This window comes from Oncorhynchus clarkii, chromosome 18 (assembly GCF_045791955.1).
Source record: "Oncorhynchus clarkii lewisi isolate Uvic-CL-2024 chromosome 18, UVic_Ocla_1.0, whole genome shotgun sequence".
Lineage (NCBI taxonomy): Eukaryota > Metazoa > Chordata > Actinopteri > Salmoniformes > Salmonidae > Oncorhynchus > Oncorhynchus clarkii.
This window is the reverse complement of record NC_092164.1, coordinates 57,556,100-57,628,188: the sequence shown is the minus strand read 5'-3', so window position 1 is coordinate 57,628,188 and position 72,089 is coordinate 57,556,100. Positions and strand designations below refer to the sequence as shown.

The window sequence follows — 72,089 nt, the reverse complement described above, 5'->3', positions numbered from 1 at the left end:
GAGAGGGCAGAGGGTGCAGAGACTGATGGTGGTGATCACCTGGGTTTGGGTTTGCTCCAGCATCCAGATCCCATTGGTCGGATTCTAGTCTTGTCTCTTCTCTTCTTCATTTTCTCTGTTTTCACAACTTGGATGGGTTATTTACAGAGTTGTAATTATTCGTATTTTACAATTCCCCCACACCTCTCCATGCCACCAATGTACTTTTGTCCCCGTCCCTCTAGAGTACTTGCAGGTATTGTATGTTGTTGAGGGCGGTCTGCAGGCATCGAGTGAACGCAAGTAATGTGTTTACCTCTATATTTGTATGTTGCAAACGATATGTAAATTGTCAAAGTTTAACATATCAATTTGGATTCACCTCACAATTATGGTTATTTGCATTGTGGTGGTTAATGTTAAAAATAATAGGAAGTATGCAAGAGTAGGCATGCACAGAAGGAGCTTCTCCCAGCGCAGCAAGGTCATTACTGCTCAATAATTATTTCTTCTCCTTCATTGAGTTTCTGCGCCGGGATGCGCTGTGTGTGTCTTTACAGTCAATTTCAGAAGTTTCAAGCAGAAAAAGTCCATTGTACATAAACTACTTAAGTGTGGAGAATAGAATTAACTTTCAGATTCATATTATCAAATCAAATTTTTAATTTTTAAGTAACACAATAAAATAACAATAGAGGCTAAATCAAATCAAATTTGGTTAGCAGATGTTAATTGGAGTGTAGCGAAATGTTTGTGCTTCTAGTTACAACAGTGCAGTAATATCTAACAAGTAATCTAACAATTCCCCAACAATTACCTAATACACGCAAATCTAAAGGGTTGAATGAGAATATGTACATATAAATAAATGGATGAGTGATGGCCGAGCGGCAGAGGCAAGGTGCAGTAGATGCTATAAAATACAGTATATACATGAGAAATGTAAGATATGTAAACATCATTTAAAGTGGCATTGTTTAAAGTGACTAGTGATCCACTTATTTAAGTGTCCAGTGATTGGGTCTCAATACAGTATATACATGTGATATGAGTAATTTAGGAAATGTAACATTATTCAAGTCGCATTATTTGAAGTGGCATTGTTTAAAGTGACTAGAGATCCATTTATTAAAGTGTCCAGTGATTGGTTCTCAGTGTAGGCAGCAGCCTATACAGGGGGTACCGGTACCTAGTCAATGTGCAGGGGTTCAGGTTAGTCGAGGTCATTTGTACATGTAGGTAGGAGTAAAGTGACTATGCATAGATAATAAACAGCAAGTAGCAGCAGTGTGAAAACAAAGGAGGGGGTCAATGTAAATAGTCCGGTGGCCATTTGATTCATTGTTCAGCAGTCTTATGGATTGGGGGTAGAAGCTTTTAAAGGAGCCTTTTCGACTTAGACTTGGCGCTCCAGTACCGCTTGCCATGCGGTAGCAGAGAGAACAGTCCATGGCTTGGGTGACTGGAGTCTTTGACAATATTTTGGTCCTTCCTCTGACACCGCCTAGTATGTAGGTCCTGGATGGCAGGAAGCTTGGTCCCAGTGATGTACTGGGCCATATGCACTACCCTCTGTAGCGCCATACGGTCGGATGCCGTGCAGTTGCCATACCAGGCGGTGATGCAACAAGTCAGGATGCTCTCGATGGTGCAGCTGTAGAACCTTTTGAGGATCTGGGGACCCATGCTAAATCTTTTCAGTCTCCTTAGGGGGAAAGGTGTTGTCGTGCCCTCTTCATGACTGTCCTGGTGTGTTTGGACTATGATAATTTGTTGGTGATGTGGACCTCAAGGAACTTGAAACTCTCGACCCGCTCCACTGCAGCCCCGTAGATGTGAATGGGGGCGTGTTTGGCCCTCCTTTTCCTGTAGTCCACAATCAGTTCCTTTGTTTTGCTCACCTTGAGGGAGAGGTTGTTGTCCTGGCACCACACTGCCAGGTCTCTGACCTCCTCCCTATAAGCTGTCTCATTGTTGTCAGTGATCAGGCCTACCACTATTGTGTCATCAGTAAACTTAATGATGGGGTTGGAGTCGTGCTTGGCCACGCAGTCGTGGGTGAACAGGGAGTACAACGATGGGGACTAAGCTTGAATCCCTGAGGAGCCCCCTTGTTGAGGATCAGCATACCACCGGTGGGAGGCCCGTCAGGAAGTCCAGGATCCAGTTGCAGAGGGAGGTGTTTAGTCCCAGGATCCTTAGCATAGTAATGATCTTTGTGGGCGCTATGGTGTTGAACGCTGAGCTGTAGTCAATGAACAGCATTCTCACATAGGTGTTCCTTTTGTTCAGGTGGGAAAGGTCCGTGTAGGAGTGCGATTTGAGATTGCATCATCTGTGGATCTGTTGGGGCAGTATGCGAATTGGAATAGGTCTAAGGTTTCTGGGATGATGGTGTTTATGTGAGCCTTTCAAAGCATTTCATGGCTACCGACGTGAGTGCTACGGGGCGGTAGTCATTTAGACAGGTTACCGTCGCTTTCTTGGACAGTGGGACTATGGTGGTCTGCTTGAAACATGTAGGTATTACAGACTCAGTCAGGGAGAGGTTGAAAATGTCAGTGAAGACACTTGCCAGTTGGTCCGCGCATGCTCTGTGTACACGTCCTGGTAATCCGTCTGGCCCAGTGGCCTTGTGAATGTTGATCTGTTCAAAGGTCTTGCTCACATTGGCGATGGAGAGTGTGATCACACAGTCGTCCGGAACAGCTGGTGCTCCCATGCATGTTTCAGTGTTACTTGCCTTGAAGCGAAGAAATAAAAGGCATTTCACTCGTCTGATAGGCTCGCGTCACTGGGCAGCTTGCGGCTGGGTTTCCGTTTGTAGTCCGTAACAGTTTTCAAGCCTTGCCAAATCCGACGAGCATCAGAGCCGGTGTAGTAGGATTCAATCTTAATCCTGTATTGACGCTTTCCCTGTTTGATGGTTCGTCTGAGGGCATAGCGGGATTTCTTACAAGCGTCCGGATTAGTGTCCCGCTCCTTGAAAGCGGAAGCTCTAGCCTTTAGCTCGGTGCGGATGTTACCTGTAATCCATGGCTTCTGGTTGGGATATGTACGTACGGTCACTGTGGGGGGGACGTCGTCGATGCACTTATTGATGAAGCCTGTGACTGAAGTGGTATACTCCTCAATGCCATTGGATGAATCCCGGAACATATTTCAGTCTGTGCTAGCAAGTCCTGTAGCATAGCATCCGCGTCATCTGACCACTTCTGCAATGAGCGGGTCTCTGGTACTTCCTGCTTTAGTTTTTGCTTGTAAGCAGGAATCAGGAGGATAGAATTATGGTCTGATTTGCCAAATGGATGGCGAGAGAGAGCTTTGTATGTGTCTCTGTGTGAAGTAAAGGTAGTCTACAGTTTTTTTCCCTCTGGTTGCACAGGTAACATGCTGATAGAAATTTGGTAAAACGGATTTAAATTTGCCTGCATTAAATTCCCCGACCACTATGAGCTCTGCTTCTGGATGACCATTTTCTTGTTTGCTTATGGCCTTATACAGCTCGTTGAGTGCTGTCTTAGTGCCAGCATCGGTTTGTGGTGGTAAATAGACGTCTACAAAATATATAGTGTGGTCTACAGCTATAGGGCGGCGCACAATTGGCCCAGCATCGTCCGGGTTTAGCCAGGGTAGGCTGTCATTGTAAATTAGAATTTGTTCTTAACTGACTTGCCTTGTTAAGTATAAAATGGTTTAATCATGAGGTATTCTACCTCAGGCGAGCAATACCTTGAGACCTCCTTAATGTTCGACATCGTGCACCAACTGTTATTGACAAATAGACACACACGACCACCCCTCGTCTTACCAGACGTAGTTGTTCTGTGCTGCCGATGCACTGAAAACCCAGCCAACTGTATATTATCCGTGTCGCCGTTCAGCCACGACTCGGTGAAACATAAGATATTAAAGTTGTTAATGTCCCGTTCGTAGAATAGTCTTGAACGGACATCATCCAGTTTATTCTCCAGTGATTGCACGTTGGCCAATAGAACGGATGGTAGCGGCGGGTTACCCACTCGCTGACGAATTCTCCCGATCTCCTCCCCCTGTATTACCGTATTTTCTTCACTCGAATGAAGGGGATTTGGGCCTGATCTCAGAGAAGCAGTATATCCTTCGCTTTGGACTCATTAAAGAAAAAGTATTTGTCCAGTACGAGGTGAGTAATCGCTGTTTTGATATCCAGAATCTCTTTTCGGTCATAATAGACGGTAGCATTAACATTATGTACAAAATAAGTTACAAACAATGCGAAAAAACACACAAAATAGCACCGTTGGTTAGGAGACCGTAAAACTGCAGCCATCCTCTCTGACGCCATTATCATATTCATATTATTATGACCTGCAATGTACAGCTATTAATGTTTATTTTTAAGGCTGAGAATGATGATTTCTCTCACACTGCAACCCAGTGAAGGTGGAAAGTGTATGATTAATTGTGTTGGCCAGATTGTGTGCACAGTCATTAGTAACACTGAACCAACCCCTCCACCGCTGCAGAACCTACTACAGCCCACATAGACCTAAACTGTGGAAACGGCTCTGTCTGGTTTCTCAGATTGATCACAGAGGGCGAGTATCAAGCCCCACTTGTGTGCATGAAAGTCCAGGGTAAGAAACCAAGAATCATTTTTGTGAGTATGGCCGAAGGCGAAGCTTAAACGGCTCAGCCAATGACAAGCGTTTAGGCAGGCCCGAGCACCCTGGGTAGACTGCAGCTGAAACACTAGGAGATGGAAGGAAAGTGGTTATTTGTCATTAAGACTTTTCAAAGAAAGGAGAATGCCAAGGGTCCAATTTATGCTTATTATAATTTTTTTCTTCCCGCTCTCAAAATAAGTCTTGACTCAGGCTATTTCTCTCATTGTTTAACTGAATGCTAACAAATACACAATTGGAGGTTAGATGTTCAATGTTTTTGTATATTTGACAAAAAGTAGATCAAAAGGGCAAAATCTAAACTGATTTAGAAAATAAGATATCAATCATATTCTCCAAAACAAACACATTTCATTTTGATTATACCTTAATAGGCCTATGAAAGGCTTGTCTTTGTTAACTGTAGTTGAATCGACTGAGCAGAGTCCCATTTGGAAGAGCTTCATTTATTTGGGCACATTATTTCTTTCATTATTTCTTTATTTTTTCTCATGCTGTTGTACTGTATACCTGGCAGCTGTTGTCCTTTAGTCTATTCATCTATTCTGGCTTTGAATTAAAGCTGGTGTTGAGTTCTGTAATACAGTGTGTGTAGTGGGGGCCTTATTCTGTCTGTCTGCCAGGTAACCGTTTGTTTTGGCTTCCGAGGCTGTGTGAAACATGTTCTATTAAACCATTTGGAATCAAACATTTTACTTTTTGAATGGGATGTTAGAAAATGATTTACAGGCAAATAAAGTTGCGTGAGACCAAGTGGTCCAAGTTGTGGAAATTGTTCTGCTTAGCGGTTTAATTCATTTTCATTTAAAATATTAAAATGCCAATTCTGATATTGTGTAATTGAGGGCACTATGTTGTTGAATGCTGAGCTGTAGTCAATTAATAGCATTCTCACATTTTGTCCAGGTGGGAGAGGGCAGTGTGAAGTGCAATAGAGATTGCATCATCTGTGGATCTGTTAGGGCAGTATGCAAATTTAAATGGGTGTAGGGTTTCTGGGATAATAGTGTTGATGTGAGTCATGACCAGCCTTTCAAAGCACTTCATGGCTACAGACGTGAGTGCTACGGGTCGGTAGTCATTTAGGCAGGTTGCCTTAGTATTCTATGGTATTCTGCTTAAAACATGTTGGCATTACAGACTCGGACAGGAAGAGGTTGAAAATGTCAGTGAAGACACTTGCCAGTTGGTCAGCACATGCTCGCAGTACACGTCCTGGTAATCCGTCTGGCCCTGTGGCTTTGTGAATGTTGACCTGTTTAAATCTCTTACTCACATCGGCTGTGGAGAGCGTGATCACAGTCTTCCGGACCACTGGTGCTCTCATTTATGTTTCAGTGTTATTTGCCTCGCATAGAAGTAGTTTAGCTCGTCTGGTAGGCTTGTGTTACTGGGAAGCTCTCAGCTGTGCTTCCCTTTTGTAGTTTGTAATGGTTAGCAAGATCTGCCACATCCAACGAGAGTCAGAGCCGGTGTAGTACGATTTGATCTTAATCCTGTATTGACACTTTGCCTGTTTGACGGTTCGTCTGAGGGCAATACGGGACTTCTTATAAGCTTTCGGGTTAGAGTCCCGCTCCTTGAAGAGGCAGCTCTAGCCGTTAGCTCAGTGTGGATGTTGCCTGTAATCCATGGCTTCTGGTTAGGATATGTACGATCACTGTGGGGAAGACGTCATTGATGCACTTCATTTATTCATTTTAATTTTATTTTACGTTTATTTAACCAGGCAAGTCAGTTAAGAACAAATTCTTATTTTCAATGACGGCCTAGGAACAGTGGGTTAACTGCCTTGTTCAGGGGCAGAAAGACAGATTTTTACCTTGTCAGCTCGGGGATTCGATCTTGCAACCTTTTGGTTACTAGTCCAACTCTCTAACAACTAGGCTACCTGCTGCTACCGGCCGCCATTTATTGATGAAGACAATGACTGATGTGGTGTACTCCTCAATGGGGCAGGGGAGGAATCCCGGAACATATTCCAGTCTGTGCTAGCAAAACAGTCCTGTAACAGAGTGACATTTTCTCTAGTGTCCAAGCCCTTATCTCTCTCTCTCTCTCTCTCTCTCTCTCTCTCTCTCTCTCTCTCACTCTCACTCTCACTCTCACTCTCACTCTCTCACACACACACACACACACACACACACACACACACACACACACACACACACACACACACACACACACACACACACACACACGTCCACTTATATCCTTATTGGCCTCTATGATGTTGACCCTCTCTTGATTGTATACCCCAGGCAGTTCTGCAGCTGGATGTCTGGGGAGCTGGGACTTTGTCTGTCGGGGCTTGGAGGAGATAGCGTGACCAGTCTGGTCCAACAGACACACTCCCAGCACTGTGCTGCACTTGTTTCCAAGGCGGAGCTGAAGGCAGACGAACAAGCCTAGACTTTCATTTGGGGTGTTTGTACAAATATGTCCTTCTTTCTGCCCCCTGGGCAGGGCAGCTCCTCTCGGCTGGCTGTAGAGGGACGAGGAGGAAGGTCCTGTAGAACACCATGCCTGCTTCTCAAATGGCAGCCTATTCTTTATATAGTGCACTACTACCCTATGGGCCCTTGTCATATAGTGTGTCATTTGGGACGCATCCAAGGCCCTACATGGGGGTCAAGGGGGAAATTGATGACACTTCCATCCATCCATGACATCAGACGTTTTGTTTTGACATTGATGGGTTTTCTGTGTGTGTGAATGAATGAATTATATTTTATTTCCGTTACAAATCGCCAGTTGGCAACCCCATCTCTTATGATTTGACACAAACAAACAGTACAATGATTCACAGTGATAATTCCTGCGGGGGTTCTGCACCACCCTATGTGAATGTAAAGCACTTCATGCTGTGTTTTTGTTAGCTACAGTTCCTCTCCTCGTAGTTCTATTAATTGTGCAGTGATATTGAAAAGGTAGTTCTGATTGAATGCAGTTTCCGAGCTTGCATTGACGTAGTCATGAATACAACAGGCTTGACGATTGTGTGCTAGATAGAATTGGTGACATTTAGTAACTACAGCATAATGCTCCTGTGTTGTCAGTTTATGACAAACCTTAGCTCTTTATTGACCATGTCTATAGTTTTTATTGACATATAAACTTCATTCTAGTCTAGAATTAGAGTATATGTGGTCTAAAAGTAGAAATAGTCTCACTTTATTTCCTGGAGCATCCATAAACACAAATATTTGTGTTTACTTTATATGAGTGTGGTAACCGTCTTAGAGAGTGTTTTATGGACCTGTGACTATGACTCATAGTTTCTCTGTTAAGTGTTTATTTGTAGGCAACACTGTTTTTTTTGTGTATAATGACCCACAACAACAGCAAACAAAGAAAGGAAAAGGGAACTGTACTGAGCAAAAATATAGACGCAACATGTAAAGTGTTGCTGCCATGTTTCATGAGCTGAAATGAAAGATCCCAGAAATGTTCCATATGTACAAAAAGCTTATTCCTTTCAAATGTTGTGCAAAAAAATAGTTTACATCCCTGTTCTTGAGCATTTCTCTTTTGCCAAGATACTGTAATCCATCCACCTGACAGGTGTGGCATATCACGAAGCTGATTAAACAGCATGATCATTACACAGGTGCACCTTGTGCTGATGACAATAAAAGGCCACTCTAAAATGTGTGGTTTTGTCACACAACACAATGCCACAGATGTCTCATGTTTTAAGGGAGCTTGTAATTAACATACTAACTGCAGGAATGTTCACCAGAGCCTGTTGCCAGAGAATTGAATAAGCCACCTCCAACATAGTTTTAGAGAATTTGGCAGTACTGTACGTCCAACCGGCCTCACAACTGCAGACCACGTGTAACCACGCCAGCCCAGGACCTCCCCATCAGGCTTCTTCACATGTGGGATCATCTGAGACCAGCCACCCAAACGCTGATGAAACTGAGGAGTATTTCTGTCTGTAATAAAACGCTTTAGTGGGGAAAAACTCATTCTGATTGGCTGCGCCCACCCATGGCTGCTCCCCTGAAATCCATAGATTAGGGCCTAATGAATTGACTGATTTCTTTATGTGAACTGTAACTCAGTGAAATCATTGAGATTGTTGCATGTTGTGTTTATATTTTTATTTCGTATATTTTCAACGTCCTAGGCACAAGCAGACAGAGGCGCAGAGAGGCACTACCACCACCTCCTCTTCCACTACCACCTCCACCTCCTTATCCACTACCACCACCTCCTCTTCCACTACCACCACCTCCTCTTCCACTACCACCTCTACCTCTACCTCCTCCACCACCACCAAAAGTGGAGTGCCTCTTTTTCTCAGCTTAGACAGAGAGCCACAAGAGAAAGCAGTTGTCTATGTTTTGTTAAGTGTGTCCATACAATCATCTCCTTCCGTGGGGGCAGTACTACGGCCATTACTGGGATAGTTGACTTGGTGAGGCAGAGGGGAAAGGGAAGGGTGGGTAGTTGTTGTGAGGGGTGAGACAGTTCGGAGAGCGGTAGTAGTAGTCGTGAGAGAGAGGGGAGAGGGGTAGTAGTAGTCGTGAGAGGGGAGAGAGAGGGGAGAGGGGTAGTAGTAGTTGTGAGGGGTGAGAGAGAGGGGAGAGGGGTAGTAGTAGTCGTGAGAGGTAAGAGAGAGGGGAGAGGGGTAGTAGTAGTCGTGAGAGGGGAGAGGGGTAGTAGTAGTCGTGAGGGGTGAGAGAGAGGGGAGAGGGGTAGTAGTAGTTGTGAGAGGTGAGAGAGAGGGGAGAGGGGAGAGGGGTAGTAGTAGTCGTGAGGGGTGAGAGAGAGGGGAGAGGGGTAGTAGTAGTCGTGAGAGGTGAGAGAGAGGGGAGAGGGGTAGTAGTAGTCGTGAGAGGGGAGAGGGGTAGTAGTAGTCGTGAGAGAGAGGGGAGAGGGGTAGTAGTAGTCGTGAGAGGGGAGAGGGGTAGTAGTAGTCGTGAGAGGTGAGAGAGAGGGGAGAGGGGTAGTAGTAGTCGTGAGGGGTGAGAGAGAGGGGAGAGGGGTAGTAGTAGTCGTGAGAGGGGAGAGGGGTAGTAGTAGTCGTGAGGGGTGAGAGAGAGGGGAGAGGGGTAGTAGTAGTCGTGAGAGGGGAGAGGGGTAGTAGTAGTCGTGAGAAGGGAGAGGGGTAGTAGTAGTCGTGAGGGGTGAGAGAGAGGGGAGAGGGGTAGTAGTAGTCGTGAGAGGTGAGAGAGAGGGGAGAGGGGTAGTAGTAGTCGTGAGAGGTGAGAGAGAGGGGAGAGGGGTAGTAGTAGTCGTGAGAGGGGAGAGGGGTAGTAGTAGTCGTGAGAGGTGAGAGAGAGGGGAGAGGGGTAGTAGTAGTCGTGAGAGGTGAGAGAGAGGGGAGAGGGGTAGTAGTAGTCGTGAGAGGGGAGAGGGGTAGTAGTAGTCGTGAGAGGTGAGAGAGAGGGGAGAGGGGTAGTAGTAGTCGTGAGAGGGGAGAGGGGTAGTAGTAGTCGTGAGAGGTGAGAGAGAGGGGAGAGGGGTAGTAGTAGTCGTGAGGGGTGAGACAGGGGGGAAGTGGGTAAGCGTGAGAATCAGACGTGCCCCGGATGACAAATAGGCCTTGCGGACAGACAGCAGAGGTTCAGCCAGCTGCTCGGCCCCTCTGCCTGGGTGATTGATGGTGTTGATGTTTTAAATCGGCCTGGAATACACTGAGTACAGGAATCATAATAGCAGGGCTTTAGATTGGCCCTGCAGATAGCAGGAAGAGGAGAGGGGAATGGGGGTGACTAGGGAGGAGAGGTGAGGTGGGGTGACTGGAGAGGTGGGGTGACTAGGGAGGAGAGTGGAGGGGAGGTGGGATGACTAAGGAGGAGAGGGGAGGTGGAGTGACTGGGAAGGGGGGTTGTGGGGCTGGGTATGTTCCAGAATGTTCCCATGGATACAGCAATCCTGTAGGGCTGTAGTCAGTCAGTGGAGTGGAGTGGAGGTGGTGGTGGAGGAGGTAGAGGTGGTGGTGGTGGAGGAGGTAGAGGTGGTGGTGGTGGAGGAGGTAGAGGTGGTAGTGGAGGAGGTAGAGGTGGTGGTGGTGGAGGAGGTAGAGGTGGTGGTGGTGGAGGAGGTAGATGTGGTGGTGGTGGAGGAGGTAGATGTGGTGGTGGAGGAGGTGGTGGAAGTGGTGGAGGTGTTGGTGGTGGTGGAGGAGGAGGTAGAGGTGGTGGTGGTGGTGGAGGAGGTAGATGTGGTGGTGGTGGAGGAGGTAGAGGTGGTAGTGGAGGAGGTGGTGGAAGTGGTGGAAGTGTTGGTGGTGGTGGAGGAGGAGGTACAGGTGGTGGTGGTGGAGGTGGTGGTAGTGGAAGAGGAGGTGGTGGTAGTGGATAAGGGGGTGGCGGTGGAGGAGGTAGAGGTGGAGATGGTAGTGGAGGAGGTGGTGGAAGTGGTGGAAGAGGTGGATGTGGTAGTGGAAGAGGAGGTGGTGGTAGTGGATAAGGAGGTGGTGGTGGAGGAGGTAGAGGTGGAGATGGTAGTGGAAGAGGAGGTGGTGGTAGTGGAAGAGGAGGTGGTGGTAGTGGATAAGGAGGTGGAGGTGGTAGTGGAAGAGGAGGTGGTGGTAGTGGATAAAGAGGTGGTGGAGGAGGAGGTGGGTGTCACAACAACAACTAACTGCTGTAACATCTTTCAACGCAGATAGATGCTCACTTCCTAAAAAATACATGTATGGAACTCATCACTTAGAGAGGAATGCTGGAGGTCAAGACCGCATCATTAAGAGTCAAACCAAGGTCAGAGCCAATGCTCTTTTGTCCGGCAGGATCTGACCAGTGACCATTACATCTGGAGGGGAAGAAAGCAAAAAGGCTAATTGTAACAGGGACCCCCTTTATCATAGTAACAGGCTGTATGAATAAACACGCTGTACCTTTGATCAGAGAGGGGCAGTCTGGGATTGCGGGGGTGTTGTAATGTGGCGGGCGGCGCTCTGATCTCGACAGATGCAAACGGGGAACTGGAGTGCATTGCATTGGACCGCACTGTGGAAATGCTGACTGGAGATTGATCCATATGATTAAGATTATTTCTGACTCTGTGGTCGTATAGTACAAATGTAAGAGAACTGTGTTCGTTTGGTACTTTCGCAAAGGAACAGTAGGATTTCTCTTCCTTGAATTATGATATAATCTCAGATATTCTAAAATGAAAATATTTTGTTGAATTTGAATGTTTGATTCAATAGGTGTGTGTACTTGTGGCGTCTGTAAAAAGGAGAAATACTATTACAATTGGTGTTGCTCCTGCTTGGTTGTCACACCTACATACTGTCCTATTAAACAGATGTTCTACTGTATTTCACTGAAGCCCTGCAATATGAACCCTTGTGTTGTAATGTACAAGCATTTCAATGGCTTTCAACACTGTTGAAGAGACCATAAAGAGTTTGCAATGATTTAACTTTGAGTTGACCTCTCTTTGTAAAACACTCTACACTCCACCATTATGTGGATATCCGAAATCTGGGATAATGGGCATTTTAAAAAGTGGCTGCTAGTAACACCACACAGTGTGGATTGTGTTCCAAAAGGCACCCTGTTCCCTATATAATGCACTACTAAAAGGCACCCTATTCCCTATATCATGCATTACTAAAAGGCCCCCTATTCCCTATATAATACATTACTAAAAGGCACCATGTTCCCTATATAATGCACTACTAAAATGCACCCTGTTCCCTATATAATGCATTACTAAAAGGCACCCTGTTCCCTATATAATACATTACTAAAAGGCAACCTGTTCCCTATATAATACATTACTAAAAGGCACCCTGTTCCCTGTATAATACATTACTAAAAGGTACCCTGTACCCTATATAATACATTACTAAAATGCACCCTGTTCCCTATATAATGCATTACTAAAAGGCACCCTGTTCCCTATATAATACATTACTAAAAGGTACCCTATTCCCTATATAATGCACTACAAAAATGCACCCTGTTCCCTATATAATGCATTACTAAAATGCACCCTGTTCCCTATATAATGCATTACTAAAAGGCACCCTATTCCCTATATATTACATTACTGAAAGGCGCCCTATTCCCTATATAATGCACTACTAAAAGGTACCCTATATAATACACTACTAAAAGGCACCCTGTTCCCTATATAATACATTACTAAAAGGTACCCTATATAATACACTACTAAAAGGCACCCTGTTCCCTATATAATACATTACTAAAAGGTACCCTATATAATACACTACTAAAAGGCACCCTGTTCCCTATATAATACATTACTAAAAGGCACCCTGTTCCCTATATAATGCATTATTAAAAGGCACCCTGTTCCCTATATAATACATTACTCTAAGGTACCCTGTATAATACATTACTAAAAGCCACCCTGTTCCCTATATAATACATTACTAAAAGGTACCCTGTATAATACACTACTAAAATGCACCATGTTCCCTATATCATGCATTACTAAAAGGCACCCTGTTCCCCATATAATGCATTACTAAAAGGCACCCTGTTCCCTATATAATGCACTACTAAAAGGCACCCTATTCCCTATATAATGCACTACACAGGGAATAGGGTACCATTTGGGATGCACACCACACACTACACAGATCACTGTGTTAAGAGGTTAGCTCTCCATGTAATTCAATCAAGTCAAATCAAAATGACTGTGGACACTAAAATAGAATAATAATATATAATTGATAATCACCTCTGTAGTTCTGATCGGGGGTTGATGATTTATTAACGTCTTCATATCTACAGTAAGCACTTTGGTCCGCTGTAGTTCATTTGGGAGAGCTTGGCGCTTGCACCGCCAGGGTTGTGAGTTCGATTCCCGGGGCCACCCATACGAGAAATGTATGTACGCATCACTGTAAGTCACATTTGATGGCATGTATTACCATATGACTTTATGGTAAAACAGCTCAGTATAAAACAACTATGTTTCAAAAAAGCAGATGAACACTTCTTCTCAAGCATGATAACAAACAATTAGTCACTGTGTGGTGTAACAACATCCAGGCTTCCTTTCAAAGTCAAGTTGTGTCCCAAATGCCTTTTTTTACACATTTGCACGTTTTCCTGCTAACTCCCTTTTTATTAGCACTTCTAAAAGGTCTGTCTGTCTGTCTGTCTGTCTGTCTGTCTGTCTGTCTGTCTGTCTGTCTGTCTGTCCGTCCGTCCGTCCGTCCGTCCGTCCGTCCGTCCGTCCGTCCGTCCGTCCGTCCGTCCGTCCGTCCGGCTGATCTCCTACGCCCCAGGCCTCTGAGATTGGCATCTATGAAAAGCTTCCATTGTTTACAACCCCCCCCCCCCCCCCCTGCCCAGATACAGTGCTTCTCTTTGGGTGCAGGATCTCTCCATGTGCCTGTCTCAAAGGGATCTGTAGCCAACCCCCTCCCAGTGCGTGATCCACACTGTGGTTTCTCTGGACATGGGTGTAATTTTCACCCCTTCTTCCTGAAGTAGGCACACACATATACACACACATACTGAATTATTAGATCATTTGGGTCACTTTTCACCCGGTCCCTTTGCACAAATGACAGAGGCAGAGCAGGCCTCCAGCTGGTGACTGTGTTTCAGAGAACTTAACCCACCCCCATATGGTAGATACACATACACACAGACAGACATACACACAGACATACAGACAGACAGACAGACAGACAGACAGACAGACAGACAGACAGACACATGCACACAGACAGACGGAGACACACGCACAGACACACAAAGACAGATACAGACACACACACACACTCACAGACATACACACACACAAATACACATAGAAAGACATACACACACACTCAAAAGACACACACACATACACACATACATACAATACATGCAGACAGACACTGAGTGTACAAAACATTAATAACACCTGCTCTTTCCATGACAGACTGATATGATCCCCCACTTTGATCAGTGTAGATAAAGAGGAGGAGACAGGTTAAATAAGGATTTTTATGTATTGAGACAGTTGAGACATGGATTGTGTATGTGTGCCATTCAGAGGGTGACTAGTCAAGACAAAATATTTAAGTGCCTTTGAACGGGGTATGGTAGTAGGTGCCAGGCGCACCGGTTTGTGTCAAGAACTGCAAAGTTACTGGATTTTTCACACTCAACAGTTTCTGCTGTGTATCAAGAATGGTCCACCACCCGAAGGACATCCAGCCAACTTGACACAATTGTGGGAAGCATTGGAGTCAACATAGGCCAGCATCCCTGTGGAAAGCTTTTGACACCTTGTAGAGTCCATGCCCCGACGAATTGAGGCTATTCTGAGTGCAAAAAGGGGAGGGGGGGTGCAGCCCAATATTAGGAAGGTGTTCCTTATGTTTGGTATACTCAGTGTAGACTCACAGACACGCACACACAGACTAACACGGAGCTACAGTTGGAAGACTCTCTGACTATCTCTCTCTGTGTCTGCCTGTATGATTCCCTCCCCATGCTAGCTTCTTGCAGAAAATGTGGTTGATCTTTCTCTCTCTCTCTTTTCTCTCTCTCTACCTCTACGTTTTTCTCTCCCACCATCTATCTCTTCCAGATCATGTCTCTTTCTCCCTGGCCACGACGCCACAGCTCCACTTATTCACGGTCCTTGGGAACAAAAACAACACATTGCCTTGTTCTCTCCCCATCTTAATGAGCACCTATGAGTTTGATAATTATACTTTGAGCCTTTTACATGGGTTACTTTGGTTTGAATGGTTTCGTCAGAGAAGCCATCAACTTGTCTCTCTGGGATGGGCTGTGTGATTGACTGACAGCTAACCCCTCCCCGGTTATGGCTGTAAAAAGTGAAAACAGCGTGGATCAATTCTCTCTGGTTGTTAGAAATGTGTCCCCGAATGCCACCAGCAATTACAGCTAGGCCATGAGGACCACATACGTCGCTCCTAATCCATTCCATAACTTATCAACATATGTAGCCCATTAATGGGCTCTGCGGAGAGAGCGCCGCGGAGCCGCCCAGACTCTGAGTTTCTCTGGTGGCGGAAACGAATCTGTTTAGGATTAGAGAAATAACAGTGTGGCTGACACTGAAGCGTCCAACATCCCTCCGAGCCACGGAGAGAGGAAAAACCCCAAACGACTGTGTGCCAGAATCTGTTGACATTCTGCTCTGTTTTGGCTGAGATTGAAATTTTCACCCAGGCCACCTCTTCTTCATTTATTGAGGCTGAAACCTGCAAGGGTTGAGGTCAATTCATTTTCATTTCAGCTAGTTCAGGAGATACTGGAAAAACCCAAGCCTGACTTATGATTCAGTACTTCACAAATTGGTTTAATTATTTATTTACTTGCTAACTAAATGGTAACACAGGATGAACATACACACTTAATACATTAAAAAAAGGTCCCTAGTAGAGAGAGAGAGAGAGAGACATAAATCATGAATGTATTTACGTGAAATGTCTTGTTTCTTCGTGTATTTCAGTCGGAACCAGTCCGATATCCGGTGACTTGATATCCGGTGACTTGTCGTGTAGTCCTGAACAGAGCTCCAGAGTTTATTATACTTCCATTCGCTTCCATGCAAAGCTGATCTGACCTATTTGGATCCTCACAGGACAGTCATGACAATTCCTATATTCCTAAAGAAAATATGTACATTTTCCCTGACACCCAAAAGTACTCATTATATTTTGAATGCTCAGACAGGACAGCAATATGGTATACAATTCACACAACTATCAATATAATGCATTGTCATACCTTCTGTGTCTGATCTGGTGGACTTACTATGACTGGATCAATATGACAATCGACGGCTGCACCATCCAATCCAACTCCACAGTCAGGAACCTTGGTGTTACATTTGACCCCACTCTGACATTTGAACCTCACATCCGGAACATCACCAAGTCAGCTTTCTTCCACCTCAAAATCACCTCCCAACTCAGACCCTTGCTCACTGACCCCACTGCTGAAACCCTCATTCACGCCTTTATCACACCTGGATTACTAAAACGCCATTCTCTTTGGACACCCTGCCAAAACACTGGACAGACTTCAACATATTCAAAATTCAGCTGCATGAGTTCTCACACACACCAGACCTTGGGACAACATTTTCGTATTTTTTTTTATTTAACCTTTATTTAACCAGGTAGGCTAGTTGAGAACAAGTTCTCATTTGCAACTGCGACCAGGCCAAGATAAAGCAAAGCTGTGTGACACAGACAAAAACACAGAGTTACACATGGAGTAAACAATAAACAAGCCAATAACACAAACAAGTCAATGACACAGTAGAGAAAATAAAGTTTATATACAGTGTGTGCAAAAGGCATGAGGAGGTAGGCAATAAATAGGCCATACGAGCGAATAATTACAATTTAGCAGATTAACACTGGAGTGATAAATGAGCAGTTGATGATGTGCAAGTAGAGATACTGGTGTGCAAAAGAGCAGAAAAGTAAATAAAAGTAAATAAAATAAAAACAGTATGGGGATGAAGTAGGTAGATTGGGTGGGCTATTTACAGATGGACTATGTACAACTGCAGTGATCTGTTAGCTGCTCAGATAGTTTATGTTTAAAGTTGGTGAGGGAAATAAAAGTCTCCAACTTCAGTGATTTTTGCAATTCGTTCCAGTCACTGGCAGCAGAGAACTGGAAGGAAAGGCGGCCAAATGAGGTGTTGGCTTTGGGGATGATCAGTGAGATATACCTGCTGGAATGTGTGCTACGGTGCATGTTGTTATCGTGACCAGTGAACTGAGATAAGGCGGAGCTTTACCTAGCATAGACTTATAGATGACCTGGAGCCAGTGGGTCTGGCGACGAATATGTAGCGAGGGCCAGTCGACTAGAGCATACAGGTCGCAGTGGTGGGTGGTATAAGGTGATTTGGTAACAAAACGGATGGCACTGTGATAGACTGCATCCAGTTTGCTGAGTAGAGTGTTGGAAGCTATTTTGTAGATGACATCGCCGAAGTCGAGGATCGGTAGGATAGTCAGTTTTACTAGGGTAAGTTTGGCGGCGTGAGGGAAGGAGGCTTTGTTGCAAAATAGAAAGCCAATTCTAGATTTGATTTTGGATTGGAGATGTTTAATATGAGTCTGGAAGGAGAGTTTACAGTCTAGCCAGACACCTCGGTATTTATAGTTGTCCACATATTCTAGGTCGGAACCGTCCAGGGTGGTGATGCTAGTCGGGCGGGCGGGTGTGGGTAGCGAACGGTTGAAAAGCATGCATTTGGTTTTACTAGGGTTTAAGAGCAGTTGGAGGCCACGGAAGGAGTGGTGTATGGCATTGAAGCTCGTTTGGAGGTTAGTTAGCACAGTGTCCAAGGAAGGCCAGAAGTATCGAATGGTGTCGTCTGCATAGAGGTGGATCAGGGAATCGCCCGCACATCACCCCCACCCTCGTCAAAATCCACTGGCTCCCAGTTCATTACAGGATCATTGCTCATGCTCACCTACAAGGCACTCAATGGACTGGCACTCAATGGACTGGCACCCACATATTTTACTGACCTCCTGCATTCCTACACTCCCACCTGTTCACTGGACTCCTTACAATCCCTCGCACCAGGGTCCATTCCATGGGAGACCCGGCTTTTAGCAGGGCAGCTCCCCAACTCTGGAACTCCCTCCCTCTCCATGTCTCTCCATGTCAGAACCTCACAACACATTCACATATTCTAGTCCACACCTCTTCACACAGGTTACCCGGATCCGGCGCCGACAGAGATGGCCGCCTCGCTTCGCGTTCCTAGGAAACTATGCAGTTTTTTGTTTTTTACGTGTTATTTCTTACATTGGTACCCCAGGTCATCTTAGGTTTCATTACATACAGTCGAGAAGAACTACTGAATATAAGAGCAGCGTCAACTCACCATCAGTACGACCAAGAATATGACTTTCGCAAAGCGGATCCCGTGTTCTGCCTTTCACCCAGGACAATGGAATGGAACCCCGCCCGACGAACCAAAAAAACGACTTTGTAAAAGAGGGAAACGAAGCGGTCTTCTGGTCAGACTCCGGAGACGGGCACATCGCACACCACTCCCTAGCATACTTCTCGCCAATGTCCAGTCTCTTGACAACAAGGTTGATGAAATCCGAGCAAGGGTAGCATTCCAGAGGGACATAAGAGACTGTAACGTTCTTTGCTTCACGGAAACATGGCTCACTGGAGAGACGCTATCGGAGTCGGTGCAGCCAGCTGGTTTCTCCACGCATCGCGCCGACAGAAACAAACATCTTTCTGGTAAGAAGAGGGGCGGGGGCGTATGCTTTATGGTTAACGAGACGTGGTGTGGTCACAACGACATACAGGAACTCAAGTCCTTCTGTTCACCTGATTTAGAATTCCTCACAATCAAATGTCGACCGCATTATCTACCAAGGGAATTCTCTTCGATTATAATCACAGCCGTATATATTCCCCCCCAAGCAGACACGTCGATGGCTCTGAACAAACTTTATTTGACTCTTTGCAAACTGGAATCCACAAATCCTGAGGCTGCATTCATTGTAGCTGGGGATTTTAACAAGGATAATCTGAAAACAAGACTCCCTAAATTGTATCAGCATATCGATTGCGCAACCAGGGCTGGCAAAACCTTGGATCATTGCTATTCTAACTTCCACAACGCATATAAGGCCCTCTCCCGCTCTCCTTTCGGAAAAGCTGACCACGACTCCATTTTGTTGCTCCCTGCCTACAAACAGAAACTAAAACAAGAAGCTCCCGCGCTGAGGTCTGTTCAACGCTGGTCCGACCAATCTGATTCCACACTCCAAGACTGCTTCCATCACGTGGACTGGGATATGTTTCGTATTGCGTCAGACAACAACATTGACGAATACGCTGATTCGGTGAGCGAGTTCATTAGAACGTGCGTTGAAGATGTCGTTCCCATAGATTAAAACATTCCCAAACCAGAAACCGTGGATTGATGGCAGCATTCGCGTGAAACTGAAAGCGTGAACCACTGCTTTTAATCAGGGCAAGGTGACCGGAAACATGACCGAATACAAACAGTGTAGCTATTCCGTCCGCAAGGCAATCAAACAAAGCTCAGGAGGCTGAAGAAATTCGGCTTGTCACCAAAAGCACTCACAAACTTCTACAGATGCACAATCGAGAGCATCCTGTCGGGCTGTATCACCGCCTGGTACGGTAACTGCTCCGCCCACAACCGTAAGGCTCTCCAGAGGGTAGTGAGGTCCGCACAACGCATCACCGGGGGCAAACTACCTGCCCTCCAGGACACCTACACCACCCGATGTCACAGGAAGGCCATAAAGATCATCAAGGACAACAACCACCCGAGCCACTGCCTGTTCACCCCGCTATCATCCAGAAGGCGAGGTCAGTACAGGTGCATCAAAGCTGGGACCGAGAGACTGAAAAACAGCTTCTATCTCAAGGCCATCAGACTGTTAAACAGCCACCACTAACATTGAGTGGCTGCTGCCAACACACTGACTCTACTCCAGCCACTTTAATAATGGGAATTGATGTAAAATATATCACTAGCCACTTTAAACAATGCTACTTAATATAATGTTTACATACCCTACATTATTCATCTCATATGTCTACGTGTATACTGTACTCGATACCATCTACTGCATCTTGCCTATGCCGTTCTGTACCATCACTCATTCACATATCTTTATGTACATATTCTTTATCCCTTTACACTTGTGTGTATAAGATAGTAGTTTTGGAAATGTTAGTTAGATTACTCGTTGGTTATTACTGCATTGTCGGAACTAGAATCACAAGCATTTCGCTACACTCGCATTAACATCTGCTAACCATGTGTATGTGACAAATAAGATTTGATTTGATTTGATTCTCTGCTTTCTTAGCCTTTATCCCCTGTCTAGTTCACTTCCTTGGTTAATCTGTCATCATGTTGAGTGTTCTCCATGGTCAGTCTGTCATCATGTTTAGTGTTCTCCATGGTTAGTCTGTCATCATGTTTAGTGTTCTCCATGGTCAGTCTGTCATGTTTAGTGTTCTCCATGGTCAGTCTGTCATGTTTAGTGTTCTCCATGGTCAGTCTGTCATCATGTTTAGTGTTCTCCATGATTAGTCTGTCATCATGTTTAGTGTTCTCCGTGGTCAGTCTGTCATGTTTAGTGTTCTCCATGGTCAGTCTGGCAAGTTTAGTGTTCTCCATGGTCAGTCTGGCATTATGTTTAGTGTTCTCCATGGTCAGTCTGACATCATGTTTAGTGTCCTCCATGGTCAGTCTGTCATGTTTAGTGTTCTCCATGGTCAGTCTGTCATCATGTTTAGTGTTCTCCATGGTCAATCTGTCATCATGTTTAGTTTCTCCATGGTCAGTCTGTCATCATGTTTAGTTTCTCCATGGTCAGTCTGTCATCATGTTTAATGTTCTCCAATGTCAGTCTGTCATGTTTAGTGTTCTCCATGGTCAGTCTGTCATCATGTTGAGTGTTCTCCATGGTCAGTCTGGCATCATGTTTAGTGTCCTCCATGGTCAGTCTGTCATCATGTTTAATGTCCTCCATGGTCAGTCTGTCATGTTTAGTGTTCTCCATGGTCAGTCTGTCATCATGTTTAGTGTTCTCCATGGTCAGTCTGTCATCATGTTTAGTGTTCTCCATGGTCAGTCTGTCATCATGTTTAGTTTCTCCATGGTCAGTCTGGCATCATGTTTAGTTTCTCCATGGTCAGTCTGTCATCATGTTTAATGTTCTCCAATGTCAGTCTGTCATGTTTAGTGTTCTCCATGGTCAGTCTGTCATCATGTTTAGTGTTCTCCATGGTCAGTCTGTCATCATGTTTAGTTTCTCCATGGTCAGTCTGTCATCATGTTTAGTTTCTCCATGGTCAGTCTGTCATCATGTTTAATGTTCTCCAATGTCAATCTGTCATGTTTAGTGTACTTTTATGTACTTACTTATTTAACGTGATTGTATGGCTTTTTATCCTGCTGATTTGATTGTGTATGTAAAGTGACTGGGTGTCGTGAATAGCACTTACAATTATATTTATTATCATTATTATCATTATCATTATCACTAAACAAATACTGCATTTGTAAATGATGTTGGTGTGTGCCCCTGACCGTCAGTAAATTGTGCCAGCTGGTTTGCTTAATTTAAGTCATTTGATTACTCAAGTATGACAATGTATTACTTTTGTACCACTGTACTTACAATGCCTTCGGGAAAGTATTCAGACCCCTTGCCTCTTTCCACATTTTGTTACGTTACAGCCTTATTCTAAAATTGATTAAATAATAAAATTCCTAAGCAATTTACACACAATATCAAAGAATGACAAAGCGAAAACATGTTTTTAGAAATTTTAGAAAATGTATTACAAATTTTAAAAAATACTTTATTTACATAAGTATTCAGACCCTTTGCAATGAGAATCGAAATTGAGCTCAGGTGCATCCTGTTTCCAATGATCATCCTTGAGATGTTGCTACAACTTGATTGGAGTCCACTTAAATTAAATTAATTGGACATGATTTGAAAAGGCACACACCTGTCTATACAAGGTCCCACAGTTGACAGTACATGTCAGAGCAAAAACCAAGAAATGAGGTCGAAGGATTTGTCCGTAGAGGTCCGAGACACGATTGTGTCGAGGGGAAGGGTACCAGAAAATGTCTGCAGCATTTAAGGTCCCCAAGAACACAGTGGCCTCCATCTTTCTTGAATGGAAGAAGTTTGGAACCACCAAGAATCTTCCTAGAGCTGGCCGCCCTGCCAAACTGAGCAGCCGTGGGAGAAGGGCCTTGGTCAGGGAGGTGCCCAGGAACTCAATGGTCAATCTGACAGAGCTCTACAGTTGCTCTGTGGAGATGGGAGAACCTTCCAGAAAGACAACCATCTCTGCAGCACTCCACCAATCAGGCCTTTATGTTAGAGTGGCCAAACGGAAGCCGCTCCTCATTTAATAAGCACATGAAAGCCCACTTGGAGTTTGCCAAAAGGCACCTAAAGACTCTCAGACCATGAGAAACAAGATTATTTGGTCTGATGAAACCAAGATTGAACTATTTGGCCTGAATGCCAAGCGACACATCTGACATGTACTGTCAATTTTTCAGCGGCAGGGACTGGGAGACTAGTCAGGATCGAGGCAAAGATAAACAGAGAAAAGTACAGCGAGATCCTTGATGAAAACCTGCTCCGGAGAACTCAGGACCCCAGACTGGGGCGAGGGTTTATACCTGTCAACAGGATAACGACCTTAAGCACACAGCCAAGACAATGCAGGAGTGGCTTTGAGACAGGTCTCTGAATGTCCTTGAGTGGCCCAGCCAGAGCCCGGACTTGAACCCGATAGAACATCTCTGGAGAGACCTGAACATAGCTGTACAGCAATACTCCCCATCCAACTTGATAGAGCTTGAAAGGATCTGCAGAGAAGAATGGGAGAAATCCCCAAATAAAGGTGAACCAAGCTTGTAGCATCATACCCAAGAAGACGCAATGCTGTAATCACTGCTAAAGGTGCTTCAACAAAGTACTGAGTAAAGGGTCTGAATACTTACAGTTGAAGTCGGAGGTTTACATACATTTAGGTTGGAGTTATTAAAACTTGTTTTTCAACCACTCCACATATTTCTTTTTAACAAACTATAGTTTTTGCAAGTCAGTTAGGGCATCTACTGTATGCATGACACAAGTAATTTTTCCAACAATTGTTTACAGACAGACTATTTCACTTATAATTCACTGTATCACAATTCCAGTGGGTTGGAAGTTTACATACACTAAGTTGACTGTGCCTTTAAACAGCTTGGAAAATTCCCGAATATTTGAGTCAATTGGAGGTGTACCTGTGGATGTATTTCAAGGCCTTCCTTCAAACTCAGTGCATCTTTGCTTGACATCATGGGAAAATCAAAAGAAATCAGCCAAGACCTCAGAAAAATAATTGTAGACCTCCACAAGTCTGGTTCATCCTTGGGAGCAATTTCCAAACGCCTGAAGGTACCATGTTCATCTGTACAAACAATAGTATGCCAGTATAAACACCATGGGACCACGCAGCCGTCCTACCGCTCAGGAAGGAGACGCGTTCTGTCTACTAGAGATGGACATACTTTGGTGCAAAAAGTGTGAATCAATCCCAGAACAACAGCAAAGGACCTTGTGAAGATGCTGGAGGAAATGGGTACAAAAGTATCTATATCCACAGTAAAACAAGTCCTACATCGACATAACCTGAAAGGCCGCTCAGCAAGGAATAAGCCACTGCTCCAAAACCGCCATAAAAAAGCCAGACTACGGTTTGCAACTGCACTTGGGGACTAAGATCGTACTTTTTGGGCAAATGTCCTCTGTTCTGATGAAACAAAAATAGAACTGTTTGGCCATAATGACCATCGTTATGTTCGGAGGAAAAAGGGGGAGGCTTGCAAGCCAAAGAACACCATCCCAACCGTGAAGCACAGGGGTGGCAGCATCATGTAGTGGGGTTGCTTTCTGCAGGAGGGACTGGTGCACTTCACAAAATAGCTGGCATCATGAGGATGGAATATTATGTAGATATATTGAAACAACATCTCAAGACATCAGTCAGGAAGTTAAAGCTTGGTCGCAAATGGGTCTTCCAAATGGACAATGACCCCAAGCATACTTCCAAAGTTGTGGCAAAATGGCCTAAGGACAACAAAGTCAAGGTATTGGAGTGGCCATCACAAATCCCTGACCTCAATCCTATAGAAAATGTGTGGGTAGAACTGAAAAAGCGTGTTTGAGCAAGGAGGCCTACAAACCTGACTCAGTTACACCAGCTCTGTCAGGAGGAATGGGCCAAAATTCACCCAACTTATTGTGGGAAGCTTGTGGAAGGCTACCCGAAACGTTTGACCCAAGTTAAACAATTTAAAGGCAATGCTACCAAATACTAATTGAGTGTATGTGAACATCTGACCCACTGGGAATGTGATGAAAGATATTCAAGCTGAAATAAATCATTCTTTCTTCTATCATTCTGACATTTCACATTCTTAAAATAAAGTGGTGGTCTTAATTGGCCTAAAACAGGGACTATTTTTACTAGGATTAAATGTCCGGAATTGTGAAAAACTGAGTTTAAATGTATTTGGCTGAGGTGTATGTAAACTTCTGACTTCAACTGTATGTAAATGTGATATTGAATTTTTTTTTTAAATTAATTATAAATGAGCAAAAAAATCGAAAAACCTGTGTTTGCTTTGTCATAATGGGGTATTGTGTGTAGATTGATGAGGGAAAAAAACTATTATATCCATTTTAGATTAAGGCTGTAACTTCTCAAAGTGCATTTAATACCAGATACTTTAAGACTTTTAATCAAGTAGTATTTTACTGGGTGACTTTCACGTTTTCTTGATGAGTCATTTTCTATTAATGTATCTTTACTCTTACTCAAGTATGACAATTGAGTACTTTTTCCACCACTGGAATTGAGATACAAAAACGTCAATTTTATTTTCAATCAAGACTTTTCAGTTGGAGGATTAGAGTTTCAGATCAGCTTCTGAATTGTCTGATATGATATGATCTTATCCCTGGTTGAAATCACTGTGTATTCATGATAGGATATTCTTCTCTCAGACTAAATCTCTTACAGATGCCGTCGTGTGAACCAATCATGGACCAAACCTTTACCATGGTTACTTGTAATGATTAGAACTACCTGCACTCTTGCTGAGTGATGTCATGTCCAGTCTAGACCAATTAGAGTAACATTCTGGAATATTGTGAGGGTATACAGTAGATATTGTTTGACAAGCTTTTGGAGTCTGGAAGAGTCAACACTGTGGTAGGCCTGAAAATGTGAGTTGATGATGGATTTTGAATGTCTCTTTGGATGTGCAAATACCAATGGAGGAATATACGATGTTGCATGTACAGTACCAGTCAAAAGTTTGGACACACCTACTCATTCAAAGGTTTTTCTTTATTTTTACTATTTTCTACATTGTAGAATAATAGTGAAGACATCAAAACTATGAAATAGCACAAATGGAGTCATGTGGAAGCCAAATGTGTTAAACAAATCAAAATATATTTTGTATTTTAGATACTTCAAATTAGCCACCCTTTGCCTTGATGACAGCTTTGCACACTCTTGGCATTCTCTCAACCAGCTTCACCTGCAATGCTTTTCCAACAATCTTGAAGGAGTTCTCACATATGCTGAGCACTTGTTGGCTGCTTTACCTTCACTCTGCGGTCCAAGTCATCCTAAACCATCTCAATTGAGTTGAGGTTGGGTGATTGTATGGGGCCAGGTCATCTGAAACAGCACTCCATCACTATCCTTCTTGGTCAAATAGCCCTTACACAGCCTGAAGGTGTGTTGGGTCATTGTCCTGTTGAAAAACAAATGATAGTCCCACTAAGCGCAAACCAGATGGGATGGCGTATCGCTGCAGAATGCTGTGGTAGCCATGCTGATTAAGTGTGCCTTGAATTCTAAATAAATCACAGACAGTGTCACCAGCAAAGCAGACCCACACCATCACACCTCCTCCATGCTTCATGGTGGGAACCACACATGTAGAGATCATCCGTTCACCTACTCTGCATCTCACAAAGACCAATGGACAGATTTCCACCGGTCCAATGTCCATTACTCATGTTTCTTGGCCCAAGCACATCTCTTCTTATTACTGGTGTCCTTTAGTAGTGTTTTCTTTGCAGCAATCGACCTTGAAGGACTGATTCATGTAGTCTCCTCTGAATAGTTGATGTCGAGATGTGTTTGTTACTTGATCTCTGTAAAGCATTTATTTGGGCTGCAATTTTTGAGGCTGGCTACTCTAATGAACTTGAACCTCCACCTCCTCCTCCACCATTGACCTACCAGGCCTCCAATACCAGCTGACAAATGCCCCCTGTCACAACGAACACTACAAATGATCTTCTCTCTTTCTCTCTCCCTCCCACTCTCTCGATCTGTCTTCACAGGTGGCTCTGCCCAGCGTTCCTCACTCTGTTGCACCCACCTCCCTCTCACCATTGCCTCAGGCCCTGGCCTCTAATGCACTCCTCTGGGACCCCAGCAGATTCCAGAGGCCCAGAGCCCAAATAACCAGGCCTGCCTGCTGCTCCACTCTTCATGCTCACTTGAATTGAATATCTGAGAAAAACCTGTGGCCCTCTCTACCATTCCCCCCACCCCCTTCTTCCCCTCTCCATCTTCTTTCGTGACTGGGTTATTTTTGGCTCTCCTCGGGACATACAGTATGTCATTGAGGAGTGTGTGCAGTGGCTGGATAATTAAGGCTACCTCAAAGCGGGCATAAAAAAATGAGAGATATTTATTAGGCAGTACTTTAACTGCTTGTCGTTAGTGCGTGTCAGGCCTGTAAAACAAAGTTTGATTGAAAAAGTCAGAAAATGTGGTAGTGTAACTACTGTTGTTGCCGTTGGTGCTTCAGCAGAGATGTGGAAATCATTCACTCACAAAGATGTACTTGATTTGGTCTGATTCATTTATTGTGTAAATAAATTGTGACAAAGTGTTTCTCGTTCTATCGTCTCGTGCATAGCGAGGTATTTATTTGTTGTAATCAAGTGGACAGAGTGATGTTTGTCCCCTGGTGCTTGCCGTCCACGCCTCCTCTAATAGGTATTGCACACTATTCCCTATATCGTGCACTACTTTTGACCAGAGTCTTATGAGCCTTGTTCAAAAGTAGTGCACTACATAGGGAATAGGGTGCCATTTGGGACACACAAATGGAGTGAGTTTGTGTACACCAGAAGCGTCTGCTAATGCCTGATAATTTATGAAGGTCTTTCTGAGGTGGTTATAGTATGAAACATTTTGTTTAATTTTGTGCTGAAAGCTAATAAATCCCAATCTCAGGTTAGTGTGAGCGACTGACCGTGTGCATGTAGTACCTGTCATTGTGACTGAGATCAGCTCTCCCCTTCAGCCATTTGCCCCTTTGTACATATTGGCCAATCCTGTAAGCAGTTTGAATTGTCTCATAATGTGACGTGTAAATATGTGGTTTAGCCCTCTTACTTAAGTCTTTGTGCTGCTCATTTTCAGAGATGATCCCTGCCTTTTCTTTTTTTTCTTCCTCCATTCTCTCCTTCGTCTTCCATCCTAACTTCCTCTCCTCACCTTCCCTCTACACATGTTATAATATTCATACTTCCATCCTCTTGCCTGTTATAGAATCCCTACATAACCTGTAGAAACCCTTGCTTCCATCATCCAACCATATTGGATCAGTGATTCGTTCAAGGGAAAGGAGGAAGGAAGGTCCTCAAAGGGCTTGTCTTCCCTGGTCTGTGTGAGAGTGTGGCTGGCTGGGCTGTGGTTATGGTGTAGGTAAACTAACATAGCACAAGTGAAAGAAATGCCTGAAACTGAACAAAAATATCAACGCAACATGCTACAATTTCTAACATTTTACTGAGTTACAGTTCATAAATGGAAATCAGTCATATGACAACTGAATTAGTCCCTAATCTATAGATTTCACATGACTGGGAATCAGTGGAGGCTACTGAAGGGATGTCGGCTCATAATAATGTCTGTAATGGAGTCAATGGAGTGGTATCAACCACATGGACACCACATATTTGATGCCATTCCATTTACTCCATTCCAGCCATTATTATGAGATGTCCTCCCAACAGCAGCCTCCACTGCTGGGAATACAGATATGCATCTGTTAGTCACAGATACCGTTAAAAAAAAGGTAGGGGGTGAATCAGAAAACCAGTCAGTGTCTGGTGTGACCACCATTTTCCTTTTGCAGTTCGACACATCTCCTTCGCCGGTGGATGTACTCAGTACGTCCACCGGCTGACCACATGTATGGCGTTGTGTGGGCGAGGGGTTTGCTGATCTCAACATTGTCAACAGCGTGCCCCATGGTGGCGGTGGGGTTATGGTATGGGCAGGCATAAGCTACGGACAATGAACACAATTGCATTTTTTATTGATGGCAATTTGAATGCACAGTGATGCCATGACGAGATCCTGAAGCCCATTCATCCGCCGCCATCATGTTTCAACATGATAATGCATGGCCCCAAAACGACATTGGAGGCAGCTTTTGGTAGAGAAATTAACATTCAGTTCTCTGGCAACAGCTCTGGTGGACATTCCTGCAGTCAGCATGCCAATTGCACGCTACCTCAACTTGAGACATCTGTTGCATTCTGTTGTGTGACATAACGGCACATTTTAGAGTGGCCTTTTATTGTCCCCAGCACAAGGTGCACCTGTGTAATGATCATGCTGTTTAATCAGCTTCTTGATATGCCACACCTGTCAGGTGGATAGATTATCTTGGCAGAAGATAAATACTCACTAACAGGGATGTAAACAGATTTGTGCAAGAAATTTGAGAGAAATAAGATTTTTTTTGTGCATATTAAACATTTCATGGGACCAACACTTTACTTGTCGCATTTATAGGCAGAGTTAAGATGGAGTGTCGTCTTGCTAACGTCCAAAAGCGGAAGTCGTGTCACAGGCTCTCTTTCTATTTCTCCTGAAAACTGGAGCATCCGCTTGTTGGGGACTCGGCAGAGGCTAAGGTAAAGGTGGTGCTAGTTTGGTCAAGATGATTCTAGGTTTTTAATGCTCATTAACAGTTCTGGCTCCTTCAGAGTGACTGCATGGTGTTTTTTTCACTCCTGGCTGCTGCAGACACCCATGGCAGAGCTCCCACTACACTTAGAAACCACAGACATGCGCGCGATCACGCACACACACAGACACACACATGCCCTGAACTTTAGTCACTGTTACTAGCCGGCTACCACCTGGTACTTAATTCTGCACCATAGAGACTGCTGCACTATGTCCGTAGTCATTGAACACTTGTCACTTTAATCAGGTTTACATACTGTTTTACCCACTTCATATGTATATATTGTATTCTAGGCATGGCTCATCCTATATAACCACTGCTGTACACACCTTTTCTATGCATATGCTGTCCATAATGTCTATACATACCGTCATTTTCTTATATACACTACATGACCAAAAGTATATGGACACCTGGTTGTCGAACATCTCATTCCAAAATCATGGGCATTAATATGGAGTTGGTCTCCGCTTTGCTGGTATAACAGCCTCCACTCTTCTGGTAATGCTTCCAGTAGATGTTGGAAAATTCATGTGAGGACTTGCTTCCGTTCAGCCACGAGCATTAGTGAGGTCGGTCCCTGATTTTATGCGATTAGTCCTGCCTCGCAGTCGGCATTCCAATTAATCCCAAAGGTATTCGATGTGGTTGAGGTCAGGGCTCTGTGCAGGCCAGTCAAGTTCTTCCACACCGATTTCGACAAACCATTTCTGTATTGATCTCGCTTTGTGCATGGGGCATTGTCATGCTGGAACAGGAAAACAAAGTTGGAAGCACAGAATCATCTAGAATGTCATTATATGCTGTAGCGTTAACATTTCCCTTCACTGGAACTAAGGGGCCTAGCCTGAACAATGACAAACAACCCCAGACCATTATTCCTCCTCCACCAAACTTTACAGTTGGCACTATGCATTCAGGCAGGTAGAGTTCTCCTGGCATCCGCCAAACCCAGATTTGTCCGTCTGATTGCCAGATGATGAAGCGTGATTCATCACTCCAGAAAACGTGTTTCCACTACTCCAGAGTCCAATGGCGGCAAGCTTTACACCACTCCAGCCGACACTTGGCATTGCGCATGGTGATCTTAGGCTTGTGTGCAGCTGCTCGGCCATGGAAACTCATTTCACGAAGCTCCCAACAAACAGTTATTGTGCTGATGTTGCTTCTAGAGGCAGTTTGAAACTCGGTGGTGAATGTTACAACCAAGGGCAGACGATTTCTATGCACATCAGCACTCGGCAGTCCCATTCTGTGACCTTGTGTGGCCTACCACTTTGCGGCTGAGCCTTTATTGCTCCTTGATGTTTCCACTTCACAATAACAGCACTTATAGTTGACCAGGGCAGCTCTAGCAGGGCAAAAATGTTACGAACTAACTTGTTGGAAAGATGGCATCCACGTTGAAAGTCACTGAGCTCTTCAGTAAGGCCATTTTACTGCCAATGTTTGTCTATGGAGACTGCATGGCGGTGTGCTCAATTTTATACAAGTGTCAGCAGCTGGTGTGGCTGAAATAGCCGAATCCACTAATTTGAAGGGTTTTGCATATATAGTGTATTTATATTCTGGACTCTATATTTATATATGTCTATGTTTCTGAATTCCTTTCTTTTTATTTGGGGATTTGCATGTCTTGTATTGTTAAGTATTACTGCACTGTTGGAGCTGGGAGCATGAGCATTTTGCTACACCCGGGATAGCATCTGCAAAATATGTGTACGCGACCAATAAAATGTTCTTTGATACACATACATGTGCTCATGCATGCACATATGCACACACAGGCATGCTCACACACTTAATACAGACAGACACACACACACACACTTTCTACACCACTCATATACACAACATTTTATACCCAATAGGCCCTGTTTAATCGAAAAGGTAGCCAATTTTCAAGATGAGTAGAACATAACATTATCCCTTGATAATAGGCTTGATTTGGTGTGCAGTTGAGTGTCTTTTCAGTTCACACTGTAAACATGAATTCTAATTCAAATGCGTATTCTGACAGCGTAACCTGTAAACCTGATTGGATTTAGACTTTCCCTCATCCTACTCGGAACCATGTTGACTTTAGTTTTCTGAACACATCTCAAAAACATCCTTCACAACTGAATATTCCTCCACCTAAATCTGACATCTCCCAGACATGAAGAAGACCAACACATGAAGGGAGACATTTGGCTACACAGTGTAACTGTCTAGTGATTTATTGATGGGTTACTAATGGTTACCTAGTCCTCACGCCCCTTTTAAGGCTTTATGTATTGGTAACTCTTTAAACTTAAAACAACTTAGTCTTTATGAAGCCTTCAAAACCCTTCATAAGGACTTCATAGATGCACAAATCATTTATAAGCAAATGTGATGCTATATAGAGCATGGTTTCCAGAACTCATGAATCCATGAGCGTATATAATTTGGGTCCCGTATGAGTGGTCTTTGAGTAAGTGCCACAATGCCCAGATATTATCCAGACACTCTAAAGCCTCCATAAATCTAGACTTAGAAAAGCTGCTACTTGTGTTTATATAAGACCACTTAAATTAATAACATATTACACATGATGTACAATTTGTCATGAATCAGTTTCAGATTCAGATTAACTTTATTATCCCACCAGGAGGAAATTAATTTGGTCATGTGCTTAAAAAGACGGTACATAAAACATGAGAACACAGAAACTACACAATATAATTCATTCAAAGTGCTATAGCTACACATTTAAAGTGAAAGTGCAATATGCTGTACACTGGAGGGACCAACAGACTATCTATTATACAGCCTAATGGCTGTTGGAGTAAAAGAGTCCCCATATCTATCTGTTTTAATTTTCTATTGAATAAGTATTTTTCTGTTTGTCCAGCTGCTGCTGCTGTGACTGAATTTTGAGTGAAGGTGATGAATACTGTCCTGTAAAATACTTTCAAGGTTTAGGAGGATGAGTTTTGTGTACAGGTTGGTGGCTGATTCTTGATCTATACCAATTATCCTTCCCCCCGTCTTGATCAAGCGCTGAAGCTTGACTTCAGTACTTCAGCTGTAAATGTGTTTTATTGCTTTATAAGCCTCCATATTATCACTATATTAGATGTCAATGTACCAAGATGGGTCACGTAGTCTTCCAGACAAGCCATGGCCCTTGAGTCCAAGTTACTGTGCATCAATACCATATAAATAGCCCCTTCTACTTTAATTTCAACTTTATTTCAAGCTTCTATGACATCATGTTTTAGTATTAGTAACATTGTTGTCATCAGCACATTGCCGTGGCCTTCAAATAACTATAAACAGGTATTTTCCACCCGGTGTAAATGAGCGTAAATGCAGAAATGTCATCATGGTAAAAGCAGCAGGATCACCTATATACAAATTAGAAGTAGCTCTATTATGTTATTCAATGTATGGCTTTTCTCAGCTTTTTATGAGTCATAGTATAATGCAGCCACAGCTCAATTTAAATCTCCACCCGGCTTTACGTCCTTAACCTCTCTTCATTTACAATGAATCAGTTGCTGCTTGCTGTTCCATACTTCACTGGAGACGTTTGAGCAATGGAAAAATTAATTATTATTAAAGGGCTCAGTCCGTGTTGGTCAATAATCCTAACAGAGATCCATAAAAACAGAATTCCTCACACATATGATTTACGACACTTCGCCCCTAAAGCCTTAGAGCCTTTCCCCTTAAATTGAATTAACAAGAGCTGGTAGCTTGAAAACTCTCTGCTCAGCAGAAATGGCAGGCTTGTGGCCTTACACTCCATCTATTGGTTTTGAGCGACAAAAAGAGTGTTGCTGTTGGTGCCATACCCAGAGACATGGAGAAGAAAGGCTGGACCAAACCATAACATGGGCCTGCCCACTAATGACGGGCTGCTAAACCAGTTCTTGATAGCTGCTGTATTCATGAAGCCGAATCAGCAGGGGACTTAGAAAATAGTCTGCTACCAACTAAGGGCCTCGTGCCTCTTGTGCTTCCCTTGGTTAACACGACAATTATGGGGTTTTTCTGTTTCTTGTTTTTGGAAGTTGCATTAAGATATGTCACTCTCAGAGTCTGATGTTTTTCCTGATGGTCTGACCATCAGACCAGGAAAGAATCTTGGCTGCTGTTATAGCCTTTAACTGGAGTTTTTGATGGTCAGATCAAGTGGCCAGGAAATACTCAGACCCCTATTCGTTCTCATTGGTCAGATTACAGGTGAAACCCTTTATTTCTCCACTCTATTGTCTACCATGGGTTAATTGGTGTGCAGTAAATAAACTTTAGATATTTAAAATGTCTCTTGCATTAAATCCAGATGAAACTGATACTGGTGCATTAACACAGAGCTTTCTCTCACAGCACTTTGCACTCTATTAGTCCACTCAGCCGCTCCAGGCCTGGAAACAACTGTTCAACATTATTTTGGCTGGCTACTGTCTCTTTCTTTACACACATTTTCAGACCAGACTAGACCGCTACCCAAACGACTCCTCCCCAAGTAGCACTCACCGCTTTGGGGTGAAATGTCCCCTTAGGTACAGAATTAAGATCAGCTTCCCCTCCCCAATCCTAACCTTAACCATTAGTGGGGGAAATGCTAAACTGACCCAGCATCAGTGTTTAAGGGCAACTTCAGCCTTCTCCACACCACAGGAGGCTGGCTCATAATAATGTCCGGAACGGAGCAAATGGAATGGCATTAAACACCTTGAAACTATGTGTTTGATGTATTTGATACCATTCCACTTATTCCACCCAAGTTATTACCACAAACCCGTTCTCCCCAATTAAGGTGCCACCAACCTCCTGTGCTCTACACTTACCTGGTTGGAGCTCAGACATAACTATGCCATCCAGAGAGAAAAAGAGGTAAGGAGAGGGACTGAGGAGAAGGACAGGAACCTCAAAGGAGCAGCCGGAACCTCAGATATCATCATCAGTAGTCTGACCAGAAGCACTGACAGGAGGACTCTAGTGCAGTGACCTTCAACCCCTGGTCCTTGGACTCCCACTGGTTGCTGATTAGTCCCTCAGGAGGCTAGCTGACACCAGTTGACCCAGTTCTGAAGTGCTTGTTTTCAAAGCAGGAAATACCCTAAAATAAGTACAGTGGAATATGTAGCTACAGTAGTTCGGTTCCATAACTATTAATGCTGTTCTTGCCTGGCAGCAGCTTCCAAGGAATGATTATGGTCCGCCTCCAAAACTAAGCACGACCGAACTCCAATATTTCATCAATGGATTTGATTGATGGTCAACTCTCAGACAACAGTTCAGTTTGAAGGTTTATGAAACATCTGAATCTGATAGGATCCGGCTGAACCCTTGCCCTCCTATGGGTCTTTTGTTGATTAATTAATACCACAAGTGTGGTAGGCCACGCTTTAGTAGATTTATTCAGCACAGAAGCCTAATAAACATATTACTGAGAAGCCAGGGTTGAAAAATGGCAAAGAGACATCAGGTTTGTTTTGGCCTAGATGGCGCTTGTACCATTCACCAGAGAGTTGTAGACTACTGGTCTACCGGCTGCCTTTTATTGAAGCTGTGTCTCACTGTGCGAGGGGGGAAAAATGGCTTTGTATAATAACCAACAAACCCTATGGCGGAAAAAAAAACAGTTGGCAGCCATTTTGTGCAGAACATAAAAAAAAGAGAGAGAGAGTAGAGAGAAAGAGAGAGGGAGACATTTCTGACCACAACTCATAAACCACACTTTATTTAGATTGGCTCGTACCCATTATTTGTTCACAGGGAAAGCTTTCTGTCTCAGGGAAATATGTTCCAGTGTTTTCAGCTAGCTCTGTGGGGGAGGGGTAGTATGGGGGTGGAGGAGGGGAAGAGAAGGGGTTGGTTGGATGAACTCTTGCCAGGTGTCGTTGCCATGGCATTCCATTAGGCGACTCCATAGCGCCTCATCAGTAGCTGACTGCCAGAGTGAGGGTTCTGAGGAGGGACTAGAACGTTCATCCTCGTCTTCTAGAAGCAATGCTGCATGAACTGTGATGGCTGATTGACGGCGAGGAGACAGCAGCCACTGGAGGGTTGGCTTCTCACTGATGTTAGGTGTGTCACTGTCGATTCTCCATATGCTGAAGATGATGTGCTGCTGAATGATGCTTGTGTTTGATTGGGTTTGATCATCTGAATTAGATTAATGGTGTGATGGATTGTGGGTAAGATGTTCTAGATGTATGGAGCCAAGGTCATCAATGTGCCAGACTGTATGGATTTCATTTTTTATGGTGAATGTCAGATCATTTGTTTTGTGTCACATTGGTGATGCTTTATACATGTTTGGCAGAATTTGGTGTATATTTGGCATAGTCCTATGCCTCAAATTCAAAATGTTAGTTTCATTTTGTTTTAATCATTCCATTATCATTCATGATATGATAATACATTATCCAGATTCAGATTATCTAACCCTTAGTCAACAATAGGGTCTCCGTAGTCTTGAAGTATTTGAGTATATTATGATAATTTCATATCATGTGATATTGTTACAAATGTGATTATCGTTGATATGCAAAGCGTTTCTATCCACCTATTCATACTAGCTACCTCAGGTAGATATAGCAGTAACTGTACATATTACAAAAACGGAATAAGCCTCTTATGGCTATTCTTAGCAACTGTTGCTATGTGTAACATTGTTGACCTCTACCTCTCCCTTGCTCTTTAAATAGGGATGACAAGCCCATCACATAACGCTGCTGAAAGCTCTGTCGCCAGGCCTCTGGAGCCAAGCGATGGCCCCTCTGACCCTCTTCTCCATGTTTCCTCATGACTTTTTAATGTATCCTTGCTTACATTAGCTGCCTTCCACACTATTCGCACTGCCTAGCTGTCTAGCTCGTAATGGGAGGAAGCACCTCACGGTTCTTCCATTTCGTAGGGCCTAAAAGCAGCACACAATTTGCCTCTCATTTTTATTAACCAAAACTACTCGCTTCTGGTCGTTGTTGCCAAGCTCTCTCCAGGCAGACAGCCATCCTCTGAATTTCATGTTTGGTGATGACAGAATGAGCCCCTACATCAGTAGGAGAGCAGGATGCCTCAGAGGCCCTGGGAGATGCTGCTGTCATTAGGCCCTATGGGATGTTTGCAATCATGGGATGGAGCTGAATAGCTTGGCTGGATGTGAGACAGGTGTGTGTGTGTGTGTGTGTGTGTGTGCTGTCTCTTCAGCGGTGGTGTTTTCAGCTCTCTGAATTGCATTCTCTGTCATAGCGACGTTGTGTTTACCACAGTGGGATGCAAACACGGAGTCACAGAGGAGAGCCGTAGAAATGTGAGACACAGAAAAATGAACAAAATACATTAAGACTCTTTGTATTCACCCCAGCACACAACCGAGATAAAGAAAATACTAATTTCAATATAAATGGGATGGGAGCAGTGTCTGTTTTTGAACATCACTTTTGCTCTTCGCGGAAATCTCAACCAGCTTAATTTCGCTTGGAACTCAGGATTTCAATGTTAATTTTCTCCTCGTTGCTAAGGAGACACTCTCTGAGAGGGCCCTGATTTCCTCCCCCCGGACACCGAAGCTTTCAGTCAAAGGACTCTTTCTGTGGACAGTATTCTTAGTCCTGCTGACATCTCTCTCTCTCCATGTTGCGCAATCAGATACAGAGGAACATCTCCAAATCAGGGGTTCTCTCTGCAGGCATTGAGACCTGACAAAGAATGCCGCTATTGATTCTTAATGGTGGAAAACGTCCCCCCTGCAATCCTATTCAGAGTAGTTACTTTACAGAGTGCCTTCTCGCCGTGATTGCCAGTGTGACGATGGTAGCCGATAGTTATCATTGGGCTCCCCTTACGTAGCCTATACTCACACATAAGCAATGGCTCTGTCTCTTTAAGTTATCAGTATCAAAATGCTGGCAGCGAGAGACACATCAGCGGGGAAATGGCAAACTTCGAGACAAGTTGCCAGGGGAGCTATTGTAAACACTAAACATTTCAGGCTGTCAAATCTTCAAAGGTGGAAATCAGTGACACAAATAGCTGTTATGTACTGCCTTCAAATGAGCCCTCTCAGCCTCCGTACTTCACCTCTCTGACTGACATGCGCTGTCACTGAACATGCTGTAAAGGTCGGCGCATGGGGGACTGGAAATGATACATGGCATAGCACGTATATAGTCACTGTCATGAATCTCCAGAGTGGGCTAGTTCTCCCTTTGTAGTGGTGGGAGAAACGATGTATACAGTCTGCAATGCATGTAGAAAACATTAGGATCACCTTCCTAATACTGAGTTGCACCCCCTTTTGCCCTCAGAACAGCCTGAATTCGTCGGGGCAGGGACAGGGTGTCGAAAGCAGGGATACTGGCCCATGTTGACTCCAATGCTTCCCACAGTTGTGTCAAGTTGGCTGAATGTCCATTGGGTGGTGGACCATTATTGATAGACATGGGGAAACTGTTGAGCATGAAAAACCCAGCAGCATTGCAGTTCTTGACACACTCAAACCAGTGCTTTTGGCACCTACTACCATACCTCATTCAAAGGCACTTAAATATTTTGTATTTTCCATTAACCTTCTGCATGGCACACATACGCAATCTATGTCTCAGTTGTCAAAAAGGATTAAAAATCCTTATTTAACCTGTCTCTTCCTCTTCATCTACACTGATTTGAAGTGGATTTAACAAGATACATCAATAAGGGATCATAGCTTTCACCTGGATTCACCTGGTCAGTCTGTCTTTGTGTCTTTGTGTGTCCCTGATATTGGTATATCTTCATTATTGTGGATCTACCATTGGTATGTATAGTGTCTTTGGAGCTGTCCTCTGTTCCATTGGGGTGTCATCAGAGTCTTCAGTTCCATTGGAGTGCCAGTGGTTCCAATGCACCACTGTTGTCTTTGTTTACATATAGAACCACAGAACACTACACCACAACATTCCTTAGTAAAGACAACTCAGTATCACATTATTTTCACACCTCTTTATTTAGATTTGATACAATCAGATTGAAATACTGACTTTACATTCAATGTATTTCAGGAGCTGTGATATTATTCATAGAAAGCACCTTGTTTTAGTCCTCCTATAGGTGGTAGAATAGATGCAATGTTGCGTTCAAATGTGTACTGAAATAAAGATTTTTTACAATTTAAAATTAAAATGTTTACAAAGAACAAAATTCACATAACCCAGCCCAATCTTTGGAACCAGAACAACCCAAGACAAGACCTCACGTCATCCTATCTGAGTCCATATGCAAGTGACAGAGAATCGAGCAGAGTGCGGCTAAGCGCCCAAATCCTTTTAGTAGGCCAGTGACACATGAATGAGGGGAGAGAGAAAGGACGGAGAGGCAAATACTGAAAGAGTGAGGGAGAGGGAGAAAAAAAGTAGACAACCAATTTGGGAGTAATGCAACTAAAAACAGACAAGTGTAATTTCATCCATCTGGGCTGATGTGTAAAAGCGCTGCGCCGAACATTCCCCATGATTCCCACTGATTGATCTCCTCCCTGGACTGAAACACCTATTATTAGCCACGAGCCTAATAGCACCAGGATGTCCCGCTGCTCTCCCAGGGGCCAATTCTCTGGTCGGTCATCTCTTCCTTCACTCTCCGCAGCTGTGGAAACCAACAAGGGAGAGTGGGTGGGTGGAGGGGGCACGGGTATAGGGTGAGGATAGAGGGGCCAGAGGGTTGGGTGAGGAGAGGGCAAGGGGGAGGAGGGGGTGGTTTGAAGAAGATGGAGATTCGGAGGAGAGAAGAAGGGGATATGGTGATGAAGAGAATAAAGGTTTGGGAGTGGAGGGTGACAGACAGTGAAGATAATATAAGGTTGGGAGTGGAGGGTGACAGACAGTGAAGAGAATAAAAGGTTGGGAGTGGAGGATGACAGACAGTGAAGAGAATAAAGGGTTGGGAGTGGAGGGTGACAGACAGTGAAGAGAATAAAGGGTTGGGAGTGGAGGGTGACCGACAGTGAAGAGAATAAAAGGTTGGGAGTGGAGGGTGACAGACAGTGAAGAGAATAAAGGGTTGGGAGTGGAGGGTAACAGACAGTGAAGAGAATAAAGGGTTGGGAGTGGAGGGTGACAGACAGTGAAGAGAATAAAAGGTTGGGAGTGGAGGGTGACAGACAGTGAAGAGAATAAAGGGTTGGGAGTGGAGGGTGACAGACAGTGAAGAGAATAAAGGGTTGGGAGTGGAGGGTGACAGACAGTGAAGAGAATAAAAGGTTGGGAGTGGAGGGTGACAGACAGTGAAGAGAATAAAGGGTTGGGAGTGGAGGGTGACAGACAGTGAAGAGAATAAAGGGTTGGGAGTGGAGGGTGACAGACAGTGAAGAGAATAAAGGGTTGGGAGTGGAGGGTGACAGACAGTGAAGAGAATAAAGGGTTGGGAGTGGAGGGTGACCGACAGTGAAGAGAATAAAAGGTTGGGAGTGGAGGGTGACAGACAGTGAAGAGAATAAAGGGTTGGGAGTGGAGGGTGACCGACAGTGAAGAGAATAAAAGGTTGGGAGTGGAGGGTGACAGACAGTGAAGAGAATAAAGGGTTGGGAGTGGAGGGTGACAGACAGTGAAGAGAATAAAGGGTTGGGGGTGGAGGGTGACAGACAGTGAAGAGAATAAAGGGTTGGGAGTGGAGGGTGACAGACAGTGAAGAGAATAAAGGGTTGGGAGTGGAGGGTGACCGACAGTGAAGAGAATAAAGGGTTGGGAGTGGAGGGTGACCGACAGTGAAGAGAATAAAGGGTTGGGAGTGGAGGGTGACAGACAGTGAAGAGAATAAAGGGTTGGGAGTGGAGGGTGACAGACAGTGAAGAGAATAAAAGGTTGGGAGTGGAGGGTGACAGACAGTGAAGAGAATAAAAGGTTGGGAGTGGAGAGTGACAGACAGTGAAGAGAATAAAAGGTTGGGAGTGGAGCGTGACAGACAGTGAAGAGAATAAAAGGTTGGGAGTGGAGGGTGACCGACAGTGAAGAGAATAAAAGGTTGGGAGTGGAGGATGACCGACAGTGAAGGGAATAAAGGGTTGGGAGTGGAGGGTGACAGACAGTGAAGAGAATAAAAGGTTGGGAATGGAGGGTGACAGACAGTGAAGAGAATAAAGGGTTGGGAGTGGAGGGTGACAGACAGTGAAGAGAATAAAAGGTTGGGAATGGAGGGTGACAGACAGTGAAGAGAATAAAGGGTTGGGAGTGGAGGGTGACAGACAGTGAAGAGAATAAATGGTTGGGAGTAGAGGGTGACAGACAGTGAAGAGAATAAAGGTTGGGAGTGGAGGGTGACAGACAGTGAAGAGAATAAAGGGTTGGGAGTGGAGGGTGACAGACAGTGAAGAGAATAAAAGGTTGGGAGTGGAGGGTGACAGACAGTGAAGAGAATAAAAGGTTGGGAGTGGAGGGTGACAGACAGTGAAGAGAATAAAGGGTTGGGAGTGGAGGGTGACAGTGAAGAGAATAAAGGGTTGGGAGTGGAGGGTGACAGACAGTGAAGAGAATAAAGGGTTGGGAGTGGAGGGTGACAGACAGTGAAGAGAATAAAGGGTTGGGAGTGGAGGGTGATCGACAGTGAAGAGAATAAAAGGTTGGGATGGAGGGTGTCAGACAGTGAAGAGAATAAAGGGTTGGGAGTGGAGGGTGACAGACAGTGAAGAGAATAAAAGGTTGGGAGTGGAGGGTGACAGACAGTGAAGAGAATAAAAGGTTGGGAGTGGAGGGTGACAGACAGTGAAGAGAATAAAGGGTTGGGAGTGGAGGGTGACAGTGAAGAGAATAAAGGGTTGGGAGTGGAGGGTGACAGTGAAGAGAATAAAGGGTTGGGAGTGGAGGGTGACCGACAGTGAAGAGAATAAAGGGTTGGGAGTGGAGGGTGACAGACAGTGAAGAGAATAAAGGGTTGGGAGTGGAGGGTGACAGACAGTGAAGAGAATAAATGGTTGGGAGTAGAGGGTGACAGACAGTGAAGAGAATAAAAGGTTGGGAGTGGGGGGTGACAGACAGTGAAAAGAATAAAGGGTTGGGAGTGGAGGGTGGCAGACAGTGAAGAGAATAAAAGGTTGGGAGTGGAGGGTGACAGACAGTGAAGAGAATAAAAGGTTGGGAGTGGAGGGTGACAGACAGTGAAGAGAATAAAGGGTTGGGAGTGGAGGGTGACAGTGAAGAGAATAAAGGGTTGGGAGTGGAGGGTGACAGACAGTGAAGAGAATAAAGGGTTGGGAGTGGAGGGTGACAGACAGTGAAGAGAATAAAAGGTTGGGAGTGGAGGGTGACAGACAGTGAAGAGAATAAAGGGTTGGGAGTGGAGGGTGACAGACAGTGAAGAGAATAAAGGGTTGGGAGTGGAGGGTGATCGACAGTGAAGAGAATAAAAGGTTGGGATGGAGGGTGACAGACAGTGAAGAGAATAAAAGGTTGGGAGTAGAGGGTGACAGACAGTGGTGGGTAGAAATAGCTAATAACACTCAAGAGTTAAAACAGAGTGGAGAGTGGAGAGATGGTGAAATCAAAACGAGGACAGGGAAATTGAATAAAAATTGTTAATCATAACATTTTATTGAAGTATTTGCCATTTATCTTCTTATGTCATGATATTGAGACAATCATTGTGTTTCCCTTAACGATTTCACCCCTTGTTGTTCTTGTTCAAATTCAAGTGGCGTTTATTTTGTAAAATGGTCAATTAATTTAAGAAAATGTGAAAAAAACTCTGGCTTCTAAAGATTTCGTGATTGAATCTGCAATTGGATGTGATTGCCATGGTGATGACAATACTCACATGACAGGAAAAACATCCAGCCTTCATACATCAAGATAGAGTCTGGTTTGCAGGTTAATCCAATGCTACTGTACATCTATCAAGAAACCAAACTAGAAGAACTGAACATGAGGAAGGTGAATGAGACATTTTTGGTTGTATTAGATAGCATCGTTGACTTTTGGGTAATTGTATACTCATAATTTAAGATAAGGTAAGTCATTAGTTAAGCCCTCATTCAGTCTCTTTGCGTTTGATTGAATAAGGCCTTTGGTGAGGTTTGTTGCATTTCCAAGGGCCACGGATGGCTACAGGCTGTAGTTTGGGTCAAATGGCCAGAAGTCAAAAAGAATAAAAACCCTCAACTTGAAAATGGCAGTTGGAACAAATGAAAATAAGATCTTATGGACTTTCTAGGAAATGATATGACTAGCAATGCCAATGCTCTAGTCTAGAGTGACCATTAAACTAATGCTCTTGTTGTTCTGTGATCCAGAGCTCAGAAAGTCAACATGTATTATCCTCAGATTAGTGTTTAATCCAGTTAACACATCTCTACTAAGAGGAATAATGACAATATGAATGTTTTGTCCTCTCCATGCACTTAGTTGGGGCTGATCTCTCTATCTCTTTATGGAAAATGTATAGCCTGTTTTGCATTTTCCTGAAACATTGGGATAAGGATGTTATGGACAAAGGAGACAACTCCTTGAATGTGCATGAAAACAACAAATACCTTTTTCAGAGTGAGAATGATCTAGTTGACTTATAACTATTGATTCAGGTTTCAAAACATTGGCCATGAGAAAAACCCTTGTTCAAAATTCAGTTTCAGGTAGGTGTTTATGGGGGCATAGTAGACCATAGTTAGGATATATCATCTGACAACTCCTGCAGTGTCGTTTTCATGAGAACCTTGGCAGCCCAGTGAATGAGTTGGGTTGTCAGTCACAGGGTATTTGACCAGGTGTGATTTTTTTTTTCTTCTGCCTCAGCTCACTCTGTGCTCTTAAATTACATGCTCCTTTTGTTATAGCCATTAATGCATTGTGTGTGCCACTTCCTCCATCGTTCCCACTTTAGTCAAATGTAGGTCAATTTGCTCCTACGTTTATTATAAATTTTATTTTTGCAGATTATGTGCAATGTGCAGTTGGTTCTGATCTGTCCAACTGCAATGTCCAGTTGGTTCTGCTGTATCAGGGAATTTAATTTCTCTCAATTTTGTATAACTATTTTAGATTTTGGAGGTAATAATGTAGGCCTTCCCCAACCCTAGGAAATTAAAACTGTAAATTGTTTTATTTTCATGCCTTATATTCGTAATTTTGTTTTTTAGAAATGCATTGCATATTTTTTTCTGAAAAAAAGAAAGAAATGCGATTCTCGTAGTATTTTCATAAGGGTCTGTGTATAGTGTTTATGTTCTAGACTGTATGTCACATATATGATTAGGTCTGAAGTTTTTTTACACCACATCTGTTCACTTATCCCTTCCAGAGGGTAGGATCTACAGGCTAACTAACATGTATTCCGTTCGTGTGTAGATGTCTTTAGGTCTTTCAGCAGGACACATGCATGCACAAGCAACTTGGTCATATCAGAATTTCGCCAAATGTTGGTTATAATGGAAGATTTAAAAACATTTAGGATCTTTTTTAGAACTTTCTGGTGAGAATGTTCATTTTTTTGTCTTCTTTTACCTGCTCATGAACTGTCAAATAAAACGGTATGTGATGGAAAACAGCAATGTGCACTGTCCCACTCCCTATCAACTAAAGAAAAATTAAAAAACGACATAAAAAAAAACGATTTGTGTTAGTTTTCCATATCCCTCATCCCAACTTTTGTCACTCATTCGTTTGTATTTCATTTTTTGTAAATACAAAACAATCTATTTTCTGAGATAAGGTCAGCAGACTTTGCTCTGCACGAACGTGTGCACTGATCTATCTATCTCGTGAATTACCAGCTCATGACCCCAATTTAGCCTCCCATGATTTGTCAAAGAAGTATTGTCTCTTGCATCGTAACTACTGATACATTCCAGTGATTGTAATTTACATCGCCGTATGGGGTAGAATAAGCAGAGCATTATGGACAACTTTATAGGAATACCCTGTTGGGAGTTATAGCCACCTGCTTATTCAGACTCAATGCACAATAGCCTAATTGCTCTTCAGTGGAAGGCCCCGCCACGGGATCTCCAAAATGAATATGTAGATGTTTTTGTTTTATAGTAGAAGATCAAAGGCGCATTATCATAGTCTTCGCGGATTAAAGGGTTCTTCTAATCAGTTGCAGCACCATATTAGCCAACACTCAACCCAGGAAAACGTTTACGCGGGGAGCCTACATGGGAAATAGGCCTGTTATTGCCACATGGTCTCTGTTTTATATCACCCACTTGTGTGTGTGTCAAATAACGGCTAATGTAATCATTTGTAATAAAACAACGTAATAATGATGATGATACTATTTATGTAGGTCTATAAAATAATAATATTAACCACAATAATAATAGACTACAAATCATTTATTCAAAAGGAATCGTATGTGAATATATATGTGAAATTGTAAACATATTGTTTTGTGATGCAACAGCGGAGAAAATATACATTTAGCAGTTACTTTTTGGGCACCATTGACAGTTCTAAGATTTACGCACACATGGGAATTTGTTTATCCTAAATATGTCATGCCTAACAACAGTGGCCTCTGTGTACAAGATGACATGCAAACCCATCATTCGACTCCATTACATTTCTCATCTGACGAATTGTGCCAATGCAGACCAAAGCTAGAAGCTGCAATTCTGAGGTGTTGCTTCTCATTCATTCAGCTGAATTCTTCATTCTTATATGATTTATCTATTGTAAAAAGTTGTTGTCCATGCCTATACGTGTTTGTGTCCATTTTTTACTTTTTGTTTTTTGTTTTAGTTTATAAGTTGCACATAATAGGCTGTGAATAAATACTATCTTCAAGAATGGCAAAAAATGACTATTTACAGTATGGATATCGAGGATCAAAGACATCCCATACGACATCGTAAATACAACAAAAACGACGGCTATGATTAACACACGAAGCCTACCTCTCCAATTATATTTCAGGAGGTTTGGAAATTAATTATTGCCTTTGAAGTACATTAGAAGGCTGTGTGATTTGCAAGTGTTGAACCGAAGGCCTCACTCGATGTGGCTGCAAACGAAAAAATTACTAAATGAAAAAAAAGGGATCACGGGAAGAAAAAGGGTATCTTTGTTTGCCCCCCTTTGTTTACCAGGACGATTTTTTTTCTCCATTTTACTAATTCATTTCAATGCCTTTCAAACTGGAAAATGGAAATTGCTCTTGCCCTCTATTTCGGCAGCAGCGTCCTGGCAACAGAGCAATTTTCTATCATCAGGGATAAACGGCATCGAACAGTATATTCTGATAAAAAAGCCCATGATTGCTGGCCTTCCTGTCTGTCATCTCTCTGCGAAATCCTCTCCTTCAAACCCGAGCTGTGTGCTGTCAGATCTAATAATGTTGCGTATTAAGTCGAGAGAGAGAACAAGCACTAAAGGGTAAGGAAGCCACGGCGTTCTTATTTGTCCCAGTCGAAGATAAAAGGTGTTCGGCATAGCCAGCAGCTTCATTTCGATGAATTGCGGCGTAGACATCTTGTTGGAAATAAATCGTCCAATTTGTAAATTAGTGATAGGCCTGACTCATTAGACTAGCCTTTCTGTAAAAACACTGTGCACTTGTATATACGTCTCTGAGATAACATTAGGCCATATTGTTTGAGATTAATTTTGTATTCGCATAACCAATAAGAAAGGCCATGACATAAAAGTACATGTTATCATCAGTATGTTTTCAATATTAGCAAGACATTCACTTGAAATCCACCTATAAACCATTAGAGAAAGTCAACCTCATCATAAATTAATTTGATAAAAAATGCGATTTTTTTTTAGGTTTTGACTTGGCACCTAATAAATTGTTTTTGCAGGTACAATAGCTCTAGTATCTTTATCAGTGAACATTAATCCCCACAATAAAACAATGCATTCTGAGTGTTTCGCTTATTCACAATTAGGAGAAAATGATCAGAAAATCGATTTATTGGTGCTTTCAGTTGTTCGTTCGTTCATTTCCAATGCTCAGTCTATATTTCAGCTTCAAACTGTCTTAGTCAACGTAGTAATCATTTAAAAAAAGTAAACATCGAGTGTTTCCACAAAATGCGAGAAAAAGAAAACAGGCGAGATTAATTAAAATGGTGTGTATGAGTCACCTTTTTAGTGCAGTAGTTTCGACTGTTTTGAATTAAATCCATTTGACTATGGAGGCTAATGGTGCAGTTCCTTGTTTATTTGTCATAATTGAGGCCAAAACGAGTTACTTTTTTTCGACATCACTCATCGCCAGTCGGTCTAGTTGTAGCCTATAGGCCTTCATCTTGCTGTGCTATGCTCTTAGAAATGGTCATGTATGGGTTGAGTTGCACTTGCTGCATTATGCCTATATGATTCTGACATTGCTCGTCCAAATATTTATATATTCTTAATTCCATTCCTTCACTTAGATGTGTGTGTATTGGGTATATGTTGTGAAATTGTTGATATTACTTGTTAGATATTACTTCACTGTCGGAGTTAGAAACACAAGCATTTCGCTACACTCGCATTAACATCTGCTAAACACGTGTATGTGACCAATACAATTTGATTGATTTTGATTTGATTCTGATGACTGAGAAAGAACCATTGACTTCCGTTGAAATGAGTCAGATCAGTGTAGTCTATTCATTTCAACATGCAAATAACCAGCAATCACTGTTGTTTTGTTAATGTGACCGTGATATTACGTGTGGACCACAGGTGGCTGGAGACACCTTAATTGGGGAGGACAGGCTCAACGTAATGGCTGGAACGGAATAAATTGAATGGTATCAAACACTAGTTTTCCATGTGTTTGATACCATTCAATTCCATACCATACATTATTATGAGCAGTCCTCCCCTCACCAGCCTCCTGTGGTGTGGATGCCTAGATGATTTACATTCCACACTTTTACGCACATTCGTTTTGCTTAAAAGCTCGTAAAAGGTTGTGCGCTATGGTGTTAGAAGGGGTAGCGCTGCTATGAGCAAACAAGGAACGCGGTCTGGTGATGTATCCCATAACGGTAAACTCAGATGCTACCCGTCTGATTTGTATTGCACTATTACAGTTAGACAGCTGCGTGTGGCATCCATCTACGTTCGCTTTCCCCACGCCACTTCCCTCACACTGCAGCTATGGAAAAGCATCGACGTCTTTAAGTCTGTGAAGACCCAGTGGGTTTGAGTTCTGGAGAAGAGAGACACTTTTAACTGCTTCTGCTAGACTGGCAAGTCCCCACGCCCCAAATGCTCCTGGAAGCAGAGCTCTACAAGCAGAGCTCAATGAGGTGGCTTGCCAATAGCTGTTAGAGCGAGCTACCGCAAAGTCCCAGCACTTGGCAGAAATATGAATGTTTTTAGTGCGGGCTACATGTTAACGTTCAAATATGATTAACATGTGTATCCATTTTAAACACGGAGACGCAAAACGCCACAAATACACGTGACACAAAGACCGACACAGTCACACAGATATACACACACACGCGCGCGCGCAGGCACATATACATACACATAGTTTCTTTTAGAAGAGACTTATAAGACAATATGCCTTTACTAATCATTATTGACAGTAACCACCGTTGTTGTTGTTGTTATTATTATTATTATTGTGTTATATCCATATTGTGTGTTATGTTGCTCCAACATGCAGCCTATTTTTGCGTAGACTAAGTAACTCATAGCCCATGCAGTTCCAGTTTAGGAATCCCGTGCCTATTCCCAGTGGTTTGATGTTCAAGTTATTTTAGAGTCGTCTTTCACAGCTTGAATTAAATACCACTTCTGTAAATCATCACAACCATTGATTTGACGGTGGAGGTCAATCGCCTACTCAGGAAAACTAAAATACTTTTTCATAGCTGCCATTTGTTCATTTGAACATTTCCCATTAACTTTTGGTAAATTTGCGGCATAATCTCCTCTGAATCAGGCCCAAAAAAATAGAACTATAGCCTTTTAGGCCTTGAACAGAGAGCAATATATGTAACCAGGTCTATGTATGTGTGTATGTGTGTGTGTGTGTGTGTGTGTGTGTGTGTGTGTGTGTGTGTGTGTGTGTGTGTGTGTGTGTGTGTGTGTGTGTGTGTGTGTGTGTGTGTGTGTGTGTGTGTGTATGTATGTATGCTTTATAAAATTGCACAGCATCAATATAAGCAAATATATTTCCTCTCCAAATAATACATGATGGTAATAACAATTGTATACATTGATTGCATGTGCAGCTTACTACTAAGAAATATAAATCGCCTCAAGACTCTTTCAAAATGCGAAATGTTATGTTTATGGGGAGGGGGATAGCCTACGTCCATCATAACACTGTGTCTTCAGACCATTTAAAACAACAAAAAAAACAGTGATCTTCATTATTTTCACCACTTCAATTAATCTCCATTGGTGTACAGCTTCCTTTCGCGCCTGCGGGACACGCTAGGCTACACTTCCACATTACACAGAAACCATGTTCGGAGGTCATTAAACTGTCACGGTAGGTGATTATGCTGCGGTCTCCAAAAGGTAATAAACTATGATGTCTCAACTAATCAAGTACCGAGATAGTAAAGCATGCAAGTAACAGCACAGAAAAGCCCATCAACGTTTGCCTTGTGCCATTCGAAGCCGATTAGAAAAGGTATGGATCTGGTTTCTCTCCTGCGTGTTGAGGTGGAACTCGGGATGAGACATTCTATGTTAGATCATTCAGGGATGACGACGTCTAGGCTAATATACCTGTTCTAAGTCCCATAAGGTTACTAATAATTGCATTGATTCCTACCGTATTTAATGTATCTAAACAAATACATAAATCCCTATGTAGCCTTAACAAACAAAAATGTGTAAAATCCATCATGCAGAAGACATGGCTCATAGGTATCTTACCTACATTCCTGATGTCCATATAGAAGTAACCTTCAAATATTTCGTTTTCATATGAAAGCCTTGGTTTAAAATCCAATATTAAAAGGCATTTTATATATTTCATATCTACCAACTGTCTCTGTGCTTCTCTCTTGGTCCACTGCTGGAAAATGATTATCCGGCTGGGTTGTGCACTTTTTAAATCCCCCAAAGTAAATAACATGCCTGGCAATAATAGCAAGGTACCAAGTTCTTGTTATAGAAAGGGAGAACATTGAAACTAAACGCTGCATTTAGACAACCATTTTTGATAAGAGGATAATTGAGGCGATACTGGCGTATAATTAGGGGATAATTTATGCTATATTCAGTTTTATTCCACCTTCCCAAAACAAACCCAGTCCATAATCATTACAGGCGAAATGTTCTTAATTTTATAGCTCCAATTTAAATAAAGTGTGGTGGTTAATCAAAGAGGTTTTAGTTATAACTGATTGCGACCATAATTGCTTTTTCATCACCATTTTGAAATAAATGAATCCCACACTATGAAGAAAAAAAACGCGTTGACAATGTTTTTTTAACGACAGGTTTTATGAAAGTAGAATTGGGAGATGTATTATTGCATTTGCATTGATAGTTTCTATTGCAACAGAATTTGCCAAACCGTACTGTATAATTTGCATACATTTCCGACTGTAGGCTATCACGCATCTTATTTCAAAAGGGATAAATGATACTGTCAGTTTACCACGACATCCATCCTTCCTCTCTGCAATACAGTGTTTTTGTCATCTTGTTGATTCGTCGCATGCAATTGTTCTTCCAATAACCTAATGATTACGACGGTATAGAAATGGTGTAAGTATATTTCCAGGGTGATGATATGGTGTGTTCAAATGATATTAGTTCCTGAGGCTAAATCAAATTGGTGTGGGATACGTTTTGCGTAATTTGGGGTTGAGGATTAATCCTAAAACAAATGGACTATTCCAAAGGGCTGGCATAATTATTATACCTTGCGTTTGACTATGTTCTCCGTATGAATTATGAGGTTCTCCCACCATAGTTGTGGCTGTAGTGGGAGCTGGTAAGGTGGGTTAACTCACACTGAAGAATAGTGAAGCACACAACTGATGACGTTGGGTTGAATGACCAATCGGAAGGCGTTGCCCTTTGGAGACAAACCATTTTACTTGTAGTGTCTGCATCAAGTCTGGAAGCAAGGATTCAATTTTAACAGAATCCACCTTAAATCTCTGCATTAACTTATGCCCAACTTGCGCCATACCAAGTAAGAATACCAGAGGAGAAAAAAAATCGAAGTAACTGAGTAATTCGGGTCTTAATAGGACAATATCTGTTCGCTGAAGAGAGAGACAACAACACAGCGAGAGAATCCATTTGGACTTGAGAGAGGGGGCGAGTGCTCTCAAGGCAGAACATTTGATGATGACCATGACTACGATGGCTAACGGTCTGGAGGCTCAGGACTCGTCCAAGTCGGCTTTCATGGAGTTTGGTCAGCAGTCTCACTCACAACAGAGCTCTCCGTCGATGGCTGCCAGCCACTACCCGCTGCACTGTCTCCATTCCGGGTCGCACCCAGCTCACCATCAGCACGATAACTCTCCGTACTCCGGCAACAATTCTTACAACAGGTCGCTACCGTACTCCTACGTGAGCCACCCCCACCACAGCCCGTACCTGCCGTCCTACCACAATAACACCACTGGCGGTCAGACAAGGTTAGACGGCACAGGTAAGATGCTTTCCCATTCATGACAAGAAATATGCTCAATGTCTTTTTCATCGTGCAGCGATAACAAAGCAAGTGACATATATATTTTTCTAAAATCGGCCAAGTAAAAGATAAAGCACAATAAACGTCCAGCAGACGGTTGAATGGGAAACTAATTTCAAATTGTATCTGAATGACAATTTGTATGTTGCCTATTTTTCTATATTATATTTAGTTAATGTTGTCTCTTTTTGTTATAGATCCTATTCTATGGCCATTCTTTGCACAGGGTATAATGATAATGACAAGCGAGGAATCCTCACGAATTATTCTAGGAATTAAACGGTCTTTCGCTTTGAAAGTTATAATTAACATTTAATTGGCATGTCATTACGAGCAATATCCTAAATATGACAGAAGATTCGATGATGATTACAATAATGGTGGACTGGATTAAGCGAATGTGAGATGTGAATATGTATTAGTGGTCTGAATTTAATAGAGAAGGCCTATCATTGGTTTTCTCATATGTTTTCCTTATTAGACATTTAGACATTTAAATAGATTTGGAACTATTCTATTCTATTAAATTAATTATACTAGGGGAATTATAAACTAGGCCTATTTGTTGTGGAATATGTTTGTCCTTAATGGACTAACATTGCCCTTTTTTTGTTGCAGAGCAGCAGAAAACCACAGTGATTGAAAACGGAGAAATTCGTTTCAACGGGAAAGGCAAGAAGATTCGCAAACCTCGGACGATTTATTCTAGTTTGCAGCTTCAAGCTTTAAATCACCGTTTTCAGCAAACACAATACCTCGCCCTGCCAGAACGCGCTGAGCTGGCTGCTTCTCTCGGACTAACACAGACACAGGTAGGCCTATTCTCAAAACATGAATTATTATACAAAAGGGTATACATTATTATATTGTTGTTGGCGCTTTATTATCATGTATTATTATTATTTATTAGTGTTATTAGTAGGCCTATTAATATTGTGATTATTATTGTTATTACTACCCTATACGCTAAAATTGGTCTGGGTATTGTGTTTTTGTTGTTGACCAATTTAGGATTCCTTCATGATATTTACTTTTTTTTAACCTATCAAATCAAATCAAATACAAATATTTAGCAGATGTTATTTTGGGTGTAGCGAAATGCTTGTGTTCCTAGCTCCAACAGTGCAGTAATATCTAACAATTCACAACAATACACACAAATCTAAAAAATAAAATAATGCAATTAACAAATATATACATTTTAGGACGAGCAATGTCGGAATGGCATTGACTAAAATACAGTAGAATGGAATACATATGAAATAAGTAAAGCTATATGTCAACATTATTAAAGTGACCTGTGATTCCATGCCTATGTATACAGGGCAGCAGCATCTAAGATGCAGGTTTGAATGTAGGCCTGCGCGAATGTATTGTAGTAATGTTATGTAGGCCTCCTAACTCATATTCAACATATCAGTTGGTCTATAAGCCTATTTATAAAAATGTTAATAGATGAATAAATACATGAATGATATAATCGTTATCTGTCATCTGGTCTTCCCTTTCCTTCCTGCCATCTTGTGCAGGTAAAGATATGGTTCCAGAATAAAAGGTCAAAGTTCAAGAAGCTGCTGAAGGCAGGTGGCAACCCGCACGAGAGCGACCCTACTATGCCTGGTTCCATCGGCCTGTCTCCCCGCTCTCCAGCAATTCCTCCAATATGGGACGTGTCAGCGTCCAGCAAAGGGGTTAACATGGCGGCCAACGGCTACATGCCCGGGTATTCTCACTGGTACTCCTCCCCACACCAAGAGACAATGCAGAGATAGACTGCGTAAAGGGCGGGAAGGCCCGAGGTCTGACTCAAGACGTTCGAACCTTCATAGTTTTACCTGCACAATTGATTTCCGTCAGCCTCGAGACAAAAGGGGTGCCCCGTTCGAACAGAGAGATTCATTGGAGACAGGGTCGGCTGCTTTTGATGGATACTTGAGGGCAAAGACTGTGATATGACACACCCTAAAGGAACGAAACGTATTAATTTACCAATGACTGTTCAGTGGGATTGCCTTTGTTGCTTTCATTCATGTCAACATTTGACTGTCAATATACCAAAAATATCACTGACATTCAGCCCGTCACTTGGGCACAGAATGGACAACACTCACGAGTTTTTTGCGGGTTCAACATGATGCCATGATATATTGTTGAAATCTTAACTGCTCTTTGACTGTGTTTTTTTTCATGCAAAACAAAGCAATCTGTCTGTCTGTAAATATATTCTTCGATTTTAGTTGTACATTCCACTTTTATGTTTTGTCTTTCATAAATGGATTAATCCATGACTTAAAACAAAGTATCGTGTTTTGTACTGCAATATGAAGATGGTTGATGTGTGTAAAAATGACTGATGAATCGTTCCTTGTCAAGATGTCATATGGACGTTCTAAAATGTAGGTCCCATATGGTTTTTCATGAAAAAGTTACAGGCTATTCGTCATAACATTATGTTTCCTCTTTATAAAATAGACATTGTCAATGCACTGCAAACGAACAAAATTGTCAATATATATTAAACAACACCAGAGGAAATTAACTTACCCTGCTCCCCTCTCTCAATTTATCACGAAAAAGATGGTAGCTCCTTGTCCTGTTAATCTTGTCATTTTCTGCCTCAATTATTAGAAGTATTGACACAATGTTTTTCTCCCCTCTGCCCGTCCTAATGCAAGACGCTAAATGCCAAGCTCCACGGGATCGATCTTGAACAAAGCATCCAGCTGCAGTTCCGTTCAATATGAAGGAGATATTTGGGACAATTTATGGGTTTTATCCAAGTGAGGCTTTTTTCCATTCTCATAAATGCAGGCATAATTAGGGTAATTTTTGATGTAGCCCGCTGATTACAGCGTTTTTACCGTCAAAGATAATTACCTGTAATTTTCTACCACTTTTAATACTAAAAGGCATCTTTATTTGGATTTGAGGTAGCACAGACGCGGAACAAAAGAGGGAAATTATTCGGTTATTCATATACAAATTGCTGAGAGCAGTGAACAGTTGGGATATTATCAGAAATTACAATGTAAAAAATAAAAGAGAAAGTGTCTGCAGCTGTCAAGTCGTGAATGCCCCACTGGCACAGTATACCTGCATGGGCCCCATTTGACCAAAACAGGCCCTATCACGACTATATCTACAGGCCTATATTTGTATATATAGTTATTCCCCAAACCCCCGTAAATAACGTTTCGCTTAATAACTTTCCTATATTGTCCGAGCGTAACTCGTAAAGCAGAAAGTGCGCGGTGTGGTCTTTTCACACTCGAAGGACTTGGGCAAATCATATCATTTTTTACAATAAGCCTATATCGTCATAAAAACTGAATTTTATAGGATATGCAAATAGTTGCAATAGCAAGAATGCTATTTCTCATTGGTGGAGGCATCCAAGTTGTGAAAAGACCCAAACAATGCAAATGTTTCATATTATTTCATGTAATTGATTCAAATGAACAAAAATAGATATAGCGACTTGATGAGACAGGGAGAGGGAACAGAAGAGAACAAATGAAAACACGAGGACAAGAGCTCTTGGGAGGCCACGATGAATTGAATATTTACATCGAGAGAGAGAGATGGAGAGAGAGAGATATGGTAAGGGAGGGAGATGTCAACACTCCCAGATCTTTGTGGTTTTCCGGCTAAGATAGATTGATGCAGTATGTTACTCTGCTGTAGGTTAGGAGACAGACCATATATCCAGGGTACATTATAACTGCCGGATATCACTATAGGTTTCAGGCTATCCCTAGTATTTTATCAGTTTGGCGTCATGATTGCAATTGATTCTAAAATCCGAATTGGCAAAGGTGGGCTTTAGAAATAAATAAAATTGTCCCGTCGGACAAATAAAAACACCTGACAAATAGATAGGGTAGAATAAAAAGGTAATTCAGGCTGCTAGTATAGGCTAGTGTTGAATGCATGCTGCTATTTATCACATAACTTCCAAAAGCCTAGTAAAACACAATCAATAGTGTCACCTAAAATAAGGTAGGTTATAACATTCTTAAACAAAAGTGTGTAACAATCCTTCATAGGGATTCATAGAGCGCAACGACCTAGCTAGGCTACTGAGGTAGCTTCATCATGATAAATAAAAAATATATAGCCTTACCTTCAAACGATTCTTTAGCCTACAATAGTGTTAGCAATGATCAACAAGCTTGGGCTTCGAATGGGAACACTGTCTCCGACAGAACACGGTTCTACTGCTCGTGGTTGAGTAAGCACATCCAGGTGTGAAAGTGTATTTACACCGCGGTACCTCTTATATATTGCCTGCAAAATTAGCTGTTATTACTGTCACTGTTTAGTGATGGTGAGCTAGAAAAAAGCCTTCTGCAATCAAGAAGCAAGCGCATCTTTGCAAATTATAGGTAATTGTCAATGTCCAGATTATGATAATGGAGGCCTAATCCTGGAGTATAATTATTGTTGAGTGTTATAGTTGAAGCTAGTAAAGCTAACTGTCATTATTTAGACTCGATTTGCAAGGGAACTGGCTGAGTGGAAAATGTTCAGTTGGAATTTAACGGGGCTCTCGATATAATGGCGTGTGTGTGCGTGTGCTTGTGTGCCTGTACGTGTGTGTTGGGGGACGGGTGTGGAGGGAGAATAAACAGTAATATGAAAATCAAACGTAGATTTCTCGAGTAGCCTACTGGCAATGTAATTACGGAAGCACGTGACATGTAGAAATTAGGTTGATATAAACCACGTTCATGTTTTGGATTAGCGTTCAGCAAAACGTTTTATTTTTTGCACAATTATTTCAGCTGAACATGTCCAAGTGCATCGCTTGCTTGCTAAGGCTATATTCAGCCAGGCCAGCCAGGCCCTTGGGAAAACCAGAGAGATGAGACGAGTATTCAGTTATATGCACAACCATGTCAACATTGGTGTATTATGTATTGTGAATCCTTAGGTCAGACGCTTAACAACATTATAATGTGTCCAGGCTATCTTAAACCGGTGTTAAACGTGTCCACTCCCTGTGTGTGTGTGTGTGTGTGTGTGTGTGTGTGTGTGTGTGTGTGTGTGTGTGTGTGTGTGTGTGTGTGTGTGTGTGTGTGTGTGTGTGTTGTAGTGTGATTGTTTCTTGGTTGATTCGTTTAAATAGGCTATTGATGCATAATGATAACATGCTTTATGTAAAGTCTGGAACAAGATGTTCGCTTCAGCGCAGTGGGCCTATTTGTTTAGTGGTTTGCAGTGGCAACACTGGTAGTAGGCCTAATGATATGTTCAAATGCTGAAGATTTTATTTTACCCGGAACGTCTGACGGAGGTGGGCTGTGGCCGCGGGAGTGGCAGAGCTCTGGAGCCGATCTGCCCCCACAGGAATGCGGATTGTCTCAGATCTACATGCCGCCCCTTCGCCTCCTCTCTGCCATTCAAAGCAGCTAATTGTAGGGGACACAAAGAGAGCACTGCTGCAGACTGTCTGCCAGACCGACACCCATATTCTTTGGGGAAGTTCAGAATCCAGATGCAACTCCAAAACACAAGACTGAAATGTGCTTCCCTGTAACACGATTGAATTAATAATAATAGCCTAATAATAATACGACCTAATCTATTTGATTTGTTTGTCTTAACATAAACCTAAAACTAGAATTAACCTGGAAGAAAATATAATCAATGTTGTGTGTATCTTCACAACATTTCATTGTTTGGTTTACACGAACAACAAGAAAAAACTAAATTATATGTTTTCTTATGACTGTTTAATAGAGTTAACAATATAATGCCATTCCTTGGGTATTTGTCTTTCAGAAATAAATATTTCAAAACGATGAATATGATATGATACCTGCAATCAATCATTCCAAATTCAATTGTAATTCAAAACACACTCTTCAAAAATGTTAATTATTATACACTCAATGATGCTTCTCTCTTCGATATAGGTTCTGTTTAGTCGGTTATGGATCCGCTGAAAACTATTTACTATGGGCATGTTTATATGCACATAACCATAAAACAGGTTGCAGTTTTCAAATGAATAACTTGACATGACACGAAATAAATCTAGCCTAACCTTTTGAGATACCTGAAGGTAACTCCCCCTGAGAATTCCGTGGTTGTTGAAAATGAAACAGCCTAACTGTTTAGCCCAAGGTCATTAGACCCATCTCCTTGTTGATAGATGTGTGGCCAAATTATTATTTAAAGTGAATCACTACTTTGCACCACTGACCAAATATGGGCACACAGGCAGTCCAGGCAATTAAACTCGAGTTTGAGCTGCACATGGATTTAAAGTGTCTCACAGAAAGTATGCTTATATTGTTATGTTATGGAGTCCTTGATATTCAGTGCGAATAGCCTATCTAGGCCTACATGCTATATCAGTAATTATGAGGGATTTGTGGGTATCAGCAAAACAATTGCCTTAAAAGTGTTAATTCAGGAGGGCGCCATTGAAAGTGTCTGGGTTCCATTGTCCATTTAAAACGTTTAATTAGTCTTCCAAAATGCAATAAATTACATGCACACATTTACACATTATACACGTTCTTCTATGACTGTCATCAATACATTGCATATTCCTCTGAATCTTTTAAACACGAGTCCCATACAATGAAATATTTGTTGAACTGGGTTTCAGTATAACGTCCCCGATCCGAGAACCAAAGAGTGCTGTATCGAGTTGGGGGTCTGGAGGTGAGAATTCATGGAACCAGCCGCGGAGTACCAAGAGGCGGAGTTTTCCAAAAAGGTTGATGCCGCCGAGTTGTTGTTCTGTGCCTGGTGGCTGTGAGGCCTGGACGGGCCCTGCGTGTCCCAGACGGCGGGTGAATGAGGAGAGTTGCAAGCCATGGGATCGCTGGAGCTCGGGCTGTGTTCCGGTGGGAGTTCGCCATTCTTCATGATTTTCTTCAGTTTCGACCTTTTGTTCTGGAACCATATTTTGACCTGGGGATGGATGAGAACGATGTTAAAACGAGTTCATAAATAAAAGCATATTAAAACCCACAAATTCCATAATACTAAAGTATTCATATGATGTAAGCATTGGGGCGATGTGTTTTCGTTAATTACGCACACATTACGCATTACATGTATATTGTAAACGTAATGCAATTTTGAACGGACAATTCCAGTGAAGGATAACAAAATAGAACAAGTGATAATTTTGATTTAAAAAAATAAACAAAATAGAATGCAACTTTGAACAGACAATAAAGTTGAAGAATAGTAAGCTATTTACCTGCGTTTGCGTGAGTCCCAACGAAGCCGCAAGCTCTGCTCTCTCAGGCAGCGCGAGGTACTGTGTGTTCTGAAATCTCCGCTGCAGGGCGGCGAGCTGAAAACTGGAGTAGATTGTTCTTGGTTTTCTGATTTTCTTGGGCTTTCCGTTTACCATCCTCACTTCAGGTTCTGCTACCTCTTTTTCTGAAAGAAAGAAAGAAATAAATAAATTACTTTATATGTGGTGTATAAACGAACTCAGTATAAAGTATTTACATAATGCAGTCATATTTCCTGGTTATACCATCAATTTCAGAGAGATCAAATCAAAAGGACATCCCGTGGACAAATGTCTCTTAGGGAGGGCTCTCTGTCGATGTATAGACAAGCAAATGCGTATAGCAAATAGTCTAACCGGTAAAGGAAAAGTTTGTCATTTTTACAGAATTACTTTTCAGAAAAATGTGTGCCCCTTTACCAATTTAATTTCAAAAATGTTCCCATGAAGGAAAATATCTTTGCTTGAAATAGGCTATTCGCATGTAAACAATAGTGTGAGAGCTCGAACAAAGCACACACTTGATTAAATAATAACAACAACAACAACAACAAGAATAATAATGTAGGCTAATTACCTTGCGGACTTAATGGTTGTGGTTGTACTCTGCTATAAGTTCCAGCATATTGGTGGTAAGCAGAGGCTGTGTATGCGCTGTAGTCTGGGTATGTTTTTGCAGGGTAATTTCCCGCAGATCCGTTTACGCCGTGGTACTGGTACTGATAGGCATTGAGCGGTTTCCCATACGAGGTGGAGTTAGGCGAACAATAGCCATGGTGCACTGCTCCAGCAGGGCTGTAGTAGCCAGAATCCGTGGCCGTAGACTCGGGCAGCGTAGGAGATTCCTGAGACGGGTGATGCATTGTGGTGGAAAGCTGAAAAGGGTTCTGGAAGTCGACAGGTTTGATACTCGGAATCCTTCGGTCGAATACTCCAGTCATAGTTCGAAGCAGCAACGTTAAAGGGAAGTCTGTTTCCACTGAGACGTATGAAGACTGAGTGAAGACTACACTTGCATTGTGTGATGTGTGCTTTCGCCGACGGGCTCTCTCGAACTGCTGCCAGCTCCACAGCAAAGACCTGGTTAAATCCTAAATTGCGCTCTTACGCACTGCAGGGAGGATCTGGTTCCATTGGCCAAGGCGCGCAGGCAGCATACACCCCAACTCGCTCGACCAGTTTGCCATAGGCGATATACGACTCAAGCTATACTTTGTTGTGTTTTTACTATCAATCAAAATGGGCAATTAAACTGTGTGTCATGTCATCGGTGGACAATTTAGGGGGGTAAATTATAGTTTCCAAAACGTCCACATGGATATATTAGTCTATCATGAGCTTCGGTATCAAAACATTACGACTGTTGGTTGTATTATCTGCCTTTGACAAACGAAACAAAATAAAGAAATGACTACAGTATTTATCTTAATGTTGATTGGACTTAATGCACATTCAGAAATGAAACTGTTTCGATTGCCTCCAAATAAAATGCAGGTACTGCAACGAAAATATCAAACTAGATTTCTGTTTTACTAGCATATTTATAAATAAATAACCAGTCACTCACATGTGCCATAAAACAAAGTGTTTTTGTTTGTTTTTACTCCATATTGTGAGTCGACAGGCCTATATGTCCAATGTATAAAATATATATGTTCAGAAGAGTCCTTAGATCATTCATTTGTAGGCCTATGTTCATTTTAAAATTACAGCAAGGTCTACATCATAACGATTAACATTTCTGCATCAAATTCATTATTAGACACGTCTCTTACCACGGTGAAACTCTATGGAAAGTACTTTATTAAACTCGATGATTTGTTCGTCAACAACATGCACGTTAAACCTCACCAAAACGCATTGAAACAATACAACATGCATTTACTTAATAAAACGACTAAGCTCTGTAGGGTTTGTGGATGGTGCACGCACTTGAACAACGCGCGTATTGTGGTAAAATGGCGCCGCTCTGTGGTGAATGAGGGAATGTACGATTCCCTTGATGCTTGCAGTAGAATCAGCACCGCCACACGCAACAAGACATTCATTCTTATCATTTTGGGTGCCGGATATAATTTGTAGCCGGATACTTAAAGTGTAGGTAGGCTATTGTTGCATACCGTAAGTAATCAATCAATCCAAAATAATGAAGGTTTATTTAATTGTTATAGGTCTATTCATTGGATACCTCTAGGCCTATATTACCATGAGGTATAGTCTAACGATTTAATTATTTTGTGCATATTACCTAAGAAGTGAATGGGATGAGTCCTCTGAATAGACTAGAATAACTTTTGTGAGAAACAGAAATGCGTCTATCTCTACCCCAACAAATACACACACACTTGGAGAGGCACAGGGTTAGCCACCAGGTAGCAGCACTCCTGGATCGAGAGCAGTTTTTAGGGGTAAAGTGACTTGCTCAAGGGCACAATGGCAGGAGATGGTTCCCAGGATCGGACACAGCAGCCCTCAGCAGTTCCGAGTTTGGTCCGGATACTGGTCTGCCTCTCTAACCTCTGGCCACATCTTTCCTGTTTCAGGTCGACCTACAAGCGGAATTCAAGAGGAAGTACATTTTTAATAGGGAGTTGGCTGGGTCCATAAACTCAGTATAGCATGTTAGTCGAACCAGAATCTGGGCAGAGGAGGAGAAAGATGCATATGACAAGTTTCTTCTCGATGCCAGTTTGCTAATCATTTTCCCATTAGACAGCTTTGCAAGCATTATAATGTCAAAATAGATTAGTTACCCACCACATATGGAGTTTCGCTGAGCAACGATATTAATTTTCTGTGGTCACGTCTAGTATGTACTTCCAAAATAGGTCTAAATAAAAATTCACAAACAACCGAAGAAATTGTCTGGAAATAATCTGTATTGTTGTGCATTCCCAAATCTACCTCTTAGGCACCTCCAATAAAACCACTCATTACTGCCACCCACAGGTCGGCTGATCCAGCAGCAGTACAGTATCCCGAAACATCATTGATTTTATCGCTTACAACAGTGTATGAATATCATGTCAACCTGTTGTTTCACACACGCTACACGGAGCGCAATAATATTGCAATAATATATATTATTTTTTGTAAGTAGATTAAGTAGACCATATAGGGTATTTTTGGTATTTTGTATTTTATTAGGATCCCCACTAGCTGTTGCAAAAGCAGCAGCTACTCTTCCTGGGGTCCACACAAAACATGAAACATGACATAATACAGAACATTAATAGGCAAGAACAGCTCAAGGACAGAACTACATACATTTTTTGAATGACGTTTTTAGAGTGATCTTTTTGAAGAAGCGGATTTGGAGCATGCAAAAAAATGCACATTATTTTCAAACAATATATTTTTTCAGTTGCTTGAACATTTTTTTGGAAGTACATACCGGGCTAGATGGCAGTAAATGAAGATAGTTGCTCAACGACACTCCATATTTGGTTATATAAACAAACATATTTTGACATTATAAATTATTGCAATACAACCTACTTTACCTACTGAATCTACTGTACCGACCTACTGTATCTAACTACTTTAGCTACCTACTGTATCTACCGCACCTACTGTACCTACTTTATCTACCTACTGTATCTACTGTACCTTCCTACTTTATCTACCTACTGTGTCTACTGTACCTACTACATCTACTGTATCTATTGTACCTACTTCACCTACTGTATCTACCTACTTTAGCATCCTACTGTACCTACTGTATCTACTGTACGTACTACATCTACTGTATCTACTCCACCTACTGTACCTACTTCACCTACTGTATCTACCTCCCCTACTGTACCAACTGTATCTACTTAACATACTGTATCTACTGTACCTACTGTACGTGTTGTATCTACTTAACCTACTGCATCTACTGTACCTACTGTATCTACTTCACCTACTGTATCTATGTACTGTACCTACTGTATCTACTGTACCTACTGTATCTACCTACATTCCTTACCGTACCTACTTAAACTACTGTACCTACTGTAGCTAATGTATCTACCTAATGTAGCTACTGTATCTACCCACTGTACCTACCAATTGTATCTACCTACTGTACCTACCCACCCTACCTACTGCATCTACTTCACCTACTATCTACTTACTGTACCTACTGTATCTACTGCATATCCTGTACCAAATGTATCTACCTACTTTCCCCTACTGTGCCTACTTAACCTACTGTACCTAGTGTACATGCTGTACCTACTTTCTCAACCTATTGTATCTACCTACTGTACCTAGTGTATCTATCTACTATCTACTGTTGTCACACCCTGGTCTTAGTATTTTGTGTTTTCTTTATTAATTTGGTCAGGCCAGGGTGTGGCATGGTTTTGTTTTATGCGGTGTGTTTTGTCTTGGGGTTTTGTTAGGTATTGAGTTTGTATTATAGTAGGGGTTTCTAGCATAGTCTATGGCTGTCTGAAGTGGTTCTCAATCAGAGGCAGGTGTTTATCGTTGTCTCTGATTGGGAACCATATTTAGGCAGCCATATTCTTTGAGTGTTTCGTGGGTGATTGTTCCTGTCTCTGTGTTTGCACCAGATAGGACTGTTTAGGTTTACACTTTTCTTGTTTTGTTTAGTTTATTCATGTATAGTTTTTCTTCATTAAAAAACCATGAATAACAACCACGCTGCATTCTGGTCCAACTCTACTTCACCTAAAGAAAACCGTTACAACTGTATCTACTTCACCAACAGTATCTACCAACTGTAGTTACTATATCTACCTACTGTTCCTACTGTATCTACCTACCTCCCCTACTGTACCTGCTGTATCTACTTACCCCCCTACTGTATCTATCTACTTCACCTACTGTATCTACTGTACCTACCTACTGTATATGCTGTATATACCTTACCTACTGTACCTACTGTATCTACATACTGTATATATCTACTGCCCTATTGTACCTACTGTATGTACCTACTTCCCTACTGTACTGTACATATTTATCCTACTGTACCTGCTGCACCTTCCTACTGTAATAATGTACCTACTGTATCTACCTACTGTATCTACTGTACCTACTGTACCTACTGTATCTATCTACTGTACCTGCTGCACCTTCCTACTGTAATAATGTACCTACTGTATCTACCTATTGTACCTACTGTATCTACCTACTGTATCTATCTACTGTACCTACTGTATCTACCTACTTCCCCTATTGTAGTTACTGTATCTACTGTACCTACTGACTCCCCCTACTGTACCTATTGTAGCTACTGTATCTACTTACCCCCCTACGGTACCTACTTTACCTACTGTTACTACCTACTTCCCCTACTGTACCTACTGTATCTATATACTGTATATATCTACTGTACCTACTGTATGTACCTATGTCCCTTACTGTACTGTACATACTTATCCTACTTTACCCACTGTACCTACCAACTATCTACTGTACCTACTGTATCTACATACTGTACCCACTGTACCTACCTACTGTATATATCTACTGTACCTACTGTGTCTACCTACTTCCCCTACTGTAGCTACTGTATCTACTGTACCTACTTACTCTCCCTACTGTATCTACTGTACCTACTGTATATATCTACTGTGCCTACTGTATCTACTTACTTCCCCCTACTGTATCTACTGTATCTACTTACTTCTCCTACTGTACCTACTGTATCTACTTACCCCCCTACTGTATCTACCTCCCCCTACTGTACCTACTGTATCTACCTACTTCCCCTACTGTATCTACTTACTGTATATACTGTACCCACTGTATCTAAATACTGTATATACCTACTGCCCTACTGTACCTACTGTATGTACCTACCTCCCCCTACTGTACTGTACAGTTGTGGCCAAAAGTTTTGAGAATGACACAAATATACATTTTCACAAAGTCTTCTGCCTCAGTGTCGTTAGATATTTGTGTCAGGTGTTACTATGGAATACTGAAGTGTAATTACAAGCATTTCATGAGTGTCAAAGGCTTTTATTGACAATTACATGAAGTTGATGCAAAGAGTCAACATTTGCAGTGTTGACCCTTCTTTTTCAATACCTCTGCAATCCGCCCTGTCATGCTGTCAATTAACTTCTGGGCCACATCCTGACTGATGGCAGCCCATTCTTGCATAATCAATGCTTGGAGTTTGTCAGAATTTGTGGGTTTTTGTTTGTCCACCCGCCTCTTGAGGATTGACCACAAGTTCTCAATGGGATTAAGGTCTGGGGAGTTTCCTGGCCATGGACCCAAAATATCAATGTTTTGTTCCCCGAGCCACTTAGTTATCACTTTTGCCTTATGGCAAGGTGCTCCATCATGCTGGAAAATGTATTGTTCGTCACCAAACTGTTCCTGGATGGTTGGGAAAAGTTGCTCTCGGAGGATGCGTTGGTACCATTCTTTATTCATGGATGTGTTCTTAGGAAACATTTTGAGTGAGCCCACTCTCTTGGCTGAGAAGCAACCCCACACATGAATGGTCTCAGGATGCTTTACTGTTGGCATGACACAGGACTGATGGTAGCGCTCACCTTGTCTTCTCCGGACAAGCTTTTTTCCGGATGCCCCAAACAATCGGAACGGGGATTCATCAGAGAAAATGACTTTACCCCAGTCCTCAGCAGTCCAATCCTGTACCTTTTGCAAATATCAGTCTGTCCCTGATGTTTTTCCTGGAGAGAAGTGGCATCTTTGCTGCCCTTCTTGACAACAGGCCATCCTCCAAAAGTCTTCGCCTCACTGTGCGTGCAGATGCACTCACACCTGCCTGCTGCCATTCCTGAGCAAGCTCTGTACTGGTGGTTCCCCGATCCAGCAGCTGAATCAACTTTAGGAGATGGTCCTGGCGATTGCTGGACTTTCTGGGGCGCCCTGAATCCTTCTTCACAACAATTTAACCGCTCTCCTTGAAGTTCTTGATGATCCGATAAATGGTTGATTTAGGTGCAATCTTACTGGCAGCAATATCCTTGCCTGTGAAGCCCTTTTTGTGCAAAGCAATGATGATGGCAAGTGTTTCCTTGCAGGTAACCGTGGTTGACAGAGGAAGAACAATGATTCAAATCACCACCCTCCTTTTGAAGCTTCCAGTCTGTTATTCGAACTCAATCAGCATGACAGAGTGATCTCCAGCCTTGTCCTAGTCAACACTCACACATGTGTTAACGAGAGAATCACTGACATGATGTCAGCTCGTCCTTTTGTGGCAGGGCTGAAATGCAGTGGAATTTTTTTGGGGGGGATTCAGTTCATTTGCATGGCAAAAAGGTACTTTGCAAATAATTGCAATTAACCTGATCACTCTTCATAACATTCTGGAGTATATGCAAATTGCCATCATACAAACTGAGGCAGCAGACTTTGTGAAAATTAATATTTGTGTCATTCTCAAAACTGTTGGCTGCGACTGTACATACTTCTCTTACTGTACCTGCTGTACCTACCTACTGTAATAATGTACCTGCCGTACCTACTGTATTTATCTACTGTACCTATTGTATCTACCTACTTCATTTATTTACTACACCTACTGTCTCTACCCACTGTAATAACCTACTGTACCTACCTACTGTATCTATCTACTTACTGTACCTATTTTCCCTACTGTATTGACCTCTATACCTACCGCATCTACCTACTGGATCTACTCACCCTACTGTACCTACCTGCTTGCCTACCTAACTGCCTGGCTGCCTTACCTACCTTGCATACCTAGCCTGCCTTCCTTGTCTACCTACCTGCCCTGCCAACCTGTGTGTACAGTAGGCCAGCCTACTAGCTACAAACATCAATACAAAATCATCCATCCAATATGAATAATTAATGTATTAAAACATCTTAAGGATCTTCCCCCTTTTTCCCCCAATTTTCGACTAAAATGACATACCCAAGTCTAACTGCCTGTAGCTCAGGCCCTGAAGCAAGGATATGCATATTCTTGGTACCATTTGAAAGGAAACACTCTGAAGTTTGTGGAAATGTGAAAGGAATGTAGGAGAATATAACGCATTAGATCTGGAAAAAGGTAATACAAAGAAAAAAATCAACCGTTTACATTTTCTTTTGTCCCATCATCTTTGAGAAAGGCCATAATTTATTATTCCAGTGCAGTTACAATTTAGATTTTGGCCACTGGATGGCAGCAGTGTATGTGCAAAGTTTTAGACTGATACAATGAACCATTGTATTTCTGTTCAAACTTTTGTATCAAGACTGCCCAAATGTGCCTAATTTGTTTATTAATAACTTTTCATGTTCAAAACTGTGCACTTTCCTCAAACAAGAGCATGGTATTCTTTCACTGTAATAGCTACTGTAAATTGGACAGTGTAGTTAGATTAACAAGAATTTAAGCTTTCTGACAAAATCTGATATGTCGAAGTCCTGGGAAATGTTCTTGTTACTTACAACCTCATGCTAATCGCAATAGCCTACGTTAGCTCAACCGTCACGCAGGGGACCAACTCCTGAATACGTTTTTTTAAACTAAATGGCAGCCATTTGGTGACTGTGGATCTTCATGGTAGTTTGCAGGTATTTTGTATAATGCACAAGATTGTTTAAAAAAAAATTTTTATTTTTTATTTTTATTAATTTAAACTTAATACATAAAGCACATGAGGGAACACAAGCATACATAGATTACAAACAATAGACAATCGAGCTAGGGGGTACAATATCACATTACAATTACACAAGGACCTTAAAGGACATGCATATACTTACAATTCTAACAGCTTTTTTGTCAGTAGAGCATTTAACTGTCTTAAAATACAGTTCAATTTCTTTTTGTAGGGTACGAAAATGTGGTTTTCTGTTTGTAAATTTACATTTGTGTATATGAAATTTGGCCAAAAGAATAATGAAATGAATTACATAAAAATGATTCCGCTTATTTCTATTGTATGTAAAGAATCCAAACAGTATATCTCTCCACAATAGTGTAAAATCTTCATAAATGTGTTCAATTATAAACCTACTGATGTCTTGCCACAGTTTTCTTACATGCATACAATGCCAAAAAAGATGCACAACTGTTTCTGGGTGGTCATTACAAAAGGAGCAATTTGAGTTGATGTTTTCCTTAAACTTCTTCATATAGTGGTTGGCAGGATAATATTTATGAATCATTTTAAAGGAAACTTCCTTAATTTTGTTAACAAGTAGGTATGTGTGTGGCAACATCCAAACTTTTTTCCAACAGATATTATCAATAAATCCATTCCAATAAGGCATGACATAAGTTATAGATACAATATCCTGCTGAAACAAGGATTGTATCGCTCTGTTGTTGAATGGACCAAAAGAGAAACAAATCTTTCCTACTGATGAGTCAACAGGGTCAACAGAAGGTAGGCTCTGAGGGTCAGGTCTTGACCCGTTCCTGAATAACATAGCAACACCTGAGGGAATGGCATCTAAAACAATTGCAACATCTTTAGGTGTTACAGGGACCTTGTAAAGTGATAAGAATTCTTTATAACTGAGTAAAAGACCCTCTGCATTTACCAGTTGGCTCACCAATAGGATATTATTTCAGAACCAATATTCTAAAAACAGAGAGGTATTTTCATACAATATATCCCGATTATTCCATATATAATATCTGTGTGGAGAAAAATTGTGTTTATAAATTAAGGACCATGACAAGAAAACCTGCCGATGAAAAGCAGAAAGTTTCACTGGAACTTTGTCAATATTATAATTGCAAAACAACATGAAGTTAAGGCCACCAAAAGTAGAGAAGACATGATGAGGAATAAAATTCCAGATAGAAGTGGGTCTTCTTAGGAATTGTTTTATCCAATTGATCTTAAAAGTATTATTTAAAGTAGTAAAATCCAGAAAATTCAGTCCTCCATTCTCATAAGTTGTAACGGTTTTCTATATGAGAAGGAGAGTCGGACCAAAATGCAGCGTGTAGATTGCGATCCATGTTTTAATAAACAAACGTAAAACACGAATCAATACAAACACTACAAAATAAAGAACGTAACGAAAACCTAAACAGCCTATCTGGTGAAAACACATAGACAGGAACAATCACCCACAAACACACAGTGAAACCCAGGCTACCTAAATATGGTTCCCAATCAGAGACAATGACGAACACCTGCCTCTGATTGAGAACCATATCAGGCCGAACATAGAACTAGACAAACTAGACATGTAACATAGAATGCCCACTCAGATCACACCCTGACCAACCACAACATAGAAATATACAAAGTAAACTATGGTCAGGGTGTGACAGTACCCCCCCCCCCCAAGGTGCGGACTCCGGCCGCAAAACCTGAACCTATAGGGGAGGGTCTGGGTGGGCATCTGTCCGCGGTGGCGGCTCTGGCGCTGGACGTGGACCCCACTCCATAATCGTTTTAGTCCACCTCCTTAGCGTCCCTAGATAGGTTACCCTCCTTAATGACCGCTCGGGACAGAGGGACAGCTCGGGACAGAGGTAGCTCCGGACTGATGGGTAGCTCAGCACTGAGAGGAAGCTCAGCACTGAGAGGAAGCCCAGGCAGATAGTTGGATCTAGCAGATCCTGGCTGACTGGAGAATCTGGAAGAGTCTGGTCGACTGGCAGATCTGGAAGAGTCTGGTCGACTGGCAGATCTGGAAGAGTCTGGTCGACTGGCAGATCTGGAAGAGTCTGGTCGACTGGCAGATCTGGAAGAGTCTGGTCGACTGGCAGATCTGGAAGAGTCTGGTCGACTGGCAGATCTGGAAGAGTCTGGTCGACTGGCAGATCTGGAAGAGTCTGGTCGACTGGCAGATCTGGAAGAGTCTGGTCGACTGGCAGATCTGGAAGAGTCTGGTTGACTGGCAGCTCTTGCTGCTCCATGCTGACTGGCTGCCCCATGCTGACTGACAGCTCTGGCTGCTCCATGCTGACTGGCAGCTCTGGCTGCTCCATGCTGACTGGCTGCTCTGGCTGCTCCATGCTGACTGGCGGCCCTGGCTGCTCCATGCTGACTGGCGGCCCGGGCTGCTCCATGCTGACTGGCGGCCCGGGCTGCTCCATGCTGACTGGCGGCCCTGGCTGCTCCATGCTAACTGGCGGCCCTGGCTGCTCCATGCTAACTGGCGGCTCTGGCGGCTCCTTGCAGACTGGCAGCTCTGGCGGCTCCTTGCAGACTGGCAGCTCTGGCGGCTCCTTGCAGACTGGCAGCTCTGGCGGCTCCTTGCAGACTGGCAGCTCTGGCGGCTCCTTGCAGACTGGCAGCTCTGGCGGCTTCTTGCAGACTGGCAGCTCTGGCGGCTTCTTGCAGACTGGCAGCTCCCTGCAGACTGGCAGCTTCTTGCAGACTGACAGCTCCATGCAGACTGGCAGCTCCATGCAGACTGGCAGCTCCTTGCAGACTGGCAGCTCCTTGCAGACTGGCAGCTCCTTGCAGACTGGCAGCTCCTTGCAGACTGACAGTTCCGAACAGGCGGGAGACTCCGGCAGCGCTGTAGAGGCTAACAGCGCTAAACAGGCGGGAGACTCCAACAGCGCTGAAAAGGAGGAAGGCTCTGGCAGCGCTGGACAGGCGAGACGCACTGTAGTGATGATGCGTGGTGCTGGCACTGGTGGTACTGGGCCGAGGACACGCACAGGAAGCCTGGTGCGGGGAGCTGCTACCGGAGGGCTGGGGTGTGGAGGTGGTACTGGAAAAACCGGACCGTGCAGGCGCACTGGAGCTCTTGAGCACCGAGCCTGCCCAACCTTACCTGGTTGAATGCTCACGGTCGCCCTGCCAGTGCGGCGAGGTGGAATAGCCCGCACTGGGCTATGCAGGCGAACCGGAGACACCGAGGGCAAGGCTGGTGCCATGTAAGCCGGCCCAAGGAGACGCACTGGGGACCAGCTGCGTAGAGTCGGCTTCATGGCATTAGGCTCGACGCTCAATCTAGCCCGGCCGACACACGGAGCTGGAATATACCGCACCGGGCTATGCACCCGCACTGGAGACACCGTGCGCACCACTGCATAACACGGTGCCTGTCCGGTCTCTCTAGCCCCCCGGTAAGCACAGGGAGTCTGCCCAGGTCTCCTACCTGGCGTAGCCATACTCCCTGTTAGCCCCCCCCCAAGAAATTTTTGGGGCTGCCTCTCGGGCTTCCATCCGCGTCGCCGTGCTGCCTTCTCATACCAGCGCCTCTCTGCTTTCACCGCCTCCATTCTACGATAACCTTCCTCGCACTGTTCCAGCGAATCCCATGCGGGCTCCGGCACTCTCCCTGGGTCGGCCGCCCACCTGTCGATCTCCTCCCAAGTAGTATAGTCCATACTCCTGCTGTCCATAACGTCCTCCCATGTCCAATCCTCTTTACGCTGCTGTTGCTGCCTGTTGACACGCTGCTTGGTCCGTTGGTGGTGGGTGATTCTGTAATGGTTTTCTATATGAGAAGGTGAGTCGGACCAAAATGCAGCGTGTAGATTGCGATCCATGTTTTAATAAACAAACGTAAAACACGAATCAATACAAAATAAAGAACGTAACGAAAACCTAAACAGCCTATCTGGTGAAAACACATAGACAGGAACAATCACCCACAAACACACAGTGAAACCCAGGCTACCTAAATATGGTTCCCAATCAGAGACAATGACGAACACCTGCCTCTGATTGAGAACCATATCAGGCCGAACATAGAACTAGACAAACTAGACATGTAACATAGAATGCCCACTCAGATCACACCCTGACCAACCACAACATAGAAATATACAAAGTAAACTATGGTCAGGGTGTGACATAAGTGTTCATTACAACAGTTTTCCTTCAGTTTTCCTAAAGTTGAAAAGCATCTGGTCTATCTCCTTGCTTATTTTACGGTCAAGATATAAAGATAGCGCACCATATGTTAGTCTAGAGATACCTTCAGCCTTGGTTATTAGGACTCTACCTTTTAAAGATAGGTCCCTCTGTAGCCATTGATTTAGTTTCTTCTGGTTTTTTTTAATAAGAGGGTTAAAATTTAGTAAGCCTCTAGACTTCTGATCCTTTGTAATGGTTATGCCTAAATATGTAAGTTCTTCTTTTACTGGAATACCATAATATGAAGGTGTCACACAATCTTTGACAGCCATGAGTTCACATTTCGTAATGTTAAGATATAGACCAGACGCTTTGGAAAAGGATTGTATCACATTGATCGATATGGGAATTTGGTTAGCGTCTTTCAGAAAAAGTGTAGTATCGTCAGCCAGCTGGCTTATAATAATTTCTTTACCAGCTATGGAGATACCTTGTACAGGACTATTATTTAAAGAATTTGTAAGAAGTTGGGTGATTAATAAAAACAGGTACGGAGAGATAGGACAACCTTGCCTAATTCCTCTCTTTAACTCAAATCTGGGTGAGGTGCCATATTTCAATTTGATAGAGCTGTTACCATTTGCATAGAGAGTCTTAATAGCCTTACAGAAAAAATCCCCAAAGCCAAGTCTCTCAAGGGAGTGGAAGAGAAACTGATGCTCTACTGTGTCAAATGCTTTATAAAAATCTAAAAATAATATGAAGCTATCCTCAGTTATTAGGTCTGAGTAGTCAAGTACGTCTAATACTAGTCTGACATTGTTAGAAATATGTCTGTTCCTCATGAAGCCAGACTGTGTTTCATCAATGATTGCATCCAGGACTTCTTTAATTATTTTTGCAAGTAGTGAGGCTAATATCTTATAATCATTATTAAGAAGACAAATTGGATGCCAGTTATCGATGAGCAGCACTTATTTTTGGGTTTAGGTATCAGTGTTATTAACCCCTGACTCATTGTAGGAGGGAGAACATTGTTTTTAATACTCTCTAAAAATGACTTCAAATAGGAAGGGAGCTACTTGTTCAGAAAATAATTTGTAAAATTCTGATGTAATTCCATCAACACCTGGTGATTTATTGTTCTTTAGATGTTTGATAGACTCTATAATCTCTTCAACTTTGATGGGTTCATCACACTGTTTAGATTCTATATCACTGATAGAGTGAACATTATTCAGTGAGTTAAAAAAACATATCTGTGGATTCCTGACAGTACGTAGAGCTATACAATTTTCTGTAAAAATTGCTGCAGTATTTAGCGAT

General features: G+C 42.6%; 2 protein-coding genes across 2 annotated transcripts; one reads left to right on the top strand and one right to left on the bottom strand.

Moving 5' to 3' along the window:
* The first annotated feature begins 50,413 nt into the window (after positions 1–50,413).
* On the top strand, positions 50,414–52,865 carry LOC139372741 (distal-less homeobox 6a). Its single transcript, XM_071112537.1, has 3 exons — positions 50,414–50,726; positions 51,387–51,580; positions 52,298–52,865. The coding sequence occupies exons 1-3, from the start codon at positions 50,414–50,416 to the stop codon at positions 52,538–52,540; spliced, it is 750 nt and encodes a 249-aa protein (XP_070968638.1). The 3' UTR covers positions 52,541–52,865.
* Positions 52,866–57,170: 4,305 nt separating this feature from the next.
* On the bottom strand, positions 57,171–59,065 carry LOC139372739 (distal-less homeobox 5a). The gene is made up of 3 exons (XM_071112536.1): positions 58,607–59,065; positions 57,991–58,175; positions 57,171–57,695 (listed from the first exon to the last, which is right to left on the bottom strand). Exons 1-3 carry the CDS (start codon positions 58,968–58,970, stop codon positions 57,384–57,386), a joined length of 861 nt encoding a protein of 286 aa, XP_070968637.1. The 5' UTR covers positions 58,971–59,065; the 3' UTR covers positions 57,171–57,383.
* Positions 59,066–72,089: the final 13,024 nt, after the last annotated feature.

What these genes read in the sequence shown, in the direction of transcription:
- LOC139372741 (XM_071112537.1), top strand. Translation starts at nt 50,414, where the DNA reads ATGATGACCATGACTACGATGGCTAACGGTCTGGAGGCTCAGGACTCG. An exon ending in GACAAGGTTAGACGGCACAG is followed by an intron (nt 50,727 to 51,386) that starts GTAAGATGCTTT and finishes TTTTTGTTGCAG; the next exon opens with AGCAGCAGAAAACCACAGTG. An exon ending in TCGGACTAACACAGACACAG is followed by an intron (nt 51,581 to 52,297) that starts GTAGGCCTATTC and finishes CATCTTGTGCAG; the next exon opens with GTAAAGATATGGTTCCAGAA.
- LOC139372739 (XM_071112536.1), bottom strand. Translation starts at nt 58,970, where the DNA reads ATGACTGGAGTATTCGACCGAAGGATTCCGAGTATCAAACCTGTCGAC. An exon ending in ACAACCATTAAGTCCGCAAG is followed by an intron (nt 58,176 to 58,606) that starts GTAATTAGCCTA and finishes TCTTTCTTTCAG; the next exon opens with AAAAAGAGGTAGCAGAACCT. An exon ending in TGGGACTCACGCAAACGCAG is followed by an intron (nt 57,696 to 57,990) that starts GTAAATAGCTTA and finishes ATCCATCCCCAG; the next exon opens with GTCAAAATATGGTTCCAGAA.